Here is a 72,089-nt window from a genome sequence, read left to right as displayed (position 1 = left end):
CAAAACCCTTTGAAATTATTCATTTCGATGTATGGGGTCCGTCTCCTGTGATATCTAAAGAAGGATTTTCATATTATGTGATTTTCGTGGATGATTATACTAGGTTTTGTTGGATATACTTTCTTAAGCATAAACATGAAGTTTTTTCAACGTTTAAAACATTTCATATGATGATTTCAAATCAATTCAATGGAAGTTTAAAAATTCTTTGATCCGACTCTGGAGGTGAATACCTTTCAAATGAATTCAAGAGTTATCTTGAAAGTTATTGTATTCTCCATAAAAAATCTTGTCCAAAACCCCCACAATAGAATGGGTTAGCCGAATGAAAGCATAGGCATATTATTGAAACTACTAGAACCTTGCTCATTTCGCAGAACATTCCAAAAAAACTTTGAGCTGAGGCAACCCTTACTTTAGTCCATCTCATAAATAGAATTCCATAAAAAAATTTGAATAAAATTTCTTCCTTTAAAAAGTTACACGAAAAAGAATCTGATTATAGCAGGTTAAGGGTTTTTGGATGTAAATGTTTTGTCCTTACGGATAAAAATGATAAGCTTTCCCCAAAGACCATTCCTTGTACCTTTCTTGGTTATTCGGAAACCCAAAAGGGTTTTCGATGTTCTGATGTTAAAAACGATAAATTGTATGTTTCCAGAAATGTGAGTTTTTTGAAAAATCTTAGTGGTTTTGAAAGTCCAGAATCACATAATGAGGATGTAGACTATTCTTTTCTATTTGAACTATTAGCCAAAGATGATGATACTAGTGATGATGAGTCAAATCAGAATGACTCAAGTGATAATGAAATTGAAGAAATTATTCCCCTACTCTCCTCTTCTCATCAACATATCGATGATGGCTCGTCTAGAGATCCCATCACCTATATAGAGATAGAAACACCTTCAGAAATGCTCTTGAAAGATATGATGATACTAGTCAGACTGTTTCTCAAAGTGAGGAGAACCTTCATAGGATCGAAAGACATAGGAAAGCTCCCTCTAGGTTCATCTCATATCACTCTTTTTCACCCAAATATAGATCTTGTTTTAGTGCCATTCACTCTTACGTAGAAACTAGAAACTTTGAGGAAGCAAAAAAATGTCCTGAATGGATAGCTGTGATGGAAAATGAACTCGGAGCTCTAAAAAGAGCAAAGACATGAGAATTTCAAGACCTTGCTAAGGGTACGAAAACGATAGGGTGTAGATGGGTATTTAAGGTTAAAACTAAGAGTGATGGATCTCCTGAGAGATATAAGGCTCGATTAGTTGTAAAGGGGTATAGTCAAGAATATGGGATTGACTATGAGGAAACCTTTACACCCGTGACTCGAATGGTTATTGTTCGATATCTCATAACTGTTGCTTCAATCAACACGTGGAACATCTATCAAATGGACGCTAAAAATGCCTTTCTAAATGACGATCTGAATGAAGAAGTTTATATAGATGCTCCACCGGGAATGGATCCTGTTTTACTGACACTGCTTTGTTTGTTAGAAAATTCAATGCAGGGATTGTGATCTTGCTGTTGTATGTGGATGATATGCTCATAACTGGTAGTGATTCTAATGGATTTAAGAGCATAAAATCAATTTTGAAAGATAAATTTGAAATGTCTGATTTGGGTTTTTTAACTTACTTTTTGGGTATTGAAGTAACATACTCTCATAGAGGGTATTTCTTATCTCAAACTAAGCTTGCTTCTGAGGCCATTGACAAGTCAGGTATTTCAGATGAAAAGGTTTGCGAAACTCCTCCTATAATAGGAGCTAAAATGAAGATTGATGATGGTGTTCCCCTTTCAGATCCTGCTCCCTACAGACAACTTATAGGATCATTGATGTATCTGAGTATTATCAGACCAAATATCTCTCATGCAGTTCATACTGCAAGCCAGTTTTAGCATGCACTAACATCAATCCACATGAGTGCCATCTTGTGAGTCATAAGATACATAAATGGTACTCTAAACAAGGGAGTTTTTCTGTTCTCTTCTTCTAATTTAAAACTAATTATTTAAAACTAATTGCTTATATTGACTCTTATTGGGGAGGTGACCCAAATAACCATCACTCCACCACTACCACTGGTTTTTGTGTGTTCTTAGGAGACTCACTGATTTCGTGGAGATGTAAGAAGCAATAAAAAATGTCTCTATCCTCAACTGAAGCCGAATATCGTGCCATGACAACTACTGCCATGGAAATTGTATGGATCCATCAGCTGCTAAAAAACATGGGGATCACAATAGAAGGGCCCACCAAGATGTGCTGTGACAACAAAAGTGCAATTTATATTGCGAAAAATCACACTTTTCATGAGCGAACTAAACACATAGAGATGGACTGTCACTATGTTTGTGAGGCGTATCTCAAGGGAGTCATTGACCTTCCATATGTCACGTCAGAATATCAGTTGGCAAATTTCTTCACTAAAGTTTTGTGTGCTCCGCGATTCAACTTCCTCCTTGGCAAACTCTCGGTCATCTTGCCCTAAGTTTGAGGGGGGTGTTAAATTATGTATAATCAACCATGTTATCTAATATATATATTTTATATACAACAACAACTACTACTACTACTACTACGCCTTTATCCCAAAATAATTGGGGTCGGCGATACGAACCAAATAAGAAAAATCACACTACATATATGTATATGTATCTACTCATTATATATATAATTTATATATTTTCCTATTGCTAGCCGTAGGGGTAGTTTAGTTTTTTTATGCATATTCTTTTTCATGAATATGCTTGTAATTCTTTTTGTATTTTCTTTTCTTTTCTTAAATTCTTTTTTCTTTTTGCATTTAATGGTGTACTTACCTTGGGAGGGGCCAACACACTAGTCGTTGGACCCCTCCAACGGTCACAAATGTGACCGTTGGAGGGGCTCCAACAACTATGTGTGGAGCCCCTTCCAAGGCCCACTAAGCCCTATAAATATGGGCATTCTCTCATGTATTTTCTATGGCTTTGGGTCAAAGCTCAAGCATTCAATAAATCTTTTTATTCTTTTAGTGCATTTGTGAGATTGATTTGTGCTTTTGTGCACAAGTGTTCTAAGTATTCTTATTGTGCATGTGTGCATGTATTTGTTATCAAGAATATTAAGGTCTTGATCATAGTATCTTGTTGAAGATACTTTCACAAAGGCATCATCAAGTGTTCGTGATGCTCGTTGTGACTCAAGTGGACATCTCCTTCTACTTACTTTGTTCTCTTCCTCTCTCTCTTTTACCACACAAGATGGAGCATGAACAAAAGATTGATCTATCCTTCAAGCTCAATGGATCTAACTACATTGTGTGGTCATCCGCAATAGAAAATAACCTCAAAGGAAAAAAAACTTTGGAAATATGTGATGGGCACCCTCCCAAAACCGCAACTTAAACTCACCAAGAGAGAAGGAGATCAAGAGAAAGCCTTGGAAGGTGATACACATATGAAAGCTATTCAAGATCATCAAACTAAGGTAGATGATTGGGAAATTAACCATGCCAAGATTCTTGCATGGTTTATGAACAATGTTGAGCTTAGGATATGTGCAAACATTGCAAAATTTCGTAAATCCAATGAGGCTTGGTTTTTTTTATGAAGGGTATGTATACCTCAAAAAACCTTGCAAGACAATTTTTCTTGCAAGAAAAAATACGAACCATCAAACAAGGTGAAATGATTGTTCATGATTATTTTAGTTCTCTTGGCCCACTATGGGATGAATTGATTCTTCTTGAACCTAAGTGGGTTGCTAGTGAAGATGTAGAGCTAAGAAGAGAACAAATGAAAAAAAAATATTTTTTTCAATTTTTACATAGGCTTAGGCCCAAATTTGAGCAAGTTAGATCCTCCCTTCTTGATAAATCTAAACCTCTTTCTTTGGAAGATGTGGTTGCCGAAATTTGCCAAAAAGAAACCCATCTTGGTATGGTTAAAGGGGGAGACAAAGTGTTGGCTGCCTGTAAACTGGGCAATCATGTGAAATCTTATAAGCCTCCACACTTTGGGAAGCAAAATAAGTATAATGGTGGCTATAGGAAAGCTATTTGCCACCATTGCCATGAATTAGGACATATAAGGCCTAATTGTCCCAAACTCACTGATACTTCTAAGAATAAGGTATCTTCCGTTTAAGAAACTACACCAAAGAGTGAAGAATCCATTGGAAGAGGAGGCAACACTTTTTCACTTACTCAACTATCGGAGGCACTCCAACAACTACTTAAATCTCCATCAACTTCGTGGGCCGTGATAACATCTTCTCCTCCTGGTATGTGTTCTTGGATCCTTGACTTGGGAGCTTCTTTTCATATGACTACACATGAAAATTGTCTATTCGACATGCACTAATTCAAAAACTTCATATGTTTCCACCGTCGATGGAACATCCTTGCAAATTAAAAGTATTGGAACTTTAAAATCTTCTCAAAATTTTTGTGTTCCAAAAATTAGAGTTGTTCCAAAATTAAATTTAAATATTTTTTTAGTTTCTTAAATATCCGATCATGGGTGTGAAATCTTCTTCGCATCTAAGGGTTGCTTCGTGCAGGATATCCGGGCCGGAAAGCGGATTGGGTAAGGCCATAGGAGAGGATATCTCTACTTCATGGATTATTTAAATCTTCCCTCAAATTTTTTTTTGTAATTATGTTCAAGATAAAGACATTGAAACTTGACATAAAAGACTTAGACTTCCAAGCTATTCAAAGATATATTTTTTCTTTTTTGGGAAAAAAAATTGAAATGAAAAAAAATTAATTGCAAGGATTGCATTTTTAAAAAAATGAAGGTTATTCCATTTTCAAATAGAACATTTGTCTCTAAAAGATCCTTTGAATTAGTGCACTCGGATGTTTGGGGGCTTTCTCCAGTCATATTAAAAGGGGGATTCACATACTATATTATATTTATTGATGATTTCACTAGATATGTGTACATTTACTTCCTTAATATCAAATATGATGTATTTTCTTACTTTAAAGAATTTCATATGATTATTAAAAATCAATTTCAGAGCAATATTTTCATCCTTAGATCTGACTTGGGTGGTGAATACCTTTTCAATGAATTTCAAAAATATTTAAAACAAAATGAGATTTGTCACCAAAATTCCTGTCCAATAATTTTTTAACAAAATGGGCTAGTTGAAAGAAAACATAGACATATTATGGAAACCGCTAGAACTCTACTTATCTCTAAAAACGTTTCAAAGAGTTTTGGGGCCGAGGCCGTTCTAACATCAACTTATTTGATAAATAGAGTGTCATCATCATTCCTACAAAATATTTTTCCATATGAAAAACTATTTGTAAGAACCTCCGATTATAAACGTTTAAGAATTTTTGGTTGTAAATGTTTTGTCCTCTTGCATAAAAGGGAGAAATTATCTCCAAAAGCCATTGAATGCATCTTCATGGGTTATGGAGAAAATAAAAAAGGCTTTACATGTTTTGATTTAAAAAATAACAAACTTTATGTTTCTAAGAATGTGAATTTTTTAGAAAATGAAAATGGATTTGAGATAACTAAGAAAAAAGAAGTAAATTATAACTTCTTATTTGATTTCTTACCACAAGAAGAATTAACATCTTGTGATGTTTCTTCGAATGATAATTTCTTGAGTAATAATGGTGATAATGATGGGCATTCTAATATTGAGAATGCCGAATCACTATCAATTAATGGGAATATTATTGATAAACCAATACAAGTGTATACCCGACGTGAGCAAAAGAATCCTCCAAGTGCTTTAGAAAAATATTCACATGATTCTTTTATAAAAGAAACCCCACTTAGGAGATCCAATCGTGTCTCTATCTTACCTAGTAGGTTTGTATCATATGATACTTTGACACCAACTTATAGCACATGTTTAATAGCCTTACATTCCTACTATGAACCATCACACTATAATGATGCTAAAAATCTTTCACATTGGGTTGAAGCGATGAATGTAGAATTAGATGCTCTAAAAAAGGCTAGAAGTAACTTCATTACCCTTAGGAAAGAAGGCTTATGTAGATGGGTTTTTAATGTTAAAACCAAGAGTGATGAGATCCTATAAAGATATAAAGCTAGGTTAGTCGTCAAAGGATATTCACATAAATATGCAATTGACTATGAGAAAACTTTTGCACCAGTAGTTAAGATGACCAGTATTAGGACCCTCATAGCAGTTGCATCCACTAAAAAATGGCCCATATATCAACTTGACGTAAAAAATATTTTTTTAACGGAAAATTAAATGAGGAGGTTTATATGAACCCTCCACCAGGATTTAGTATTGAAAATGGTAAAATTCTCATACTAAAGAAGGAAGGCCTTGTATGGTCTTAAACAAGCCCCAAAGGCTTGGTATGATAGATTTAGTAATCTCATGTCATCTTTTGGTTTTCATTCTTATTATATTAACATTGCTATTTTTTGTTAAAAGTACAAGTACTAAAATAGTCGTACTTCTACTTTATGTAGATGATATGATAATCATTAGGAGTGACCAACAGGGAGTTAGAGATATTAAAAATATTTTAAAATAGAATTTTGACATGTCTGATTTGGGTTTTTTGAGATATTTTCTAGGCATCGAAGTACATTTTGTCTCAAATGAAGTTTGTTGCCGACATTTGCTCTAAGTTTGACATTTCGGATGACAAAAAAGTAGAAACTCTCGAAGTGATCAATGCTAAGTTACGACTTGAAGATGAGACTCTTCTTGAAGATCCTATACCCTATCATCAACTAATTGGGGCACTTACCTACTTATCTATCACCATACCAGATATAACTCGTAGAATTCATTATGTCAGTCAGTTTCAACATGCTCCAACCACTGTGCACATGAGTGTTATGTTAAGAATTATTAGATACATCAAGAATACTATAACAAAAGGGTTTTTCTTATCCTCATCTTCTTTTCTAGATTTACTTGCTTATACTGATGTTGATTGAGGAGAAAATCTCAATGATAGAATCTCAACTACAGATTTTTGTGTGTTTTTAAGATATTCTCTAATTTTGTGGAGGTGCGAAAAGTAACAAAATGTATCTTTGTCGTCAATTGAAACTAAATATCCAGTAATGGCCACGACAACAATGGAACTTGTATGGTTACGAAGTTTTCTCAAAGATATGAGAGTAATCATATCAACTTCTTCGAAGTTGTGTTGTGATAATAAGAGTGCAATCTACATTGCAAGCAACCATACCTTTCATGTGCATACCAAACACATTGAGATGGATTGCTATTATGTTAGAGATGAATATCTAAGATGAACTATTATGTTGCCGTATGTCACATTAGAGTACCAACTTGCTAATTTTTTTTTACCAAAACTCTTCCCGCGCCTTGTTTCATGTTTCTCCTTAACAAACTTTTTGTTCTTTCACCATAAGTTTGAGGGAGAGTGTTAAAATATATGTATACATTTACGCATATATCTGTATACATCCATATATACATATTATTTAGTTATATAAGTAAATACCCTATAGGGGTATTTTTGTCTTTTTACATGTAATAAAGCTGTAATAAATTGTTTCTTTATTTCTCTTTATTTTTTGTTTTTTTATTATCCTTTTTGTAAAATGCCATTGGAGGCTCTATGGTCAAATTGACCATAGAGTCGTTGGGACTCCCAATGGTTAGAAATATGACCGTTGGAAGCTCCCAAGGACTCTATTGGGAGCTCCCAATGGTCCCTCTCTACTCTTCTTTAGTTGTATATATAGGGGTGTGTTCCTCCCCTATTCTTCAATACTTGGTGCTTAAGCATTTGCTCAATAAAGAGATTATTTTTATATTTTGTGCTCTCTTTCGCCTTTGTTGGCTCTTTGTATTGTCCCATAGTGGACTTTGTGTTTGTTCGCATTGTATTTGTGTTATTGTATGCCCTTTGTGGCTCTTGTTCTTGTACTTTTGCTTACTTCATTACATTTCTCTCTATTTTTCTCTTGGAGGGTGTTCATGCTATCAACAACAACAACTACGCCTTCATCCCAAAACAATTGGGGTCAGCGATATGAACCAAAAAAAGAAATTCATTTTGGGTCTTCCACATGAATCCTTTTTCTCCAATCATTTCTATCCAATGTCATGTCCTCGGTGAGGTTCAAAGCATTCATATCCTTTCCTATCATCTCCATCCAAGTCTTCTTAGGCCTACCCCGACCTCTTTTAACTAATATATTTTCCCATTTCTCCAACCTTCTAACTGGAGCATCATTAGGCCTTCGCCGAATATGCCCAAACCACCGTAAACGATTCTCTCGCATCTTATTTTCAATGGGTGCAACACCTACCTTCTTACGTATCTCTTCGTTCCGAATCTTATCTTTTATTGTATTTCCACACATCCATCTAAGCATCCGCATCTCAGCTACACTCATTTTTTGAATATGATGTCTCTTGGCAGCCCAACATTCCGTACCATATAGTAAAGCGGGCCTAATAGTCGTCCTATAAAACTTTCCCTTCAACCGCAATGGTGTTCATGCTATCAATTTTGTTAAATGCTTAATATGATCCTGCTTTCTTTAAGGGGAAAATCTGGGCATGCATAAATTGAATTACTCGTTAAAATGGTAACCTATTATCACCAGATTTCTCTCTTTCCCTAATAAAGTTTTACTTCCTCTAAAAAATTATTCTTTTATATGAAAGTTTGAGATTTAGAAAACAAGGTTCTTATGGCCTTTTTTAGTTGAAAATGCCTTCTAGTAACAAATTGCACAGAATGTTGAGAATCTGTAAGTCAGTGGATCCAGTAAAACTCTTTATGTTACCCTGAAAACATTGTATACATGTAGCTAACTGCTACACTATTTTAAGTTCTACAGTTGATAGAACCATGTGAACAGTGGCATTTTGTCTATAAAACAAAAAGTTCCGATTAGTGTAGTCTAGTTCATATTCATTGTTTAGCGTGTAAGTGAGATTTCAATATTTAACAGTGGTTGTTTCCCAGTTATTTCAATCAATTACTTGTTTCCACAATGGTCTGTGATAATAAAGATAAGTAATCTGAATTATTGCACAGACCAGTTTAATATGTTGTTTGAATGGTTTGAATTCAACTCTGAAGATATGCACGAAATGTAGACACTACAGAAAATTTCCAGGTTTGAGGTTCTTAGAAGCTCTAAGGAACTTAGATACCATGTGCAATTGAGTGAGTAGTACGAAAACTGTAGCCCATTGTCAAAGAAGGGAAGATGAAAAGGATGATGGACATGAAAAAGTGGGATGGTGAAATTACTATCAGGTTCTTGTTTACTGAGGAAAATGCGAATAGGAAAACAAGGAAAGGCGAAAGCCAGTAGGAGATTGGCATGACTTTGTTTCTAAGCCTGGAATTTGGTTTGTTCTTGCCTTATTGAAATTCTGACTAGCAAGTTGATAATTATGATCATGTTTCTGTGTGCATTTTTTGACGATTCCGTTTTCTAGACACGGGTTGCCACACATACCGGTTTGCTGGAGTCCAAGATCTAGGACTGCTAGGTTGCTTAAACCAGCAATCATGAACTATACAACTTGGAGAAGAACTCGAGGGAGCATGGGTCTTTCTTTGGACAGCACAAATGGATGACCTCAATAAGGCATGTTGTCACTAACAGTACATATTGTGAAAGCTAATCTATTATCAACTCCAGCTTATCAATCTCTTTGTAGCTAGCTCCTTTAAAGTAGGTGCAAGCTTGTAAAATTGGCAGATTTCCCTTTACCATAAACTGGTTTTATCCTGGTGTGGATATCATCTATGAAGTATTCTTGTTGCAGAGCTAGAATAGGATCTGCTGAAATTGTAGCAGGTACTATGTTGATCATTGTTCGACAGCTTGACTCTCATTGCCCTCCTCCCTCAAGTAGAGCTTTGGAATGTGATAGGAGGCATCTTCAACTAGGGTGCCTAAGGAAATGATAAAGATGCAAGCAAGTGATGATGCTTGGAGGATGATCATGTTACAAATAAAATAGTATAATTTTGGTATCCCACAATTATTAACTCTGTCCATGCTTCAACCATCAAACACCTACTTGAAGCCATTACTGTTTTCAGCCTTGGAAGCCATACGACTGCGGCTACCTTCCACCACATGCATCAACATGTGCAGTCTTTCCATTTTTTTCTAATTCTCCCCCCTTTTTGCCTTTTTTGCATCTAGATTAATTTTTGGTGGCCAGGTGTCATAATGGGTAATGGAGATATGAAACATGCAAGGTTAGATATGTAATGAAAGTTTTTTTTATAGTTTAAATAGTATCCATCTTTTGGATCCTAACTATAATTATGTCAATGTATTTAAAGTGTCCATTTATTTCTTTGGATCATAGTTGCAATCTCTATGGAAAGGAAATTTTTTGTGGTTATAAGCAACGAAGAGTATAACAAAAAGATGTGGTATATGCTTGCTTGTCATAAGATTCAACCAGATTATTGCATGTCTAGAACGTCAGCCTATCAGTTGCTAATGTTCAAAATTTTAGTGTTCAACCTTCAGTTATGAAGTTTCTATTCCTATTACTTCATTTTGCTTCGTCTCGAGTCGATCCCTTCTTCAAGAAGGGAAATGTTCAATTGATTTGCAAATACAGATGAGAGAGAGCGCAATGGCTTTTCAATTAGGAAAGGTTTATCTTAAACGAGCATGGATAATTGTGTCTAATTTAAGAGATAATGAACAAAAGTCTTGATGGTAACTAACCTATCTGTGATTTGTTTAACCAAACAAAAAACTCTGGTGGAAAATTGAAAACCAAAAGTTTAGTTTACAAATAAATTAGGATCAAAGTTGTGGTGGGTATTTGAAAATTTCCCTTAACTAAAATATGTAGTATATACGTCACTCAACCTAGCAAAAAGGTTGTATCGATCAATGTCATTGCTTTGTCATGGTTGTAGGGCTTGCTATTTTCATTATTGTTATAATCATTATCCTTATTATTACTTTATTAGTATTATGTTACTTAAATGTGACATTGATGCTACTAAATATTCATGTTTATATGGGTATCATAATGTTTTATTAAGCTCCTTCTCTACTTATTTCAATTCTTAGCAAATAATAATCAAGCTGCAAAGCAGCATGTCAAATAGCTGATCGAAGCATCAACACTGTTTATTTTCAATTGGCTTGGCTCATACATCAAGTGTCTTGTTAAGGATATTCTCAGTTTCACACACTATTCATTCTGTTATGGTGTACATATGGAAAGGCAAGAAGGGGTACTAATAAATCAAGCTTGTTGCCAATTTATCTTGGAAAACGTTTGGGATTTGGAGGTTGTTGGTTTATAACTATAATCAAAAGCACGCCTCTAAAAGGCCTAGGCAAGACTAGCCATTCAAATTGGAACCAACAAAAATATCTGAACAAAAAAAAAGATTGCAAAAAAAGTTCAAAAGCGCACCCCTAAAAAGTTTTGCTACACATGGGTTCCAAAATTTTGAACAAAAAGCATTTCTTTTTTTGATAGATTACATCCTCCAGATGTGATCTACATGCTTGATTGAATACGGACCAGCCCTTGGATCATCATTTTCCAGCGTGTAAGGTTTTTTCGGATAAACTTCTCAACAGCCTACAATGAACCAAAATTCAACCCTCAAAACGTTGTGTTTTTTACTTCTAAAAGGCATGACCCAAGGGTCGGATTTTAACCCTTGACATTTTTGTACCCAAAACAAATGCTCTACCAAACTGCACTACATCCACATATGCATACGGAAACACAAAAGCATGAAATATTTTTCGTATTATACTTAGTGAATCACATCTCCTTTCTTTTTATTCTACACCTCTTCCAGGAAGGCTAGCTAGAGATTTCTTGTAAAAACACCAACCCCTGTCAGTTCAAAGAAATCTAATGGCTAGTTTCACCAAAGATTGGGTTCAGATTTGATTCACACGGCCTGCCCCCATGAGTTTCATCTAGGGTTTCATAACCCACTAGTGTAGCCAATACTCTCTCTCTCTCTCTCTCACTCTGGTGGACAACTCTGACAGGTTGGCCAGCTAAAATATGGCTACTTTGAAGTTCAATGAACCCTGATGTGACAAATTAAATTGCAAATTTATGATAGAAGTGGATAACTTGAGTGACTTTGAAAGAGAATTTGTGTTATGCTGTCATAGGTATAGGTCTACCCCTTAGATGGTTTCAGTTTTTTCTCCGTTTCCCTATTTATTACTATTTTCAGCTAAAGCTTGGTGAAATCACAATCTTTTATTACTTTGCTTTGGAAGTCTTTATGGTTTTGGGTCTGCATTAACATGACCTAACCATCTTAAAGGGTGCATTAGCTCTCCCAGTTCCAGTTCTAAGGGGTAGACTGTAGAGAAGAGAAGCGGAAATTCATACGCTTGCCGACAGTCAACCAGCAAAAAATTTATGCGGTCATCTTTAGATTAAAAATGCTTTTTATTTGACGACCTTAAGATTTCCCCTTTTTGATGCTGTCAGGACAATCTGTTTAAATTAAACATGCACTGAAGACCACTGAAAAATGGTTTGTGGTCTAGTCATCCCATTCACTGGTTGTGGCCATGTGGCGAAGGCCCAAAGTCTTTCATTACACTGGGGTAGGAGGATTTGAATTAAAAAGGATTTTGGTATGCTTGGAACACTAGGCTGCATTTTGCTGCCAAAAGTGGGGAACTCAGTGACCATGTTTTGAGGTTATCTATCAATGCTTTATAAGTAGCTTTACTCATTCCCTTCTCTTTTTTTTTTCTTTTTTCATGTAGCCTTACTTAAGGGAGCCTTGTTCTTTCAGTGATATTCTTAACGAGCTTCACCAGTGGCAAATGTAGCCTGTCTAGTTTCTTAAAACTGTCCCTCTTGAAGCTCTTAAAATCATCTGCTTTCCTCTGGTTTCTATATTGACTATATTCTTAGGGTGTCTCTCTCTTTTTTTTGTAGCTAATACACTTTGAAGTATGCATTCACCATTTTTCATCTGTGCAGTTCACCCTGTTTTACAGAATCGGCATGGGACTGAGGTGTGAACAGCCTATTTCATCTGGTTGAATTTTCCTGGTTTAATTCATTTTATAGAATATCAAGCCCTGACTAGTCCGCCTAGTGGGTCTAAGCCCAAGTAAAATGCCTAGGCTTTGCAATTCCTAGGTGGGTACCTTAAAAAGTACCAATTTTGCCGAGTAGGCACCGACTAAGGCGCCTAGTCGGCAACTAAGCTGCCTCCGCCTAGACACGAGAGCATTTAGTCATTTATTATTCTTATATATATTTAGTTATTTTTTGTATTTATATAATTATATATATATGTGTGTGTTTGTGTGATTTGTTCTATGAAATCATGAAAACATGCTTAGTTATTATATATATATATATATATATATATATATATATATATATATATATATATATATATGTGTGTGTGTGTGTGTGTGTGTGTGTGTGTGTGTGTTACTTTGCTTGTGGGATTTTTTCTGTGAAACATTGTAAGCATTTACAGTTATTTTTAATTGATTATGTTTTTTATATATGTGTGTTACTTTGTTTCTGATAGTTTTTTTTATAAAAGCCTGAAAGCATGTTTAGTATTATGAATTATATAATATGTTATTTATATATGTATGTGTTATTGTGCTTCTGTGAAAGGTTGAAAGCATATTTTGTTGATTATACTGAATATGTTATGAATAATTGATATATATATATATATATATATATATATATATATATATATTTGTGTGTACAATTATATATGTGTATATTCTGGTTATGTATATTAATATATTTTGTGAAAGCATGTGTAATTTTGTACTTGTGTAATGAAAACATCTTATTGGTAAAAGAATTAAACATATTTTTATGTATATTTTGCACACATTTTTATATTTTAATTGGGGTACCGACTAGTCCCGCCTATTCCTTGACTAGTCTTTTTAGGGGTCTACCGACTAGGCACCGCTTAGCGCTTTTAACTACATAGGTTTGTGTTCTATTTTGGCCATTATGGTTACATAAATCAGTATGATATATGAAAAACTTATGTTACTTGGGTGAATTCTCCCCATTTGGCATTCAAACTTTGGATCTTCCACCGGAACAAAGCCTTTTCTCAAGTAGATTAATCATTACATCTTGAAAATGATCTTTAGGTACCTGCCAGCAAAAACTAAAGTGAGAAAGAGAATCTACGAAGAATAGGAGGAAGAAAAATGTGGAGGAGAACAGGGTCTTATTTGGTTACTCTTCTCATTCAGTACACTTATTAGTAATAGGTACAATCCCAAGTCACATGGATGCGACTGCAGATACAGGGATACAACCTTTTTTATAAAGTTTCCAATATGACTATTGATTAGTATATAAGTAGACATAATACAGGCCCAAAATGGAGTGTCCATGTGACGTAGGTACAGAGAGACCAAAAGCTCCTTCCATGATCCCATATTAAACATTTACAAGAAAGTCAAAATACCCATGGAACAGTCAACTAAAGAAGGACAACAATGCCCCTCTTTCAATGCCTATCATTGTCTGAGATGGACGGTTGTCTAATTGACTGAGTTTATTTATTGCTTTGCAGGCATAGACTTGACCCAGTTTTGCAGTCCAAATTTCAGAAGTTATCAGCTCTCTGGTTATGTATTGCATGAAGTTACAGTCTGCTGTTTTTTTCTTTCTGGAAATTCTTTGCATGCTGTTGGGAAGTATTCTGTTTGGGTGATGGAAGTGTATAGGCAAAATTTTATGGATTCCCACATCTCAATTTAGAGGCCTTGGGGTTCACTTGCAAGCAAGGGCAGATCCGGGGGAGGCGAGGAGGGGCTCGTGCCCCTCATAAAGTTTTGATATTTTCAACATAGGAGATCAACGCAAAATAAAAATGAAAAAAAATAAAATAAATATTTCATTATAACTAATTTAAGCAAAACAAACTCAAAACACATAAAAAAAAATTAAAGTACAAATAAATTTACAGCAAAACAAATCACCGGAAAAAGTACTTGCAATTTCACTAATTCAAGAAACAAACATAATTAAACCTACAACTAAATTCCACATACAATTTCCCAAATTTAACAAAATACAAAATTTCAACAAAAAAATAGTAACATCTCCCGCATTTAAGTTTTTAACTACAACAAATTGGCATAAAAAAGTGCATTGCTTCTAATTTGATCAAAGACAAACAAAAGTCAAACCAAGATTAAAAATTTCTGATTATACGAATTTCTAGGAGAATTGCATGCACTATCCTTGATTCAAGTAGCAAACACAATTAAATCCGAGATTCGGTCTGATCCTCCACATTTCTCCCCAAAACACTAACCCTAAAACCGCAAAATTGCCCTGAAAATTAAATTGCGGAATCAGAAAATTTTTATTTTGTGTTGATCTCCTAAATTTTTATTTTCCATTGTCTCCTTCCTTCCAAACTTCTATTTTCAAAATGCTTGATAGAGTTTTGATTTCTAGTTTTTTTTTTTTAATTTGACTAATGTATTGTTAGGGTTTAGGTTTTTGATGTAGTTTTTTTTTGGAATTACTAGTTAGGGTTTCTTGTGTTTTATTTTTCAATTAGCATTAGGCATGAGTAATGAACACTTGATTTTAGTTAGAATATTAGGATTTTTTTCAATTAGCTTAAATCTATGTTTTTTTTTGGACTTTGGGTATTGATTAGGGTTTTTCCAAATGACTTGAATATGTATGTAATTAGTGTTTTAGGGTATTTTTGTACTATTTTCTTTTCAATTATCATTAAGCATGATTCCATTAATGAAGGCTTAGTTTTGGTTATCAAATCCCTAAATCTTTGATTTTTTTAAGAATTTAAATGTTTTATTTGGTTTGTCAAATGACACAAATATTTAATTTGGTGTTTTGCTTTTTTTTTTTAATTAGCATATTTATGAATGATGTTTGATAGGATTTAGGGTTTTGATTTGGTGTTTTTATATTGACAAACAAATAGTTTATGGTTCTAGGGTTTTTGTGTGTTTTTTAATTACCATTAGGCATGAATGCATGAATATTGTGTGATTTGATTTTGGTTAGAATATTAGGCTTCTTTATTAATTAACATAAATCATAATTTTTGATGTTTGTTGGAATTGAGGTTTTGATTTGTTTTTTTAGAATGACATAATATTTGGTTATGCTTTTAATTTATGAAGCTTGTAGGATTAGAGTTTTGATTTGTTTTTTTTTAAATATTGTGAATTAGTATAATTTATTAGTAATTATTATTTTTATTTTTTTACTTTGCATTTGTGCCCACCCTAGGTTAGAATCCTGGCTCCGCCACTGCTTGCAAGTTCCTTATGTAAAGGGATTGCAGTCTGGCACCCCTAGTTGACTATCAGAAAGTTATGTCGTTCGGGCATGACTCTTAGCAGGAATACTACATATTACCTGTCATCTTGTGAATTTTTTACTTTAAAGTTACTCATATTTGCTAATTCAGTTCTCATGTCTGGGCCTCTTTTGTTTCCTTTTCTTATTCAATGATGCATGCTAGAGCTTCAATTCAAAATTTGTGCTTCATTTTTTGCTTAGTTGAATCTTAGTTGCATTACCCACTTTGTGCTCAGTATGAGCTGAATCTGCAATTTGTTTTTCTCATGCATTGCTCTTCTTGTCTGTCCAGAATATTGTGAAAAATATGCCAAGCCGGAGCACATAGGCATCGTTCCTGAAGAGAAAAGTACTGATGAAGAAGTGAGCGAAGATGAATATGCATCAAGTGATGAGGCAGTGGCTGGTCATGCTGATCCGTGACACCAATTGTAACACAATCCATACCATTTCAGTGTCTGTACATTTTCTCAACTTATTGTAAATCAAACAGAATGTTCTATTTGCATGGGATGCCTCTGCACTGTAAATAATCATACTTGGATGTTTGAATTTCTGTTTGCCTGCAATGGTTACACTGGATTGTATGAAAATGTCGAAGCAAGCATCCACTCCTCGTAATGGTTAACATGTTGACAGGCATGGGTGATGAACTAAAGAGAAACACCACTGTTGCCAACCAATCCAATAGAGTCGAACATTTTGCAAGTTTTGTTTTTGCTCTTATTATATGTATAGTTTCTTGCATGTAAATTTGCATTGAGGCCAGCTATTCAGACGTCATGAGTTCGATACCCAGTGTATACACTATACAGTACCTTCCTGCAAGGTCAAAGTCGATGGGAAGGGGGGAGAGGGGTGTTAAAGTTTTACACTGACACTGAAATAAAGTTACGGTCAATATGACACCTCTCCGCCACTAATGTGACATCTGAACCATCATAGTGGTTTCTTCTCATTATTTCAAAAAAGGTCATTTTTTATGCAGCAGCATTGCATCCTTTCCTTAGTATGCAATTCCGCTGCTGATGATCACCCATCTCAACATTTCTCAAGATGGACACTACACCCATCTAGAGGAATGCCCAGATGGGGTTGGCTATCAACCAGGTCGCTGCATAAAATGTGAACACGTTTCAAGGAGAGAGAGAGAGAGAGAGAGAGAGAGAGAGAGAGAGAGAGAGAGAGAGAGAGAGAGAGAGAGAGATTCTAAAGTTGCTGAAAATTGATTTGGTACTGCTGCTACGGTCCTTTGCCCATTGCTACCACCTCTCTCTCTCTCATGCATCTTCTCTATTAAGAAAAGAAAAAACTTGAATATCAAGGCTTCCATATCGCAGTGTAGCGTTGATCTATCAAATACTAATTCTAACACATATGCTTGGCTATTTTGAATGCTATTTTTAGTTGTCTTTAATTACATGAAATTTCCTTTTGTAATTTGTAATCAATAATAATGACTAATATGTGTAAGTTTTCATTCATTATTATTATTATTTCTTAAACAAATTTGTAGTTTAAATTTTATGAAAAACTACCACCGTGGGGACCGCCCATGCTGCCAGCACGGTGGTTATGAGGGTGCTGAGATGAAGGCAGCAGATCAAACCTTGCTGGCGCACGGGTGTCTATAGCTTTTAGAGGTGGGCCAAGTAAGGCAGGGTGGTCGTGGGGCCCACCTGGGGTTTTCCTCGCTTCGGTGAGGGTTCCTCATCATAAAAAAATTTATGAAAAACTACAGTGTTTGAATCCTTTGTATTTAATACTGGCCATGAATGTCAATGAATTTGGTGGGATCCAGATCTAGTCCATAATTGCCTAATCTGAACTGGGTCTTGTTTGCCAGAATTGAGCAAATCAGGTTAGATCTGCACGTAATGTAAGCCACCAAAACTGAAGGATTAGAAAGAATGAAGTTATATTTATATGCAATGCAAGCCATACAGAACAGGTCAGGTTTGGATTTGGTCTACTAAAATAGAGGAACCAGATTACATTTGTATCTGGTCCCCGGTTAAGTGTTCCTAAAAATGAAAACAAAAAAATAACCAACGGGGCTCCGCTTGTCTGCCTTTAGCAGTCAGTGCACTTCACCTTGTGTTGGGACGTTGCAAGTTTGAATCCCAATGGTACATGATTGTATAACTGGTAGGGGTCTGACTAACCCCAGCTTTCTCTGTCGAACATAAAATGAGCAAAAAACGTTAATAAGAAAGAAAAATTTATAAAAAAAAGGGGAAAAGGTCAGATTGTAGACAGGTTCGATCATGTTCATTTTCAACCAAAAATCAAAAACACAAATCGCTCGTGCCACAACTCACCAAAGGCAGGAAAGTGCCATAGTTAAGTTCAATACTATAAATGGTAAATTAGGTTTAGAAGTAACAATTTGTGCATTTTTTTTTTTGGGGGGGGGGTGTTGAGCAAGGTTGGTTATAGGATATTATCAATGCCATAATTCCCAATCTCGAAAAATAAAATCTGAGGAAAAAAAATCATGCGCTATATTGAAATGTATGGTTTTCTCAAGAAAAATCATGAAAATTTTCAGCAAATATAACAAATGGAAAACAACATACAAAGATTTCAATAAGGTTGGTAAATAAACCAAGCAGCTCATGACTGCTTTGTTCAACTTGTCACACAAGCTTGTTTTTTGTATATTTGGCAAGTAACAAGCAGCCGGTTTAACTTAAATGCTCTGCGCTGCTTGAGTGAGCTTGTATAGTTTGTGCAGCCTGGAGGTGTTGTCAAATTTGTAAAAGAGGGAATTTTTTGTGTGTTGTTTTTTTCCCTCTTTCTTTATTGTATGATGTTTGTTCTTATGTGTGCATTTAAGTAATATGGTTTCATTGGTGAGCGTCCAAACTACATTTTTTTAGCTGAGATGAACGGTTGATAAGGGATGCGCACGACTACATGCTCTTTCTCTTTATCTCTCTAAAAACTCTCACATTTCTGGTTTCTCACTGACATTCTTGATCTCTCCATTTTCATTGATCTGTTGCGCTGGAAGCTGTTGCCGACTAGTTATGGTACTCTCTCTCTCTCTCTCATGGGTAGTCGGAAAACCAGATACATATGGCTCTTGAGTTCTTTAAAACCCATTTTTTGGGTTCTCGAGTACCAAAAAGAAGAAAGTTTCTCTGGTGGCAGGAAGCCCTTATCCGAAAAGCCGGTTGGGGAATCCTAGTTAGTTCAGAAAACTCATTTTCAGGTAAGTTCTCCGGCACCAACCAACCCTAAAGTCTAGTGTTTTCTTTGAAGCCATATTGGTTTGGAGTGTTTGGCTATTGCTGATCAGCGGAAAGCCTCCTGAAACTTACATGAAATCTTCTATATTACATGGCAGCAGTGCTCAAACTCTTGGTGTAAGATCCACAAATTTTCTGAAATATTAATCAAAATAAAGAGAATGTCCATGTGGTAAATTTAATCTATGAAAATATTGATTGGTTTGGTGACTTAATATTTATCCTGCTAATTAGGGTTTATTAGCATTCATTAAATCAAATAATTAAGTATTTGATTATTAAGTATAATTAATTAGTATTTATTTGATAATTGACACAAAGTTAATTATAAACTATGCATAATTAATATTAAGTGGATAATTACACTTGAATTATTCACTAATTTATGAATTTAAGATAAGAAGAATTTGTTAAAATATTAATAAAAAAATTAATATTCTTTTTAGAATTTGGATCTAGCTTGGATTTGGACCGAATCGAATGATAAGATCCAAAGTAAAAATTTCATAATTTAGAGTTTCTAAAAATAATATAAGACCCAATGTGAAAATTTCATAAATTAGAGTTTCTAAAAGTAATAACAAGAAAAATCAAAACTTGTAAATAATATATTATTTCAAAAAGGGTAACTAGAGGTTAAACCTAGTTGGAATGAAACCAACTAAAGCACAACCAAGGGAGGGCAATTTTGACTTAGTTTCTACATTAGAAAGTGTGAGGAGTGAGAACCAACGAGACTCCACATGGATCTCAATGTAGAATCTCTACAATTTCTAGGAAAAAAAATAAAAATGACTATAAATGATAGCATTTTTAGCTTACCAAATAAGTGAAAGTCATCACATGACTAGAAGGAGTCAAGAGTCAACATTGAAAATATTTTTTGAGAGAAGGGTTAGACTCCATCTCAACCCTCCATCTCCCTTCATATAAGCTCAACCACACATCTCATCTACACATGGACCTTTGACTATAAATACCTCTCAAAAAGTAAAAGAGAAGCATTCTTGAGCTTTTTTCTTTCTTTCTCTTTCCTCCAATATTTTTGAGGTTTCTTCATTTCTCTATACTCAAGTGTAGTGTGGGGTACCTTAGAGGGACTTCATCTTACATAAGTTGTGGTAGTAGAATACATTTTTGAAAGATCAAGCTCCACAACAACAACAAATGAGTAAGTTAATCTCTATCCATTGGATATCGAGTTTTATTTTAAAGCTTATCTCCTTCCAATCCATACAAACATGCATTCTTGTAATGCATGTAAGTATGAACAAGGATTTTCATAGATGAAACTATGAATATATATATATATATATATATATTCTATGTGATTTTCCTTATTTTTGATATAAATGCATGGTCGATGTAAATATATACCAATACTAATGGTGTTTCATCATTTTGACCCATGATTCATGTTAAAAATACGGTTCATATGTGGTTCATGTTGCTTTATCATGTTAAAAATATTATTTAATCATAACACATGGTGTGTTAGCATTTTTAAAACACATTCATGGTTGAAAACCTTGTTTATGCAAAACGTATGGTGTGTTATCATTTTTGAAATGCATTCATGGTTGAAAATCATGTTTATGTAAAATGTATGATTTGTTATTATTTTTGAAACACATTTATGGTTAAATATCTTGCCTATGTATTATAGATAATGTGTTATCATTTCTTAAATACATTTATGGTTGAAAACCTTGTTTATGCAAAACATATGGTGTGTTATCATTTTTTAAACACATTCATGGTTAAAATATCATGTTTTTGCATTATGGATGGTGTACTATCATTTTTGAAACACGTCCATGGTTAATTATTTTGCTTATGCATTATAAATAGTGTCTTGTCATTTTTGAAACACATTCATGGTTAAAAAACTTATTTATGCAAAATGTATAGTGCGCTATCATTTTTTAAACACATTCATAATTAAAATATCATGTTTATGCATTATAGATGGTGTGTTATCATTTTTGAAGTACATCCATGATTAAATATCTTGCTTAAGCATTATAGATAGTGCATTGTCATTTTTGAAATACATTAATGGTTAAATATCTTACTTATGCAATATAGATAGTATGTTATCATTTTTAAAACATATTCATGGTTAAATATTCTTGCTTATATATTAATTGATAGTGTGTTGTCATTTCTGAAACACATTCATTGTTAAATATCTTGTTTATGCATAATGGATAATGTATTATCATTTTTGAAACACATTCATTGTTGAATATCTTGTTTATGCATTATGGATAATGCATTATTATTTTTGAAACACATTCATGATTGAATATCTTGTTTATGCATTATGGATAATGTGTTATCATTTTTTAAACACATTTATGGTTGAAAATCTTGTTTATGCATTATGGATAATGTATTATCATTTTTTAAACACATTCATCCTTAAAAGCCTTGTTTGTGCATTATACATCATATGTTACCATTTTTGAAACCCATTCATGAAATGCATTGATGTACATCATGAAATTAAATGTCTTGTGCTATGTTATGAATGTTAAGGCATAAGGTCCGATGAACCTAAGTGAACATCATTGACTTTGTATGGATCTTATGTGTTATAGAAAAAAAAATAAATGTTGCAATGCATGTCAGGAAATGCTTTGTTATGAGCTTGAGTGGGATGTGAGCCCACAATGGTAAGAGAAAGTCTTACTTCTCATGCATATATTCACACATTAACATATTGTTGTTATCGCCTTCATAGGCAAGGTTCTCCTATGGGCTAAAGTTGCCAAAGCACATGAATGGGTTAGGTCAAAACCATATCATGACATGTATACTGCCCTGAGAGAAGTATTGAAGCTATTGAGCCTATTTGCCTTGTAAAGCGAGGGCATGAATTGCTGATCATCTTAAGAAAGATAAGATCACCCAGTAACTCATTCACAATGTTGGTCCACTTTAGAGAGGGTGGAATGATACAACCTTAAATGACAATATCGCATGTAGGTTTCATCTACATATCATACCGACTTGAAATAAGGAGCAATGGTGTCCTTGGACCTCCAATCACTTGAAGTTAGGGAGGTTAATTTTACCCAAAAATGGTATTTTCTCAGCTACTGCAGTAGTATAGATTGCAATCTGGTTACCCTTACGAAGATTTTCTCAATCACAGACCGCAAGCTTGGGTGTATTTATTTGATCTATAGGTACCATGACAAAAATACATCAATGACATAATAAACACCGATGATATACTCTAGCAGACACAATGACAACTACCTTCGCATACCCGAGGGTGTAATAAAGAGAAACAAATTATTCTAACATTGCTAACTATCTAACTTCTGTATTTGTCATATTTATGTTAGATGATTTCAGTGATTGTGATATCTCTGTTAGTTGCAATATCTGTAAATAGTTTCCATTTTATGTATCTATACTACTCATGTGCCATTTTAAAATGTGAAACCATGATAGAATAAAATGTCATCCATTGTAATGCCCTAAAATTTTACCCAAATTTTTGAGGATTTTTTTTATAACAGCGGAAACAACCATTTCAATGGGTTAAGCATTTAGGCATATTACAGAAGTAGTCAAGGCAATAGCATTCATTTTATTCCAATTAAATATGAAATCAGAGTCTTGAATAATATGAATAATAATAATTAAAATTTAGTCCTAGACAACCCGAGAACACAATAAATCAAGTATCTCGATCAACACTCCATCCCGCAACCGCTCATAATACTCTACTCTTCACCTGAAAAATTATAAGATAGTTGAAATTAGACTACAATCAGTCAAAGTAGGAAAATACTATAATTTTTCTTACAGATGTATCATGTGTTAAGTATGTGATGTGTGTGACTAGCATAATTTTTTAGCATAAAAAAGAGAAAGTAACTAATATGATCTACAGTGCTACAACAACAATTTGTGTGAATCTAACTAGCAGGTAGAATCAGTAACAAGCTTAAAACATGTCACAGTTCTACAGAATTTATGTCATGCTAATTTAAATAACTATAGGCTAAAAGTAACTATTTATGTGCTAAAGTGCAAACCCGTCAACTCCCTGCTCAACTGATATACACAAGATGATTTCTGTTAATATTTTTTTTAATTATCTCGTGGGTACATGCATGCCAAGGCAACCATAACAGAAGAGACATTCAGGGGTTTATTATGCAATGGTGTTTTATAAACCTGAATGTTCTAACTAAAACTAAAATCCTAAGAAAGCGGTTGAATGACCGAGAGAACCCCCCAAAGGCCCAAATAAATAGGATACATCCATAACTTCTACAGAAGAACATGAAGCTACCACCTAGGACAAGATTGGTAGTCCAAGTTCTCTAACTCCGAGAACTGGGGACCAACGAGCCACTGCCGCTCGAAGCAAAGAGCACATGTTCCCAGAGTTGTGTACCACCTACCATCTTCAAGGTAAGCCCAAGGCTAAATGGGTTGCTCTTTTTATTAATTTATATTTTCTGATGTGTCCAAGTTTTTTCTGATCGGAACCCAGTTGCTCAAAGACATTAGAATTCTCCAAAATTTGATTCCTACTACCAAAGTAGTAGATCCTCAACCATTCAAACCTTGAAAAGTTATAACAACTAGACTCTCTCTATTTAATTGTGCAAACTCACTCAGAGTGCTCTGGTACCAATAAACCATCAAACTCGAACGTCCTGGTACATTTAAACCAGTCAGTCAAGAATATTAACTTTGAAATTTCTTGGATATTAATTATATAAGCTCAGGGCTCTCAATTTGGACTCCCGAAACCCTTACTTGGCATCCTAGGTGCCAGCAACATCTAACTCGTAGGTTCGATCATGAGTTCTTTGTTTGGTAGACTCATGTAAGTAACTCTTCCAATTAAGTCATGAAAGAGTAATTATAAAGTTTCATACTAAAAGTAATTTCATCGGGCACACTGTTAATGTTACCTAATCCCGAGCCCAATACTTTATATGAGTATAACATCAAAAAGGTGTAACAAGGGCATTGCATGGACTACGTGTGTGAGTGTGTGTTGCAACAACGTGCATAAATCACAAACCGATTATACAATTAGCAAGCCTTTAGATATTAGCCCTTTCATACTCATGCAAATGCCCAGACCATCAGATTAATTTACAACTTCATATAAAACAGAACATTAACATATTATGCAATTAAATAGACAGCGAGCATCTGAACATCTGCAGTGTAATATGCATTGGAACATCAATTTAATAAGTGGGTCATTATACACTTGAATATTATAGAACATGCAACTTAATAAGCATTAGATCTTTACTTAAAGTATGCATCTTTTTAGACATTTGAAAATTAGGTTTATGCACTTAAACCTCAGCAACCATGCAAATTATTATATGTTTGAACATCAGAGCATCTCATAGAACTTTTAACCCATGGGCTTAGGTAGACTTCTTTTTAGTCTAAATGCGGAGTTTAGGCAACATCCTCAACTGCAAATCCCATTAGACATAACAATCTACGGTCATATCCAGAGCCAACTCAAACGTCGAACCTCAAAATTGTAAACTCAATGCTCCATTATACTTGTAACATTATCATGTTTATTAAAATTTAATGACCGACCTTTAGGTCAGTACATGCTTCTAATATTTCAAAAACAATGGGTGCTAACGATAACTTGAACAGGCGATAATCCGAACGTTTAAAAATTCAGAACCTATAATAACCTGCGTCATACAATGTTAGAACCTGCACTAAAATTTCCATTCAGGAAACACGTCTACTACTGGGACCAAAACCCAAACCAGGTATGTTGTACAGGGTTCTTGACGTCCATTGACAGAGTTAATAAAGCTTGATTTTTCAGAACTAAACGAAAGGGGAAATTTAGAATAACGCCATAAAGTTACATCTGTCGATGAGCATTTTCAAAGTTCAACAATGCTGACAATCAATATTTCATACTTATCAAATACCCACATAATTGGCTGAACAACACACTTTATATGAGTTTTTGTGTCAATATAAAACCCATCGACTAGAGATTTCACTGTTAATTCCAGCCAATTATACCTATCGAAATGCTTAATTGAAATAATCCTACCTTAATCAACATGAATTATAAGAAGAGAGATTTCAGCATAAGGTCTAAATGGCATACCCAAAATAAAACTAAAATCAACCAAAAATCCTTTCGAATTGGGGGTACTAGGATACAATATAGGCTTAAACATAATACACTAGCAAAACATAAAAAAACCTACTGTCAGGAAATTCGAAATCCCCAAATCGCATATTTGAGATTTCAGATACCCTAACCCTCAAATTTTTCTTTTCGATAGGCTATTCACAGTCACCCGAGATCCATAATCTCTTTCTAGTAGAGATTCACAGTGAATCACACTTCGCATGCTTGAAATCCATAATATACCCAAAGAGAAAGGACAATATGATCCTACCTTTGTTGGAGCTTTTCCCCCTCCGAGTTGCCAAACCTCTGCCGCCTCTTCTTCACGCTGTGCGGGAGAATGAAGGGATGAGAAGAAGGAAGGGAGACTGAGGAAGGAAGAGAGCGGGGGAGGTGAGGGTGAGAAGAAAGAAGTTAAATAGGGAGGGTGGCCCCGAAAAGAAAGGGAATCAGTTACCTTCCCCCCTTTCCCCTGGCGGCTGCGCATCCCCTCTCCCCCAACCTCCTCTTCTCATCGCGTTTGGGTTCAGAAATGAACCCTTATGCTCATTTTATCGGGTTTGGTTTTTTTTTTTGATGTTGTACTCATCGCACCAGTGGGGTGCAAGCTTGGGATCGGGTCCGTGACCCACGATCCAGCCACGGTTTGGATCCGCAGCTCATCGATGGTTTGGGTCCGCAGGTTGGATCCATACAGGTCCAATTGTGGATCCAAACTATTAATATATTTTATATTATTATTATTATTATTATTATTATTATTATTATTATTATTATTATTTTAGCTCCCTATCGGGTATGGGTTTGGGTTTGGCCCCACTTGTGACCCGTGACCCAAATTTCTAGTGGGTCCATACCTGGCTATTTGAGTCCGTTCATGGATCCAAATAATGAGTCCCAGATTCAATTAGAATCACAATAAAAAAATGAATCGCGTTGATTTATTAAAAAAAATCAAGGTTATTATATCCTTTCCCCCTAAAAAGAATTTTGTCCTCGAAATTCACCTATAAGGACTACTAAAAAAGACTGTGGTACTTCTCTCACATATTGGCCTCAGGTTCTCATGTGCTTTCAGCAATGCCATGACGTTACCATCTCACCTTGATAAGAAGGATGGTCTTTGATCTCAAGATTCGTTCGCTTCGTTCCAAGATTTTCACTGTTTTTTCTTCTATTGTTAGGTCTTTCCGTATGTCCATGTTCTCGTACTGGATGACATGAGATGGATCTTGAAGGTACTTTCTCAGCATAGACACATGGAATACATTATGGATTCGAGCATACTGGGGAGGTAGAGCTATACGATAGGCCGTTTTACCAATCCACTCTAAAACCTCGAAGGGTCCCACATACCTGGGGCTCAATTTTCCCTTCTTACCAAATCGAAACATACTTTTGGTCGGTGATACCTTTACGAAGACCAGATCTCCCACTTCAAAGGTGAGTTCCTTATGCCTTTGATCTGCATAACTCTTTTGCAGACTCTGGGCTGACAACAATATATCTCTTATCATCTTGATTTGCTGGGTATAATGCTGTAATATGATTGGTGATTTCATCGAGCATTCACCAATTTCGTCCCAACACATAGGTGATCTGCAAGATCATCCGTATAGAGCTTTAAAAGGAGCCATGCCGATGCTCGCATGGTAACTATTATTGTAGGTATATTCGACCAAGACCACATGCTTATCCCATTTGCCTTTCCAATCCAGTATACAGGCTCGCAGTATATCTTCTAGAGTCTGGACGGTCCTCTCTAACTGCTTATCAATTTGGGAATCAAAAGTGGTACTTAGCTTAAGCTTTGTACACAAGGCCTATTAAAGCTAGCCCCAAAGCTAAGAAGTGAACCGAGGATCTCGATCTAAGATGATAGAGACTGATACTCCATGCAATCGAACAATTTCTCTGATATATAAATATGCTAAACTCTTAAGGGATTGATTTATCCGTATGGGTAAAAAATGAGCCGATTTGATAAGTCTGTCTACTATTACCCATATGGCATCATGTTGTCTTTAGGTTTTGGGCAAACCTACCACGAAGTTCATGGTGATTTTCTCTCATTTTCACTGTGGAATTTTCATCTACTGCATCATTCCACCAGGTTTTTGATGTTCGATCTTGACTTGTTTACAAGTCAGATACTTCGAGACATAACTCGCGACCTCATGCTTTATTCCATTCCACTAATACCCTCATTGTAAGTCTTTAAACATTTTTGTACTCACAGGGTGTATGGTGTACTTGGACTTATGTGCCTCGCCCAATAGTTCTTCCTTCAACTTAGGGTCGCTAGGGATTCAAAGTTGTTTTTGCATCCAGATACTGCCATCTTCTTTCAGTGAGAAGGATGGATTTATTTGTTGAGCAAGCGACTTAAATTTCTCATATTGGGGATCCTCCTTCTGACCCTCAATGATTCTTGTGAGAATCTTAGGATGAGCGGATAAGCTGGATAGTTTGATGCTTCGTTGGTTTTCTGTGAATGACTTTCAATCGATAAATTCCTCCACCAAATTCCATCCCTTTGTCAATAGACTAGACAAAGTGCAACAAACTTTGCGACTAAGAGAGTCTGCTATGATATTTGCTTTTCTCGAATGATAAAAAATAGTAAAGTCGTAATCTTTTATAAACTCCAACCAACGTCGTTGTCGCATATTTAACTCCTTTTGCGAGAACAGATACTTGAGACTTTTATGATCAGTAAATACCTTGAATTGTTCCTCGTACAAGTAATGTTATCATATCTTCAAAGCAAATACTCTGGCTGCCAATTCCAGTTCATGAGTTGAATAATTTCGCTCATGAATCTTTAATTGGCAGGAGGCATATGATATCACCTTGCCATTTTGCATTAAGACACATCCCAATCCTGTACCTGATGCGTCTGAATACACCACAAAACAACCATGACCTGATGGTAAGGCCAGTACTGGAGCAGTGGTAAGCCTCTTCTTCAGAATTTGGAAACTCTCCTCGCATCCACTTGTCCATTCAAACTTGGTTTCCTTCCTCAGGAGCTTGGTCATAGGCATGGCAATTCGCGAAAAGTCCTGAATGAACCTTCAGTAATAGCCTGCTAACCCGAGAAAACTCCTGATATTGTTGATGTTCTTCGGTTGACCCCAGTTCAACACCGCTTCAACCTAGCATTTTACACCAATTAGCATAATACTTTTATTGTTTTATTCACATTATTCTTGACATAGCTATGAAAAAGTAGTTACCTTAGTTGGTTCTACCGATACTCCATCTTTTGATATGACGTGACCTAAGAACATGACCTTCTCAAGCCAGAATTCACACTTGGAGAATTTAGTGAACAACTGATGTTCTTTAAGAGTCTCTAAGACAATTCTCAAATGGTCTCGATGTTGCTCCATGCTTTCTGAATATATCAATATATCGTCAATGAAGACGATCATGAAAGTATTCAGGTATGTTCTGAATACCCGATTCATCCGATCCATGAATGCATCAAGAGAATTTTGTCAGTCTGAACGGTATCACTACGAACTCGTAGTGTTCGTACCTTATTCTGAAGGCTATCTTTGGGATATCATTGTGCTTAATTCTGGGTTGGTGATACCCAGATCTGAGGTCGATCTTCGAGAATACGTTAGCCTTTTGCAACTGATCGAACAAATCTTTGATGCAAGGTAGTGGATATTTATTTTTAACGGCTACCTGATTCAACATCTGGTAGTCTATGCATAATCTCATAGACCCATCTTTCTTCTTTACAAAGAGAATTGGTGCTCTCCATGGTGATATACTTAGTCGGATGAAGCCTCGCTCCATTAATTCCTGTAGTTGTTTCTTTAGCTCCTCCAGTTCCACTGGAGCCATACGATAAGGTGCGTTGGAGATTGAAGCCGGGCACCAACTCAATATGAAAGTCTACCTCACATTGTGGAGGTAGTCTAGGCAATTCATCTGAAAACACTTCCAAAAAATCGTGAACTACTTCAAGTTCTTCTAGTGGTGTGACCTTCGACTGGAGTAAAGATACATTCACTAGGAATGCTTTGTATCCTTGCCACATGTACTTTTGAACCTTTAATGCTGATATGACTCAGGCCTTCACCGTAGGTCTGGAGAGTCTAAACTCTATCTTTGGCAATCCTGGTCAAGACAATACCACTTTCCCTTGACGGCAGAGAACATTGGCGTAATGTTCATATAACCAATTCATCCCCAATATGATGTCATATTCAGTCATATCGAGTAAGATTAGATCAGCAGGTAAATTATGCCCTTTCAACATAATTTCTATATCCAGGATATAGTTTACACATATCGAATTATATCCTATAGGATTATACATATCTAGTACATGTTTCAGTGGTTCAGTGTTTGCACCTAATAATTTAGCAAATTCTATGGATATAAATGAATATGTAGCACCCTAATAAAAAAGGACAAATGCAACATGGCCATCAACAAGTATCGTACCTTGCACTAGGTTTCCTTTCTCCAACTCCTCCGCAGTGGTAGCATATACGCATCCCAGCACCCTCTTCTGGGCATTTTGTTGCGGTGCCTGCTGCTGCTGAGGTGGTTGTTGTTGCTGTCTTCCTCCGGCGTTACGCCTCTGCAAGTTCGCGGTCTTCTTGTGACATTGACTGGCATAATGACCCATCTTGCCATAGTAAAGACACGCACCTGTGTCTCTGGGGCATGGTTGCTCGTGGTGGAACCTATTGCACTTTTGGCATACCCAATTTTGGTTCTGCTAAGGACAATCACCACCATTTTGCTTTTGCTTCTTATGAGGTGGTTGCTGCTTCTTGCCACCTTGATGTTGCTGCGTGCCGGCTCCATGTTTCCCTGTTGGTCTGCTCTGATCCTTCCTGGACCTCTCCCATTCCTCATTCAATGTGGTAGCCACCTCAATGGACTGAGAGAAGGTGAACGACATGTTGGTCATCACCCAGTATCACAGTCTATCCTTGAGTCCACAGACATACTTGGTCGCCCTGGCCTTGTTGTTGGCAAACAAGTTAGGACAATACCTTTCCAAGTTCCAAAATTTGGTAGTATAGTCTACGAGACTCATACTCCTCTGAGTCAACTCTAGAAACTCCTGTTGTTTCTGGTCACAAGCATGCTGGGGAAAGTATATCTCCAAGAACGCCTTCTTGAAGACTCACCATGAGATCAGATCCATCCCAGCAAAGTTGACCGTCCAAACTGTATCCCACCATTTTTGTGTGTCACCCTTCAGGCGATATGTGCCAAAGTCTGTTTGGCGATCCTCAAGTACGAGCAAAACACGAAAAGCTGGCTTTGTTTTTGCAATACAGCTCTCAGCTAACTCTGGGTCAGCTTTTTTCAAAAAAGTTGGCAGATCAAACTTCAGGAACTTCTCGTAGGTGATAGTGCCAACGTTGTGCCCCATGCTGGTAGCCGCAGCCAGATCAGTCTGGTTGCGCATCTGGGTGTTCATGGTCTGAGTAAGACTGTTGAGGGCTTCCATCACAAAATCCCTCTACTCCTACCAGTCATTGGCTGTGCTCGAACTCGCATGGGATCGACGATACATCTAATAAAAATTTTGATGACACACATCGTTATAAAAATCATACATTGAAATACCTCTACCATTATCACTAGTATGTATCTATACTTATATATGTTAGAAGAATAATGCAATTATCATGACTAATAAAAAAGTTATACTCACAGAGTGGTTACAAGGTTGTGGTATGACCATGATCTCTGATTTATTGTTCTCAGACTCTTATACCATAACTATAATGCCCCAAAATTTTACCCAATTTTTTGAGAATTTTTTTTTATAACAACGGAAACAACCATTTCATTAGGTTAAGCATTTAGGCACATTACAGGAGTAGTCAAAGCAATATCATTCATTTTATTCCAATTAAACATGAAATCTGAGTCTTGAATAACATAAATAATAATAATTAAAATTTAGTCCTAGACAACCCGAAAACACAATAAATCAAGCATCTCGATCAACACCCCATCCTGCAGTCGTTCATAATACTCTACTCTTCACCTGAAAAATTATAAGATGGTTGGAATTAGACTACAATCAATCTAAGTAGGAAAATACTGTAATTTTTCTTACAGATGTATCATGTGTTAAGTATGTGATGCGTGTGACTAGCATGATTTTTAGCATAAAAAGGAGAAAGTAACTAATATGATCTACAGTGCTACAATGACAATTTGTGTAAATCTAACTAGCAAGTGAAATCAATAACAAGCTTAAAACATCTCACAGATCTATAAAATTTATGTCATGCTAATTTAAATAACTACATGCTAAAAGTTATTATTTATGTGCTAAAGTAAAAACCTGCCAACTCCTTGCTCAACTGATGTACACAAGATGGTTTTTGTTAATATTTTTATTTAATTATCCTGTGGGTATACACAGGCTAAGGAAACTATAACAGAAGAGAACATTCGAGGGTTTATTATGCATTGGTGTTTTATTAACCCCAACGTTCTAACTAAAACTAAAATCCTAAGAGAGCGGTTGAATAACCGAGAGAACCTCCCAAAGGCTCAAATAAACAGGATACATCCATAACTTTTGCAGAAGAACATGGAGCTACCACCTAGGACAACATTGGTAGTCCAGGTTCTCTAACTCTGAGAACTGACCACCAACGAGCCATTGTCGCTCGAAGTAAGGAGCACATGTCCCCAGAGTTGTGTACCACCTATCCTCTCTAAGGTAAGCTCAAAGTTGAATGGGTTGTTCTTTTTATTAATTTATATTTTCTGATGTGTTCAGGTTTTCTCTGATCGGAACCCAGTCACTCAAAGACACTGAAATTCCCCCAAATTTGATTCTTACTACCAAAATAGTAGATCCTCAACCATTCATACCTTGAAAAGTTATAACAATCAGACTATGTCCATTTGATCGTGCAGACCCAATCAGAGTGCTCTGGTACCTTTAAACTGTCAAGCTCGAACGCCCCAGTACATTTAAACTAGTCAGGCAAGAATATTAGCTTTGCAATTTCTTTGATATTAATTGTATAAGCTCAGGACTCCCAATTTGGACTCCCGAAACCCTTGGCATCCTAGCTGCTAGCAACATCTGACTCGTAGGTTCGGTCAGGGAAACTGTTAATGTTACCTAATCCTGAGCCTAGTACTTTATATGAGTATAACATCAAAAAGGTGTAACAAGGGCATTGCATGGACTGCGTGTGTGAGTGTGTGCTGCAACAGTGTGCATAAATCACAAACCGATTATACAATTAACAAGCCTTTAGATATTAGCTCTTTCATACTCATGTAAATGCCCAGACCATCAGATTAATTTACAACTTCATATAAAATAGAACATTAACATATTATGCAATTAAATAGACAGTGAGCATTCGAACATCTGCAGTGTAATATGCATTGGACCATCAGTTTAATAAGCAGGTCATTATACACTTGAATATTATAGAACATGCAATTTAATAAGCATTAGATCTTTACTTAAAGTATGCATCTTTTTAGACATTTAAAAATCAGGATTATGCACTTAAACCTCAACAACCATGCAAATTATTATGTCTTTGAACATCAGATCATCTCATAGAACTTTCAACCCATGAGCTTAGGTAGACTTCTTTTTAGTCTAAATGCGGAGTTTAGGCAACATCCTCAACTGCAAATCCCATTAGACATAACAATCTACGGTCATATCCAGATCCAATTCAAACGTCGAACCTCAAAATTGTAAACTCAATGCTCCATTATACTTGTAACATTATCATGTTTATTAAAATTTAATGACCGACCTTTAGGTCGGTGCATGCTTCTAATATTTCAAAAATAATGGGTGCTAACCACAACTTGAACAGGCAATAATCCGAACGTTTAAAAATTCAGAACCTATAATAACCTACGTCATACAATGTTAGAACCTGCACTAAAATTTCCATTCAGCTAACACGTCTACTACTCGAACCAAAACCCAAACCAGGTATGTTGTACAGGGTCCTTGATGTCCATTGACAAAGTTAGTAAAGCTTGATTTTTCAGAACTAAATGAAAAGGGAAATTTAGAATAACGCCATAAAGTTACATATGTCGACGAACATTTTAAAAGTTCAACAATGTTGTAATCGATATTTCATACTTATCAAATACCCACATAACTGGCTGAACAACGCACCCTGTATGAGTTTTTGTGTCAATATAAAACCCATCGACTAGAGATTTCACTGTTAACTCCAGCCAACTATTCCTATCAAAATGCTTAATCGAAATAACCCTACCTTAATCAGCATGAATTATAAGAAGAGAGATTTGAGCATAAGGTCTAAATGGCATACCCAAAATAAAACTAAAATCAACCAAAAATCCTTTTGATTTGGGGGTACTAGGATACAATACAGGCTTAAACATAATACACTAGCAAAACATAATAAAATCCTACTATCGAGAAATTTGAAATCCCCAAATCACAGATTTGGGATTTTAGATACCCTAACCCCCAAAACTTTCTTTTCGATAGGCTATTCACAGTCACCCGAGATCCCCAGTCTTTTTCTAGTAAGGATTCACAGCGAATCACACTTCACATGCTTGAAATCTGCAATATACCCAAAGAGAAAGGACAATATGATCCTACCTTTGCTGGAGCTTTTCCCCCTCTGAGTAGCCGAACCTCTACCGCCTCTTCTTTACACAGTGCGGGAGGATGAAGAGATGAGAAGAAGGAAGGGAGAGTGAAGAAGGAAGAGAGTGAGGGAGGTGAGGTTAACAAGAAAGGAGTTAAATAGGGAGGGTGGCCCAGAAAACAAAGGGAATCGGTGACCTCCCCCCGCTTTCCCCCGGCGGCTGCGCATCCCCCTCCCCCAACCTTCTCTTCTCATCGCGTTAGGGTTTAGAAATTAACTCTTATGCTTGTTTTATCGGGTTTGGTTTTTTTTTTTTCGATGCTATACTTATCACACCAGTGGGGTGCAGGCTTGGGATCGGGTCCATGACCCGCGATCCAGCCGCAGTTTGGTTTCACATGTTCGATCCATACGGGTCCAATTGTAGATCCAAATTGTTAATATATATTTTTTTATTATTATTTTAGCTCCCTATCAGGTACAAGTTTGGGTTTGGCCCCACTTGTGACTTGTGACCCAAATTTTTAGTGGGTTTGTACCTGGCCTATTCGAGTCCGTTTGTGGATCCGGATAATGCATCCCAGATCCAATTAGAATCACAATAAAAAAAATGAATCACGTTGATTTATTTAAAAAAAAATCAAGGTTATTACATCATGATCTATGCATATGAATATAGATTTCCGTACTTGCTCGCAAGAGTTTGACCCTGTTTCATGAGATGCAGGTGATGAATGAAGAAGCAGTGCGAGGGTGTGATGTGTCAGTGAGGCTGAAAACCATTCTTCTAACTGTCTTGGCAGTCCTAGGAACTACTTTTGGGATGTCTCAATTTATTTGAGATATTTTTAATTATCTTGTACAAACTTGTACTTCTACTTTCTAAACTATACAATGAATTTAAAATGAAATTACTTTTGTTCATATTATGTGAGTAAGGATGGATATGATTATGATGGAATAGGGTCCAACCTAGTTTCATTTACTTCATTTTTTTAACTCGCTAAAATTATCGAACTTTTGATCACAACTATATCTGTTGTGCTATTTCTAAAACTCATATTAAAAAAATAGTGAAATTTTCACATCTTCTAAGTTGAGAATTTTGGGGTGTTATACTTGGTTTTCGGGTATATGGGTGCTTGGCACAACATTCAATGAAATGTCTGATGCTAGAAAACACGGAATTTTGAACTTTGCATCCATCGAAAGACCTTTTATGTATTTAAAAACAATGCTTGATTGCTTGGTTTATCAGTTTGTGTATTTGAAATTTGAGTTTTCTGAAATTTTGTGCTTACCCATTTCACCTATTCTTTTAGTATTTCATTAATCTAATCATTTTTTTATCTTTATTTTTGAATCTATGATGTTGGGTGTTCCAATTTGATGTATTCGGGATGAAGCCCATAAATAACTTCATTTTAAACTATTTTATTTTATTTTATTATAAAAAAAATTGCCCCACTTTTAAGCAAAATCCTGGATCTGCCACATATTTTAGGTGTAATACAACTGGTTAGACAAGGTGGTTTCAACTTGGATGTTCAAGGTCCGCACCTTTTAAAACACAATGCATTTCTTTGCACGAGTCGAGCTTAACTTAGTCCACTAGTAAATGTGCCTAGGGCTGTCAATGGGTCAGTTACCTGAACCATCACAGTGTATCCGGACCCATCCAAATATCAAATTATTGGGTTCAGGCTTTGGCAGGTCATGAAAAATGAAATCCCAAACCCAAATCCATATAATTTCAGATGTTTACTTTTACTAAAAATACATATAAAACAGTCGGATCAAGTCAGATACTTGGCAAAAATCATAATCCAAACCTGCCCCCCATATTGCTTGGGCCAGATTTAGGTAACCTGAAAATTATTCAGGTTGGCAACTTTTATGCTCATACCCCGAAATTCGCGTTTGGGTTTGGGTCTGGTACCTGAATAACCAGACCCATTGACAACCCTAAATGAGCAAGCCCGAACACAGTTTGAATTGCTTGGCTCAGCTGCCAGCCCTACATTTAAATCATGTAAAAACTATTAATTTCTAACACGTTAATCCTGCAATAAAGACATAATTTTCTTAAAATAAGTGATATTCTAAAAAATAACGTTTCAGCACTATATTGCTTTTGATAAGGCCATGGTAAAATCATGATATTTTCACATATCGTCAATATCTGTTAGCCATAAATGGAACTTTTGGGATGCTTGGAGGATTCAAGAATATCCAGTGTTTGTTTTCCAATTGTAAAGTGAAGAAAAAAACTTTGGATCATAATGAGATTGGGTCAGAGTCAAATCTTTAAACAAACCCAATAGTCAGGCATTGTGAGTCTGACTTGGTTCAAAATCAAATGGAGTGGGATCCAAATCCGAATCCGAATCCAACAATTACATGGTCTACGGTCATCATTGTCAAGGTTAGGGCAAACTTCATCTGGGCTTGAGCCAGGTTTCTGTTAGATGTCCAGGGCCCAATCAAAGGCTCAAACTAGCCAGGCCAGGCCCGATTCTTATTGACCACGGGCAAAGCCCATTTCTAATTTGGCTTAGTCTAAATATCTGGGCCATTCTACATATACTTCTGGTCCAGGTTTGGGTCAGACCAGGCCTGTAAACTTCATTTGCACAGAACCAGGTTCGCCGATACACCTATCGGTTTGCAGTAGGGTCCATTGATCCGAGCTCGAGCCCAATCTAGCTGGGCTCATACCCATCTCATCTTGAAGCCAGCCTCTTAAAGCCCAATGAGGTATTACAACCTAGTGGAGGTACTAGTCAGACAACAAAAGAGCCCTCATTCTCTATCTACAAATGTGATCATTCAATTATTTTCTTTAGAATAACCAAAAAGATGTTCTCTCTTCTCTCTCTCTCTCTCAAGTGGGTGACAATGTTTGGCAAAATGTTATCAAGCTGTTGTCAAGTAAAGCAAAATATATTGATGTATATGGATAGTTCATTTTTTTTTGAATTTATAACCCAAAGAAACCACACCAAGACTCGGTCGCGCTGGCTTAGCCTGCCGTCGTTATGTCGGCAGCGTAAAATTTTGAAGCTAGGACCCCTACTCCTACTCCTGGGGTTTATGCCGTAGGCGTTGGCTTGCGCAGAGAGGCGACACCCATGAGAATCGAATCTTGACTGCCCGTCTATCTGCTAAGGCCCCACCCCACTAAGCCAACCCCCATGGGGCGAATGGATGGTCCACTTGCTAGTGTAATATGAACAATTTGTGGCCGGGATTCCATGTGAAGTTTCTAGGGAATGACAAGTTTCATGGTCCACATTATTCTACTATGTTATTCACAAAAATAACAAATTGGGTGCTCAAAATATATTGTTAATCATACCTGATATCAAATGTACCATAACAAATGCATTAATATCCATTTGCATGACATAGAGAATAGGTAGTATTTTTGGTTTTGAATGTCCAAAAAGTAATGTCAACATATATAATGCATCATACCAACTTTACCATATGCATGGAGAGAGAGAGAGAGAGAGAGAGAGAGAACTAATCCATCTATGCTTATCCAAATTCTAAGAAAAGAGAAGTTCACTCTCTTTTTCTCCAACTATGTATTTGCTTTTCTTTTTCTCTTTTTAAATTTAATTAAAAATGGTCATTCTCAAAAAATAAAAAATAAAAAAACATAATTAAAAATGATCTCTGCAAAACATCATCATTTATCTTGTTTTTATGATGAATAAACCTTCACTGAGAACTGGGTCACTTAATGGACCCGCCTCCCTGCAAGGAAAAACTTTGGGTTAAGGATATGACCACGCAGCCTTACCTGCCCCAACCATAACAAAGCAACAGCAGCCCTCATGCACCAGTGGGATTTGAACCTGGATCTTCAGCTTAACACAGGATCCCGCTGACCACATGGGCAACCACGGCTCTTTGACATTTTTTTTTTCAAAGGCAAGCTGGGGTTAGTCTACTCCTACGGGAACAACAGCGGCCCCATGTGACAGAGGGATTCGATCCTGGGCCTTCAGCTTGACACGTGACCCCGCTTACCACATGGGATACCACCACTCTCAGACATTTACTCCACCATTAAAAGGTGAGGTTAGGCTAACATTTGTTATTGATTTGTGCTGCTGAGTCAGATAATTCATATCAGAATCCATATCTTGTGTCGACTGTGGTACTTCATGTCTCACCTTTAACCGATCCTATTTATATACATGAGCACTCGTATGAAGGGGTGTCAACGGGGCGAGTCTAGTTTGAACCCAGGTGGGTTCGAACCCGGATCTGACTGAAGGTGCAGGTACTGGGTCTGACCTGGTCTACCAGATGGAAAACTATACCTGGACCCTATGAGATTCTAATTGGACCTCATATTCTTTATTACCAAACCCTGACCCTATGGGGCTTGGTACGGGTCAAACTCGATCCATTGACACCCCTACTCGTATGAAACCCCACAAGCCTATAGAATCCTAACAAGGAAAATTATTGGCTATACATAAATCTTTTTAGTGGAGATAGCTGAAGGCCCCCAACTTTTACTACCTTAATATGCCAAGCATATGCTAAGATATGCCAATTTCCAAAGGGACCCATTCGTTGCTTATTTGGGTCCAAATCTATGATCCACTTCTCCTTGTCTCGGTCAAATCCACCCATTCCTAAAATACTATCTCAACCAAGAGCCAACATCTGACTCATACCATACATAGGATGCTGCACTTAGTTAGTGTCACATTTACCCAAGAATGCACCTGGTTTCTGATCCATATATCCAGACCCCATTAGCCCAAATCAAAAAATAAAATTTCGGCTCCTAATCTCAAAAATATGCCTCACATCCTGTTTTTCCTATACACTGCCAAACAGAGATATATCCTGCTTTCCATTAACTCGGGTTAAATCTCATTTAAACTAATTCATATAACAATCTTCCCCTTCACTTACTTATGAGTAGGGGTGTCAACCGGTCGGGTTTGGTTCGGACCCAGGTGAAACCAGACCTGGCCCTAATTTCGGGTATGGTATCAGGTCCAGACCCGAGTCTAATCAGATCCATCATAAGATAAACTATAGCCAGATCCGATAAGAACTACAAGAACCAGACCCGGGTCGTACAGGTAAAACAATAATTTTTTGTCATGTTTACATTAAAAATTTGTGGGTCTTAATGGGAACTCGGGTCGCAATATTTTTTATCATGTTTACATTAAAAATTTGTAGGTCTTAATCGGAACTCGGGTCTGGCCTGGGTCTGGTATAACATTTTGCAAACTATACCCCAGTCCATGTATTAATCGGACCTTCGGGTCCGAACCCAGTTCCTAATCGGGTCTTCTTATTTATCATCATACCTGGATCCTGGTTCAGGTCAGGTCCGGGTAAACCCAGCCTGTTGACACCCTACTTAAGGGTAAATAGCATTTATCCACAAATGGAGAAATTAAAAAAAAAACATTGTCTGTAATGTTCCCAAACGTTCCTTTTCACTTTTGGAGATACAAATGGCAGAATGAGACACAGAACTTGATCTTGAGGTGTTATAATCGATCAAAGCATAACCTTTCTGAAAAAGGTCCGACCCGGAACCAAACACATATATTGCTCTCTCTCTCTCTCTCTCTCTCTCTCTCCCTCTCCCTCTCTCTTCTTTTTCGGTGGGAGGCGACTCACCGTTTCTTCTCCGCTCCGTGTGTCTCCTCCCCTCTCTCTCTCTGCCTCAACTCCGTACCCACTTCAGGTGAGATCCTTTCTCTCTTTGTTATTTTCCCCTTGTTTTTGCTTTGAGAAAAAAAATGTTTGTGTGCTTTCACTGTTTCTATGGAAAAATCATTGGCAAACATGGTTTGTTTAAGGGTTATGGTAAAGCGTCTCTCTCTCTCTCTCTGTGATTAGGGGTGATCTTTTCTCGTGGTTGCAGTGATTGGATATTGGGATTTTGGCTCATGTGCTTGTTCTATAGGGATGTGTTTGGATGCAACCCCTTATCCAGATAAACGGGATATCTGGGATTTTTTTTTGATCGAGGAGCTGCAATATTCCAGCTTATCTGGATTTTTTTTAGTTTTCTTATTGAGGAGTGTAGTGTAGTATTCGTGCTTATCCGGATTATCTAGGTGGGTGGGTGCATCCAAACTCATGAACGAGGCATAAGCAGTAAGAATTAGGATTCTTATTGCTGGTGGTGATCATAGGGAATGAAATGGTTTTGTGGTATCAGTCAACCATGCGTTGCTTGGGGAAAATGGCATACCATGGAACCAATGATCTTTGCGCTTCTGATGCTGGATCAAGATCAATCCGGACGGTTAGAACTCTTGTATCATGTCACGATTATTAGTTCTCAACACCAGAGGAAGACGGAAGAAGAATTAAAATTATTATATTTTATTTCAAAACTCAAGTTTGTGCCAAATTTATGACTGTGTGTGTGTGGGGTGGGGTTGGAGACGGACTGGTTGTATTGGTCCTTTATGTTTTTATGGTGTGCTATTGGTATAGAATTAATCTTTGACTGAAAAACATAGTAGAAATTTGGCGTCCGAAGAGTTCTTTCTTATTTAAATGTTAAAATTGCCTGAATGGTTTATGGTGGGCTTAAACAAACATATTTAATATTATCGTAAGAATCAATGGTTCGCCCATGGGAATATTTAGAGTTAATCACCAATTGCGTGGTGCATGATCAGCATATGCTTCTCTAACTGGTTATGAAAAAGAAAGAATAACACATCTCTAACCAAATATTTGATGGTCACACTGTTTGCATATGACTTAGTGAATATGAAATTGCTCTGCACTTGTTTAGGGCCTGTTTGGTTACAAATCCGGAAATTTATTTTTCTGGTTTCATATTTATATGAATTTTTATAACCTCAATCTTTTTAGTTCTCAATAACCAATAGTGTTTGGATGTACTTCAAGATTAGATAAATTATCCAAGTTCTAATTTTTGCATGTTTTGTTGGTTATATGAAATTCTTGAATTTTGCTTGTGATGACAATATATTATAAGGCACCTAAAAGTCTAATATTATAGGGCTCAAGAAAAGTTCAATGCCTTAAGCAACCTGTTCAATCTTTTTCCTTCAATCAGGACAGTTGGTTAAAGTTTAAACAAAAAAAGAAAATGAAAAGGTAAATAAGAAAATAAATAGTCAAAATGAATTCAAAATAAAATCATATAGTAATTGTGAGATAACAATTTGCATCACTTTCAGACATTTCATCAAACAGGTGGCACACAACTTCCCATTCTTTATAAAAAGAAGAATTATAACATTCAAAGAGAATCAAAGACATTACTCGTTATTCTCAAGTTAGCATATTTAATGTTCAACTCTTTATTTACTCTATCAAAGTGAACCTAACAGTCAGTATAAAAGAAAAGGAAAAAAAGATGAGTTACTTGATTCCCATTTTGGCAAACACAAGCTCACACTGGAATGATTTTCCCTGACCCTTGCCTCTCCAGATACGAATGAGAGGATGACTGTTTGGAGCTCCCAACGACTCTATTGGGAGCTCCCATGTGGTCTCTCTCTCTCTCTCTCTCTCTTTTGTATGTGTATAAATAAGGGTGTTATCCCCCTGTATTCTTCAATGTTTTTTCTTAGCATTTCATTAATAAATTCTATATTTTTAGATTTGGTTCTTGTTATAGCTTTGTTGGCTTTTGTATTGTCCCATAGTGGACTTGTGCATGTGCACTTTGTGCTTATGATATTGTAAGCCTTTGGAGGCTCTTGTTTTGTGTTTCTGCATATCTCATTACACACCCTTGTGGGTAGAAAATCGCCTAGTGAAAAAATGTAATATTTTTATTTTTTTCAGTTTTTTTGCACATCTGACACTCCAGATGTAATCTACGCATTAAGTTTAGTAGAAACTGACCTTTGGAGCATGTTTTCTTGACATTTATGTTAGATTTTAAGAGGGTTGAAAAATCAACGGCCTACAATGTACCAAAGTTTCAAACCTTAAAAAAAACATATTTTTTGCATCGGAAAACTATGACCCAAGGGTCGATTCCTACTATTTTTACCATGCAAAACACATCCACGAGGTCAGATTTGGTCAAACAACCATCCCCCTATGAATTCCAATTAGAGGGTAACACGTACCACCTTCGGTATAATTATATATTTATTATAAGAGATACACGACACATATATAACTGGAAAAACATATTATATATGTGTGCATGAAACACAAGCATACATGTAAAGAACAAAATGGAAAAAGAAAGAAAAAGAAGGAAAAAAGAAAAACAGGAAGAAAAAGAAAAAGAAGAAGATGAGGGGGAAGAAAAAAAGAAGAGAGTGGAGGGGCAAGAGGAGAAAGAAGAAAAAAATAAGAAGAAAAATATAAAATGGAAAAAAGGAAGAAAAATGAGAAGAAGAATGTGGAGGGGCGTGAGGAGAAGAAAAAAAGAAAAAATAAGAAGGAAAAAAACAAAAGGGAAAGAAGGAAAAGAAAGAAAGAAGAAAAATACAAAGGAAAGGGTTTGGGGCAATATCGTGAAAAGTGTTGAGGCGTAGTGAGACACTCCACCAAAAACTGAAGCGAGGTGTAAAGCGTAAGCCTCAATTTTTTTAAACTTAAAAAAATATCTAAAAATACAAATAAATAAAAGAATTACTTTATATTTTTGCAAGAAAAATAATATAAAATCTATTATTTCTTTTCTTCATTATTGTTTGTATTCTTTTTCAATTTTTAATATTGTTGTTGAATAGGGTATAAATATAAAAATCACTTTAACATGAGACACATTGTTACTAATATGCTGCCCATAATTAGGGAACTCCTCTTCATGAATATGAATATGAATATATATATATATATATATATATAACACTATTGTCATAAAATCAAAAGTTTGAACATGAATAAACATAACACAAGTCGTGCATACATCGAAGATCAAGGCTCCTACCCTCGTGCATCAATACATGTGATTGAACATGCTAAAAAAATCAGATTTTTTTTTTCATCTAAAATCTTTACATAAGTCTTATTTAGACTATTTCTCCCCATTCGAATCAAGAGAGGAACTCGTACCTTTGTTGAGAAACGGAAAAGAACCGGAAGTATATGTCGGACGATATGAACGGAAGGAGATCCTCTCCTTCTTCTTCTTCTTTCCTTTCTTTTTCCTCTCTTCTCTTTTTTTTTTCTTTTTTTTCCCTTCTTTTTCCTTTCTTCTCTTTTTTTTTTCCTTCTTCTTCTTCTTTCCTTTCCTTTTCCTCTCTTTTCTTTCTTTTCCTTTCTTTTCTTTCTTTTCTCTTCTTCTTTCTCTCTCTCTCTCTAGAAAACAAAATCTAGAGAGAGGGGCGAGTTAGACCCTTTTATAAAATTTTTTTTGGTCTTCTATAGAGAGGGTGACCTCCCTTCTCGAGTTTCTCACCCATTGGGCTTGGAGATAGAGTTCTACCAACATAGAACTCTATCTCTAACATCTTTTTCACTTTTTAACAAATTTATTACTTTATTGTTTTTACTTTTTACTACATGTGGGCTCTTCTAGAATCCCTACATATTAGGTAGAGTTCCACAAATGTTGAACTCTGACATACTAAAAATAAATTTTCTAAATTAATTATTTTTAATAATTAATTAATATTATTTATTAAATAATAAATTTTTAGAAAGTTTCATAGGGTATCTCACCCCTATGAGAGTCTTTTTAACTTGGAAATTCACTTAATTAAACCTTTATATTGAATTTAAAACTTTAAATAGGTTGGAGTTGGATTTTAATCTAGATTCGAATCCAAGATCTAAATCCATATCCAATACCCATATGGATCTCAAACTGGACCATATCCTAATTAATATGGGTCTTGGACTGGGTCCCGATCCATATTAACTTTGGTCAAACTGATCTGATCCGATCCAATCTAGAACCGATCATATCGAGGCGGGTCATTTTTGAAAAAATACGATTTTCGGGCCAACCGTAGCCCAAATTCAGAAAAACAAAATATCAATGGTTTTAGAATTTCGAGACGCATCTAATGATATATTACTTGAATTTCGCCTCCGAATTTTGCCTGAATTTAACCCAAATTTTGCTTGAATTTTGCTCGATTTTAAAGGTCAAAAATAAAAAGTTTTAGCAAATCTTAATTAGCTCATTTAGGTTTTTTCAATGGGTTCTAGGCCACGCCCAAACTCAGTTGACGCCACCTAAAATCGAAGATTTCTATCAACTTTCAAAGTACTTAATTAAATTTTCAGAAACATCAGAATTTTAAAATGATAGAAAAGCACACGATATTATATCCCTACCTCCTTAAAAGAATTTCGTTCAAAAAATTAGAACCTATCGAATAGGTGTGGGTGGTGGTCACACATATCGGCCTGGGGCTCTCAGGTGCACTCATCCAATCCATGATGCTGCCAACACACCTTCACAAACAGGATCATCTTACTACGCAGTGTCTTTCCTGGCGATCCACAATCTCCATCGGCCTCTCTTCTGTCATCAAGTCAGGTTGTACCTCGACCGCCTCGTAGTGGATCACATGTGAGGGGTCAGGCACATACTTCCTCAACATCGAGACGTGGAAGACATTGTGAATCTGGAAAAACTGAAGAGAAAGCGCCACCTGGTATGCTGACTCGCCAACGCGCTCGAGGATCTCGAAAGGTCCAACATATCGAGGACTCAACTTCTCCTTTTTCTCAAACCGGAACACACTCTTTGTAGGCAAAATTAGAACAAACACGTGATCGCCCACGTCAGAACTGAGCTCTTTGTGCCACTGGTCGACGTAGCTCTTCTGTCTGCTCTATATTGTGACCAACCTCAGTCAGATCAACCGCACTTGGTTCGAGTAGTGTTGGATGACTTTTGGAGACTTCACTGCTCTCACTCCAACCTCATCCCAACACACCGTAGATCTGCATGGTTTGCCATACAAAGCTTCGTACGGGGTCATACCAATACTAGCATGGTAACTGTTGTTGTATGAGAACTCTGCAAGCTTCGCATGCCTATCTCATTTTTCTGCCCAATCCAACGTGCACGTTCTAAGCATATCTTCAAGCGTCTGTATCGTGCACTCTGTCTGCCCGTCAGTTTGTGGGTGAAATGTCGTGCTGAACTTCAACGTGGTACCAAGGGTCTTCTGCAACTAACATCAGAAACGAGACGTGAAACGAGGGTCTCGGTCTGACATGATCGAACATGGTATCCTGTGAAGTCGGACAATCTCATCCACATAAAGATTTGCTAGACTCTCTAAGCTCTGAGTAATCCTAATCGGCAGAAAATGGGCACTCTTCGTCAACCTGTCCACTAGCACCCAGATGGCGTCATGCTGACGACAGGTCCTCGGTAAGCCCACAATAAAGTTCATCGAGATGTCGTCTCACTTCCACTTTGGAATGTCTAGTGGCTGAAGTAGTCTATCAGTCAGATGCTCGATCTTCACCTACTGGGAGGTGAGATACCGAGAGCATCTGCGGATTGTGTTGCAGACACTGAGAGAACATAAGATGTTCTTGAAGTGTGAGTTTTGGCTTGACAGAGTGATGTTTCTCGACCACGTGATCTCAGAGAAGGGTGTGGAGGTTGATCCAGCTAAGGTGGAGGCAATGTTCTCTTAGGAGCAGTCGAAGACAGTTATAAGGATCAGGAGTTTCGTAGGATTGGCGGGTTACTACCGTCGAGTCATACAAGACTCCTCGTGTATAGCTGCTCCGATGACTCGGCTTTTGCAGAAGGTGGTGAAGTTCGTTTGGTCACCTCAGTGTGAGGAGAACTTTCAGGAGCTGAAGAGAAAGTTGACCTCAGTCCTAGTGTTGTCTTTGCCTTTTGGGACGGGCGGATTCGTAGTGTACAGTGATGCTTTGGGAACTGGACTGGGTTGTGTTTTGATGCAGCACGGGAAGGTCATCGTGTACGCTAAATACTACCCCACACACGACTTGGAGTTAGCGGCAATTATCTTTGCGTTGAAGATACTGCGTCACTATCTATATGGGGAACAATTTGAGGTCCTTTCTGATCACAAGTGCCTCAAGTACATATTCAAGCAACGTGATCTGAATTTGAGGCGACGCAGATGGTTGGAGTTCCTGAAGGACTATGAGTTCTCCATCGCTTACCACCTTGGTAAGGCAAACATAGTGACAAACACACTAAGCAGGAAGACATCAGTCATGGCAGCCAGCTTGATCGGGTGCAATTGAGACTTGATAGAGGAGTTTGTCAGGTGATAGCCGTTTGCAGACGATTCCGAACACATTCTTTGTGCTAGATGTAGGCACAACTTGAGATTATAGATTGTATTTAGGAGCTAGAGTCAGCCGAGCCTTCGTATAAATGTGCATGCAGGGACCAAAAAAATGCAATTTTATCCAAACAAAATAGAGTACAAATAATAAGAACACTCCTTGTGTTGGCAAAAACCAAAAAAAAAGAAGAATGGCTAACATAAAAAAGAGGAATGACAAACAAAAAAAACTAGAACCAACTCTAGAGATAGAGAGAGTACCTGTCGGTAGAAAGAGAGACAATCTTCTTTTTTCTTTTTCTTCCTTTCAGTAGAGAGAGATAGAGAGAGAGAGGGAGAGAGCAAGGGACGAGAAGCGAGAGACAACGAGAGAGAGAGAGAGAGAGAGAGAGAGAGAGAGAGAGAGAGAGAGAGAGAGGCAGAGACGTGAGGGAAAGAGTGGAGAGTGCCCTAAGTATCGGGCCTCCCCTCATATTTAGGGTCAAATGGGGGCTTTAACCCCCATTTGACCGAGGCGCATGTCAGCCTCGACATGAGGCGTGCACTTCGGGGGCTTTTTATGTGAGCCTCAAGGCGCAAGGGTGAGGCACACTTTTTGCACCTTGAGGTGCGCTTTCGATAACATTGGTTTGGGGTGAGAGGAGGAAGAAAAAAAAAGATAATTGTGTCCCTATGGCCTTATCACCTAAGTGGGCCCTAGGCAGGAAAACAAGGCCCTATTGCCAAGACCCATAAGCCTAGGCGGTGGCCTTGCACCTATCAGGCCTAGGCACCACTTTTAACAACTAAGTTGAATACAACAAAGGGCATCAGAATAAACATTGTGATTATGGTGAATATGTTCATATTGTAATTGACCATGTTAGCTTTTGGAATATTGAAATCCTATGCAAATGTGCAATATATTATGATTGCCAACTGTCAACCCTCTGTCCAAGTCATATCTGGAAATTCTTGGCCGCAGACCTAGTAGGGGCAGCTCAATTTGTTCTGAGATTCAAAACTCGAGGCGGTATGTTCCCTGTGCAGCCGAAGCATAAGGGAAAGCTTTCCTGGTGGGCTGGGAGGAGGTACTGCTCGTGGAGTTTTCCACAGAGGGTGCCATGATATACGTAGTCAATGTTTCACCTCTTGGCAATCCAAAAAATCAGTGGTTTCCCTTGACATAAAAAAAAGAAAGGAAAAACAAAGGATGCTTGGATTTTTTTTCAAAAACACACTTTCAAAGAGAAAGAAATCAAAATGTCGTATCTGGGTCATGATTCTTAGAAGTGAAAACATGTGTTTGGACACTTTCCATGGTGCTTCAAAAACATGATGATTCACACTTGGCAATCCTTGTCAAGATTTTCAATAGTCCTATCACAAATAGAAACACTCAAGAGACGGTTCCTGCAATGTTCTCTACTGCCTTATGTAATGCATATGCATATTACATTCACACACATGCAGGCGAACAACAAACACTATATTATTAAGGATGGCCACAGGCCCAAACATTTTCAAGGATGCACAATCTCGACTCTCTAAAAGCCCAGTTCAGTCTTGTTCTTTTAATTTACAGTCAAGCATGGGCTTGAGCTTGGAGCCCTTAAGAGTTACAGTTGGCTCATTTGAAGGTTTGTCAGCATGTTCACTGAAAGCCCATAGATCAATGGTAGGAAGGAACCCGTCATTACAGCACAGATGGATGATTAAACATTCAAAATCAAATAGTTTATTGTTTTCCGTTAATGTGCTTTTGAAGTGAATAACTCAGTTTGAGCTTAGCCAAACTGAGCTGGAGCTCGATCAAGCTTTTGAGTTAAGGTTTATTTCTTGGCTACTTTGATGTTTTTCCAGATGACCAACTACACATGATGCCCATTAATTTAACAGTCTATTTGTGTCACTTCGAGATAAAGTCTTCTAAATAATGCATTAATTATTTTTTCTTTTGGATGGCTTGTGGTTCAGTATAAGGCTATATCAAGCGATGGACACTGGTGGTAATTCTCTTCCATCTGGCCCTGACGGGGTGAAGAGGAAAGTGGCATACTTTTATGATCCAGAGATTGGTAATTATTACTATGGACAAGGTCACCCAATGAAGCCACATCGGATGCGGATGACTCATGCTCTTCTGGCGAACTATGGCTTGCTCCAGCACATGCAAGTTTTCAAGCCATTTCCTGCTAGAGACAGAGATTTGTGCAGGTTTCATGCAGATGATTATGTTGCTTTCCTGAGGGGGATAACCCCTGAGACACAACAGGACCAAATGAGGCAGTTGAAAAGGTTCAACGTTGGAGAAGATTGCCCAGTTTTTGATGGTCTTTACTCCTTTTGTCAGACTTACGCTGGTGGCTCTGTAGGTGGTGCAGTTAAGATAAACCATGGCCTTTGTGATATTGCAATCAATTGGGCTGGTGGTCTTCATCATGCTAAGAAGTGTGAGGCTTCTGGATTTTGTTATGTTAACGATATAGTGTTGGCAATATTGGAGCTCCTTAAGCAGCATGAGGTTTGCCTTAATACTTTTATAATGTTTACTGTGCTACTTTGTTTTCATATCATGGTGCGGGTGCTGGGTGCTTCTGGATGTTGCCATAAATTCATATATTACATAATATATTCTGCGTTCATCATATAAATTTTTATGCCCTTCATTTTCGTACATGTTTTTTATTTCCTATATCATTTTAATTTTTTATTGAAAAAAACCTATTCTTTTCTTATATTATACATTATCTTTGTAGTTTTATTTTTTTAAATGCTGTGAGTTTTCCAGATTAATCAAATAACCTATAATATCTTGCCTTCTGGAGATATATGGAGGAGATCAATGTATGTGACTATGATTCTACTTAACCTGAATTTTGTTCAGATATCATGGCTAAGGTATTGAATCATAACCTACCGACATTGGTTGGCCAAGTGCTTGTTTTTCACTGTATTCTTTTAAATCGTTGTTTGGGTACTTGTGCAATAATTACACCTGCCATTTCTGTCTTTTTAACTTTCTTGTGGAGCATATTCATATTGGTCGGTCAAGATAAGATGGCCACATCAACAGAAACATCCTCAATAGTTCATTTTCATTATTTTTGTCATTAATTATTATTCTTAACTTTATTCCTAGGAAAAATGTGGCAATACTTTTTTATTTGATGTCACTGACTAAGTACTTTTTTTTGTTTTCTCTTCTTTTGCATATTGCAGCGAGTTCTGTATGTTGATATAGATATCCATCATGGAGATGGTGTAGAAGAAGCCTTCTACATGACCGATAGAGTCATGACAGTTTCCTTTCATAAGTTTGGAGATTATTTTCCTGGTACAGGTGATGTTCGTGACATTGGAACTGGAAAAGGGAAATATTACTCTCTGAATGTGCCTCTAGATGATGGAATTGATGATGAGAGCTACCAATCTTTGTTCAAACCAATCATAGGAAAAGTGATGGAAATTTTCCAACCTGGAGCTGTTGTCCTTCAATGTGGTGCAGACTCCTTGTCAGGTGACCGACTGGGCTGTTTCAACCTGTCTATCAGAGGCCATGCAGAATGCGTTAGACACATGAGATCCTTCAATGTTCCATTGCTGCTAGTGGGTGGAGGTGGATATACCATCCGTAATGTTGCTCGTTGTTGGTGCTATGAGGTATCTTGTTATGCTAAAGTGTTATGAGAACATTGAAACTGTCCTTGAGATCTAACGAGTCATCCATATGCATGACAGTGTCAGCTCAAGTTTAGGACATGCATTCATGTTTTCCTTAGTGAAAATAAACATGGATTTTCTATTGTTGCCTCTTTACTCATTGTCATCATTGTTAGTCCAGTTCTAGTGAAAATATATATGGATTTTGAGCAGACTGGTGTTGCACTCGGTGTTGAAGTTGATGATAAATTGCCACAACATGAGTACTATGAATACTTTGGGCCAGATTATGCTCTTCACGTTGCTCCAAGTAACATGGAGAACAAGAACACAAGGCAAATGTTGGATGACATTAGAGCCAAGCTGCTTGAAAATCTTTCAAAGCTTCGACATGCGCCCAGTGTACAGTTTCAAGAACGGCCACCAGAAACTGAGCTTCCCGAGGTTTGTTTGATGCCATTCCTTTGTATCTAAAATCACATCTCTTTTTCATGGATTCTTCAGTGCTTCCTCTTGCATATAACAATGTAGCTTGGAAATTCTTTTCACTCTCTCTCGAAAACAAATCATTCTTTTTGGATGTGATTAGAAGAGTCAAGATTTTTAATGGCTAATTCTCTTCCATTGGTACATTACCATTTACCATAAATTATTTGATGATAAAAGAATAAGAAAAAAGGTAAAAGGTAACCTCGCTTTATCTATCTCTAAGTCTGTATACTTTTGTGTTCATTTTTTGCATCTTTCATGAACATGCAAATACCGAATGGGTTGTGTCCACTTGTTAGATGGGAACATTTGCCTGCTATTATGAATGTAATAGTGCTTCATTTGCATAACAATGTTCATGCAATCAGGGATTTCCCTGCATGGTTGAACTTAAACTAGGAACTGATCTTTTGCAGGAAGATGAGGACCATTACATGAAAGATGAGAGGTGGGATCCTGATTCTGACATGGAAAATGGTGATTCAAAGCATGTAGATGAAACCGTGCGGTATATCTAGATCATGACCCATCTCCATCTCATTGGTTTTGTTGGTTGTTCATTGTTGGCATGGTGCTAATTTTGCACAATCTTTTTGCAGGAAACCTGCATCAAGTGGTACACAATATGTGAAAATGGAGACTGACATTAAGGATGTGGTATCTTGTTAACTATCTAATGCTTTGTCTGTGCACGCGCTCGCGTGTGCGTGTGTTAGTTTCTGTTAGCCATTGGTTTTTGTGTTGTACATTATTCTTTTCAGCTTAGGGGTATTCAAGACACTATTTTTTAAGCTGGGGAAAGATGATGACCTGATTCAGAATGACCTGTGCAACTTTATAGAATTAAAGAAGAGGTGGTAGTGACAAAACAAACACATTTATGAGTAAAAAATTGTGAGTTAGAAAATGGATAAAAGAAATAATGTTTCTATTTGAAAATCAAACTACTAAAGCAAAATCTGCACTTGGCAGCTGCCCTTGCTGTTGCTGAACATCAAACCTGTTCCTAGCTTTAGATGCTGCAAGGATTAACATATTTCTATTTAACAGAATGCACGAGGAGGGTAGTTCAGAAGTGTGCTGCTTATTCACATGTTGAAATTTAGGATTTATTCCTTCTAAAGGGTTGGCTTTAGGAAAGCTAGACTTTTTTTAGCAAAGGATGTAGATTAGTTAATCTTAACAAATTGAAGAATATCGGTTTGACCTTTTTGCTTACATACCCTTGTAAAACACGCCAGTAGTTGCTTCAAGAGAAACAATAGAAAGAAAATCATACATGGGTGAAGTCATTTCAATTATCTTGTAGGTCACCATAAAAGTTAGCTTCTTACAAGCTATCCCCATTAAGGATCTGCTCCAAAATGATGATGGGAGCTCAGACCAGTCTCAAATCCTGAAGATACCTGTCTTGTGCTTTTGTATTTAGTTGTGCTAACCTTTCTATTTTCACAAACAAAAGGTTTACCTCCTATGTAACACAGACTCTTCTAACAGGGCACTGCACCCGCGTCGCATCCACACCCGCGTCGCACCCGCACCCAGGCGGGTGCAACACTTGGACACAGCTTTCTTTGTGTTAGGTGAAGTCAACCACCCTGAGGTCCATTTCTATCCAAAAGTGGATTCAGTTAACCCTAATCAAGTCCATTTTTATCTATATTATGTATATAAATACATAAATGTACACACATACACGTAGTGTTAACTTAAAACTGTTAAAAGTTATATATATATACCCTCCCCGCACCCAAGTTTTTTTTAAAGTGCCGCATCGCTGCATTCTCTCCCGTACCCGCACCTGCACCTGCATCCGCACCGGCACGTATGTGACATAGTTTACCTCTAATCTTGTCCAATGCTAAAGTTTATTTTGATAACAAGTGCAGCCATGCAGATTGGTTAGGTTTTATTTCTGGTGTTTATGAACCCAGATGGGGATGAAGTAAAAAATTAATGTTCAAATTTCTCAATTCCTGGCTTTTTCTTTGATTTTCATCATAATTGGGAATTTTAGGAACTTGAATTATTTAGTTCAGTTTCAGGTTTGTGATTTCTTTACTGCATCTTCCAGGATAATGCAAGAGAAGGCGTGGCAGAAAATGTCAAGGTTGACTTAATGCTGGACATAGTGCATCCAAAGGTGATGAACTCGAACTCATAGTTTGGTCAGTCTACCTGTCTCAGCATAAGTCCAAGGCGGGGAGTGACTGTAAAAGTGGTTGTTCCTGTTACTTGGTCATGGCGGTGCTTGTATGCTGAAATGAGATGGACTCAATAGTCATAGAGGGTGTTTGATATGCAGGACAATCCCGCACAGTGGGGACACTGTGGCCGTGCGAGGGATTGTCCCGCATTTGAAACATGGGAGCAAGCAGTCCCCGAAGGGACCACTTTGTTCCTGGCTGGTGCATTTCGAGGAACCGCCCAAGTCTACAGGGTGCGAGTGCGACTCATACGTCCTGGACAAATCCTGCCCGGAGCATCCGGGCGGTGTTTGTCCAGGCAATCAAACGCATCTACAACAGCAGAAATGGGTCAGATTCATTGTTTTTTCATATGTACTGAGATCAAATGGATTAAGACCCATATCTGTGACCCTATTGGTGAATGCATGCAAGTTCTGTTTCTCTGTCTCCTATTTCCAGACTTCCAGTCTATTTGTTGTTGCTGTCCAATGTCCGTTATTTGTTCTCTTTGATGGTCACTGTAGGCATCTGAAACTGATCCCATAAAGATGGCGGAAGCAGGCAGCAATATGGAAACCTGAGAGCATGAGCAGGGCACCTCATCATGCTTTTATAAATTATTCATGATTTCATTCTTCTGTGAAGATCGTAAATACCTGTACCGAAGTTTGCAGTGGTGCCTTAACCTCTCGACCAGCTCTCTATAAGATGCTGTAAATTTCCTGGGCAATTTTTGTACTTTGGCATGAATTTTGTAAGATATGTTGACTGTAATGTTAACAGGTGCATGAAAGTGACCACCTGCTTTCAAGGACTAGGCAGGAATTGATTTGTAGACTTGTGTCATGAAAATTTGAATTAAAATGATTAATTTCAAGTAAATGATTACACTATGGTCTTTGGGCTAAGACCCAACCTTTTGGTTGTAAATGCTCCAGGTTGTGGAATTTTGAGGAAGAATTTTAGGGAGTCAAGGGGATGGGTTGGCTATCATACGGGTGGTTAAGGTTCAATTCCTGTGGTGCACAATCCGACGCCCAGCATAGGCCCTGGGAGCAAGAGTCCTAGCTACGGAGTTTTTCCCTATCGGGGGTCGATCATACTTGTTCCCTTGTTCTTTTTGAGGGATTTGAGTGGTGAAAATAGGTTTTTGACAGGTCACGTTAAACTTCGGTGTAGAGCAGAAGGCCATTACGAAGTGTGGAAAGGGACCATGGGGGTTGAATCATTGAACCACCTCTTTTCGTTGGATGGTATTGTGTATGCTCATGTAGCAAGTGTCATACGACGGTAATAAGCTACTATTATTGTTTTACCAATTTACTCTGTGATAGAAATGATCAATGGCATGGTACTATTTCCACTCTGCTGGTGGAAATACAAACCTATGGTAGTCAACCATGGTGGTAATCTACAAATTAATGTCACAAATGGCGCGGTCGGGATCTTCTTAGTAAAGGGAAAATCCTGTGACAAATTACTTTTTTTACGAAATTCTAGGGAAAATGTTGACATGTATGGATTTAAAAATGATAGGAAAACACATGAAAAATAAAGAAATACAAATTTCAAAGTAATGGCATTTCAATAAGATTATGACGAGAATTTGTCATGATTTCATCATTATTTGAGTGCATCATGATAAAATCACTGTTTTCAAAATATTGTCAACAGGTGTATTTTATGATATTTTGGAATATCTGTTTTTTCTTGGCAAAAATCTTGTTAAAATGTTTTCATATATAAAAATATAAATTATATAGCAAATATTAATGCCTTTAAAAATGTTTTTAGTGCATTAATATCATGCAAAAAGTGATATTTACATGATAAATGATGTGTCATAATTCATTATTATTATGATACTAATACATCCATCTTATAATGAGTCATCATAGCTCTCTCTCTCTCTCTCTCTCTCTCTCTCTCTCTATATATATATATATATATATATATATATATATATATTGTGGTAGGTTTTTATAAGGTTTACAAATAGACTGTGTAAGATTTTCACAAATATTGAAGGCTTAAAAAATCAAAATTTTAATCAAAAAAACATGATCCAGTGTCTTTTTCTAGAAAATCGACCAATGTAGGATTAGATTTGCGAAAAAACACCTGAAAACACCCGTTCGCTACAATGGTTTTGACCAAATGCAAGAGAGACGTTACTTGGCCAAGACATGCCTCTTTATTGTTCACTGGCTGCTTGTTGAGAGAAATCCGATAGAGTCCCTTCTTATTTGTACCCTGCAGAAGAACTTTTCCCCGTCTTGCGATCTTTCACATAACAACATTATGGGTGAAATTCAAAGAAGACTCCATTATCCTCAGTGAATTTAGCAAGTTTCTAGTTATTTCAGGTACATGCAGAATTTCATCTAAAATAAAATTAGATGAGGGTGAGTAGAGAGTGGACGCCAGATCCATTACCCATCTTGAGGGAGTCGTGACCTTGGTATTCAGATTGTATGTTGAGGTTCCCGAGAATCGGTGAGTCGCCCCTAAATCAGAGAACCACGCTCCTCCATCAAATGTCTGATAGGGCATCGCATGATAGGCTTCAGCAATTGTGGGATCTGTAGGAACAACATTGGAAAGCCCCGTGTCCACCTTTACCACATGCTTGGCAGATGATATTGGGGTGTGGATCGTGATTGTTGTTGGAGTTTTGGCATCCACGCTGAAATCGACCACTGTTTCCCCCACGATTTCTATATCAAGATCAGATGATGCTGTTGTAATCCCTATTAGAGTTGTTGAAATTTTGATTTCTGTCTCTGTTCAGTTGGCATTAAGACAGATTTGTTGTGGGAGTTGGGTTGTCAAGGGAATCATTCTCACTTATATGTGCTTCTTGAAGTAACAACAAACTAAGCATTTCTTCGAGGGCGAATGTCTCAGAAAATCTTGTGAATAGAGAGGTGCTGAAGAACCCATAGTCTGGTGATGAGAGACCACTGAGGATGTACAAGATCAAGTCATCCTCTTTGACAAGCCTATTAGCTACGGCCAGTTGCTGAGCAACCAATCGAACCCTGTGAAAGTAGCCGATTTTGTTGATGGATCCCTTCCTGAGATTTTAAAGTTGGGATTGAAGTTTCTGCACATGAAATCTGGAGTATGCAACGTGCATCTTAGAGCTATCCATACAAGCCAACCACTTGACTATGCACTGTGTTTGAGAGGAGCCAGCTCAGTGGGAGTTGCTCCTGCCGCAGCGATTGGGTGTAGACTGAGTTGATCTCAGCTTCTTTGCCGGGTTCAGCAGACATGGGATCGAACCGTCTACGAACCCCATCAAGTCGTAGCTTTTTGAGAAGGGGTTTGAGCTGGGACTCCCACAGGAGAAAGTTCTCGGATGACAACTTCGTAGAGAGTAAGTAGTACTGTAGGTTGGTTGGCGCAGGAAGGATAGGCATCATTACACTTGGGTTCGACATGGTGGTGTTTGCAGAGCTGCTAACAGAATGATACAGTAAACGAGGATGGAATAGAGGACGATGATGAAGGCAGAGAGGAGAGGACAGTGTACTTAATGTGGTTCGGTCAGAGACCTACCTACGTCCTGAGCACCCATGTTAAAAATGACCTTTGCCACGCTGAGCACGCTCAATGCACATCCATTTCGGTCAGGCTCAAAAGTGGTCCTACGGCCACCATTCTCTATATATATATGAGTAATGCTTTCCCTAGACTCCCTTTTTCGAGAGGTTCCTTCAAAACCTGTATATAAGTTTTTTAGGTGATCCAAAATCAGTGGTTATGAAAGTACCAGTTTTTTTGTTCAGAAAAACATGTTTTTCATAAAAAAAGCATGATCCAAGAGTCGTCACTCACTAAATCGAGCATGCTAAACACATCAACGGTTCAGATATATCATAAAACAGGGCAGAACAAGAAATGAGGCCTAATATACTCAGTTCTTAGGCCCCATAGTTTTGAAGTGTTTTATGATAGATCTGAACCTTTAGATGTGTTTAACATGCTCGATTTAGTGAGAATCAACTCTTGGATTATATTTTTTTTACTTAAAAACATAATTTTATGAGCCAGAAAAAACTGGTACCTTCATCACCATTGTTTTTGGATCACCGGAAAAAACTGTATTCAGGTTTCCCGTGATCCAAAAGCCAGTTCCCACTAAACAAAACCTATATATCACATATATGTTAGATGTGAGAAAAAAACTTAAAACGCTATTTTTTGAGGGGGGCAGAAAAAGAAGGTATATATATATATATATATATATATATATATATATATATATATATATATATATATATATATATATAAAGATCCACTGTTAGGTGCCAACTTTCGCATATCATCCCTTGCATGTGCGATGGATGCCGTGCTCTGTTTTTTTCTGTTGGCGATCTTTAGCAGCAGTAGGGGTCTTTAGTAATGGATAGAGATCCACTGTTAATTCTTTTTTTTTTGCGTGAGGGATGCACCAAGGTCATTCATCACTCGCGATTGACAACGATGCTGCATATTGGCCATCGTTGGCCGCTTCTTCCTTCTTCTTCTTCTTCTTCTTCTTCCTCTCTCTCTCTCTCTCTCTCTCTCTCTCTCTCTCTCTATATATATATATATATATATATATATATATATGGGTTGGTAGTAGCTGCCTACAACTTTTCAGCTCATTGCCAGCTTACCGGCCTTTGGAAGGGTTTCTTCTATTTTTTTTTCTAAAATCTGACCATGCAGATGTGGTTTACATTATAGGAATCAATTGTTGGATGGACACATAGGTAAGATTTTATAATATTTAAAAATTGACAGTTTACAATTTTTAAAAATATTTAATGCTTAAAAAATTATGTTTTTTATAAAAAAAACATGATTCTAAGTATCATTTCCTATCCAAGAGATTATGCCGAACACATTTGCATGATCAGATTTGGTATAAACCAAGTGGTATATACATTTATTTACTGGTAGTGGTATATATATATATATATATATATATATATATATATATATATATATATATATATATATATATATGAACTTGCTGAGAAGATGAAAGCCAAGTTCGTACTTCCAAAGATGATTAGACAGCAGCAATTATTAGAATGAGCACCAATGGGAACGCCTTCTAAGGTACGGGACATAACAAACAGCTCTTAAATAAGTAATCTGTTCGTAATATGAAGCCCTCCAAGAGAAGTAAAATCACTAGTGCTACTAATAGTAGGAGTGTGATGTCATATGCCTCCGGTGTGTCGTTGGTAAGGGAAGCAATCCGGCAATCAAAAACTAGATTGGATGTGATTAAACCAATGTACAAAAGAACCCAACTGAATGTTGGGATTGGAAACCGTTTTGAACTAAAGTGTCCTGCCTACGGGTGTCAATGGGTCGGGTTTGACCCGTACCAAACCCTATAGAATTAGGGTTTGGTGATAAATAAGGTCTGATTAGAATTTAGGGCGGACCCAAAGGGTCCGATTAATATTTGGAGCTGGGTATGGTATGGTTTGTGAAAGTTCATACCAGACCCAGAACTGACCCGAGTTTCGACAAAGATCCACTATTTTTCAGTGTAAAAAAGATAAAAAAGTTTATTTTACTGGGTATGGTTTGGAGTTTGGTTCATGTAATCCTTATAGGATACAGGTATGATTTCTCTTATGGTGCATCTGATTGAACTCGGGTCCGAACCCGGTACCAGTATCTCAAATCAGGTCTGGGTCTAGTTCTATCTTGGTTTGAACCAAACCCGATCCGTTGACAGCCCTAGTCCTGCCCCAAGGGGTTTGGTACAGTGGAAGGGGCCTTGGCCGCTAGAAGGGTCATTCTCATAGTTGCCAAACCCTTTGCATTAATGAGGGCAAGGGATAAAAGTCAAGCAGTAAGCCCTTGCCTCAGCCGAAGCTGGGTGACTCCATGGGGGCAAGTGGTGTGCCACGGATTTACTCCATCAGGGCAGGCTGAGCTAGTGCGACTAGGTCTCTCATTCTGAGGATGGTTTCTCAATCCTTCATGAAAAAAAAAACTCAAAGTGTCCTAAATCCTAATTGTAAGAGTCCTTGTCTTTATTGACTCTTTCTTTGTATTGGAAAGGAGTCCCTGTGAGAAAGTCATACCTATGGGGGTGAGGAAGAGTATGTGACTTGGTTATCTCATGTATATTTTAATCCTAAATCCTGTCATATCCTATCCTAATTATATGCTTTGTCACTTTTTTTCAAATTGAGATGCCATGTTTTTGGGCAATGTCAATTAAAATTTGTTTGCCGATGCTTTATATAGTGTTACAAGACGCACATGAGTGAAGAATAGCATTACCAGGAACTTAAAGGAAAATGATCTGCAGCCACCAAAATTTTAATAAATAGGCCAAGAAAAAATCAATATATTCTCTGCACAAGACTTCCAAGCTTCCTTTTTTGCTATCCTAGCAGTAATGTCCTCATCATGCAATGCCCGATTTCTTAAGTCGAAAATTTTCATATGACAACATGGGAAATTTATTCCCCACATTTCCTAGACAAATGGAATTATGTTGCAAGGAGAGCTACCATAATAGTTCTGATTAGAGAGAACTATGGAGGGACCTCTTCCTGACAGATCTATGCAGACATTGTCACTCCAAATAGAACCAGACATGGAGCATTGAGAGAACAAGCTATCATGTCTCTCCTCACAATGCCTGCATGCAAATTTATTCCTCACAGTGATACCTATGATATCATTTCAACCTAAAGACATGTTTTTTTGAGTCGTGAAATTGTGCATTGTGAGCCATTGATTGTTTAAATGCTTGGAATATCTTCACATAGTACAATCGCATGATCTAAAGCATGTTTTTCACTAAGCAAACCATATAGATCACGTGTAACATTAACTTAAAAATATATAAAAAATGTGTTTTTTTTTTTTTTGCTACATTGAACATACTGTTGGCATAGCAAACATTTGTCCACACACACATACAAGTAGGGCTGGCAAACGAGCTTTATGAGATGAGCTTGAAGTGTTCAAGAGTACAAGTTCAAAATCAGCCCGAGTTAAACGAGCCAAGTTCTAGCCAGCTTGCTTATAGAAAAAATACACTTTTTTCTGGCTGGAAGAAATAGGATTACAAAAATATACATGTAAAATATATCTAAAATGTATTTCTTACTATCTAACGAGCTTATGCAAGTCAAGTCAAGCCAAATACCTATTGTTTAATATTCAGCTTGCCGAGCCTGTTTTACAAGTTTCAAATAGTTCTTTATAAACCGAACATAAGCCGAGCCATGAGTGACTCAGATTGTTTCCAAATCCAACAGACAAGGGCACACTAGCTGTAAAAATAGATTAGTTATCCATACAGTTCACTACCAGTTTTAGAAATATGGAGCATCGTAATGACATCCATGTAGAAAGCGAGCAGGATATGAAATGTGATGCAGCACCTCATTGGATATGTTTGTTACAAGATTGATCTAACCATGTATCCAACTCTGATTAAAAGATGTGTATGCTTGCAACATACAAAATGGGTTTGTATGGACCGACCGCAATTGGTTCGGTTGGAATCCAAGTATGAAACCTACACTGGACAGATTGGGCTGCCAGCTTCTTGCCCATGCATTGCAACCAAGGCTAAATCAACAGTCACACGCAGAAATTGATACCGAACACCCCTAACAAGTGTGGTGCAAGCCAAATCTTTGTACCCGTCCAAGAGCATACGGCAGCAAGTTCACCATATTGCATGGCCTTTTACTTCACATGATGTTCAGGAAGGCCTTGTTTAATCGAAAAATGGTCGTATTGAACAGGAAATTTGATGTGTTTTTCTAAAAACCTTATAATTTTTTATATTCAAAATTATAAATATTTAGATTTAAAAAAACCTGTTTACCTTTGGGGCTTGAACTTTTTATATATATGCAAACTTTCTCTTAAATATGTGACTATTTTTTACAGAATAATCTTTATTCTCATATTTATATCTCTTTGATCGGATATCGAAAACTTGTGTTTTTACAATGGTTGAAAAGCTGGCTTATAACTTTCATGTTTTAAATCAAAACCAAAAACTCCTCTAGAGTTTTCAATTTGGAGTTTCAAACCTAAATAGAAACATGCTCTATACTTTCTAGGATTGTGCATTTTTCGTTTATTCTATGTTATTTTTTAATCACCCGTACAAAAAATCCAAAAAAACAAAAAGATAGATTGAGACACCAAAATCAATTTTATCTGATGAGTAATTAAAGAGAAATGTCATTTAAAAGATAGACTGTTCCTCCTAAACATGTAAACGAATATAAGGACTTCAAAAATTCAGAATAAAATATGTAAACTTCCTCTTTATTAAAAAGTTCATATATAATTTTATGCAAACTTCGTGAAATCTGCAAAAAAATGTGTGAACCTCATTTTAAATAGGCGTACCTAGCACCCAAGAAGCGGAACGATATATAGGGCAAACTTCATTAGTTCCACATGTGAAAGGTAAAAAAAGGCATTCCTATGGCTATTTACAATTTTAGACACGAAAAGAATATAAAAAATTATAGAGCTTTTAAGAAAACACATCAAATTACCCATACGGTTCCAGTTACCAGAAAAAATCTCATTTGGGAGACTAGACCTTATTGAATTCAGGACTTCAAGAGCCAATCCTTTGGTTTAAAAAGCATACACAAAAACTGCTTTAATCATCATCATTCGATCAGAGCACCAATCAGATGGAGCAAAAACTCTGAAAAGTTTAATTCCAAACAGACGCTTATCTGTTGATGACAGGATATTACATTTTCCTGACCCAACTGAAAGAAGCATGTAGTTATATTCCAAAAACTTTTAGCAAAAGATTCAAGTTAATTAGAAAGGAATTCAGCTAAGGCAGTAGTTGATCCCCCTCTCAGGCTATCTTACCAAAAAATATGCCCTTTCAAAAACATCCATGTCGACTGTTTTCTCAAATGACAATAACAGAGTCGAAGACCAACATGTGCAGTTGCAGCAGTCCAGTTACAAAGAGAAGTCACTGAATTGTAGACAAACTAAGACATTACCCTGGCAAGAACAGCCCCTAAATAACATTAACGAAATTTTTTTGATTTCATGGTTCACAAGATTCTTAGGTGGTAATAAAAGGAAAAAGCATACAATGTTCCACCACAATTAATTTCACAGCAATTTCTCAATCATGATGAGAAGCATCATGCCCCAAGGAAACTCACATTTTCAGCATCTTGCAATACAGACCAGTCCCATATGAGGATATATCAGTGTCACCAAGTAATACACACACAAATTCCTGTTAAATAAAACGTACACACTATGACGGATGCACACAAAAGTTCCTGTGAAAAACGAGAAAAGAAACCCTTGAATCCAACCATAAACTCGGCTACTCATAGAGTTGAGCTGACTTAGCCAACAACTTGGCAGATCATAATTCAGGCTTTCAACAATAGATCCAAAGTCCATAACCAGGTTGATCAGAGTCTCATCAAGTGAAAAAGTGATTGAAGTTGCTTCAGCAATATTCGCAAGTTCACAGAGGAGTTTAATTTTCTTACATACCCACATGCACCGGTGAGTTAAATCAAATCGCCCATAGCCAACCTATGACTGAAGCAAGATTGAATATAGACATGCAAAATGCATACAAGAAATTATCAGAGAACAATGCTTATTCTTTCTATAACATCCTATATTTTCACCAGAAATGTGTAATTGCACCCTGAAAAAACAAACACATCTTTCACATTCTAATGATCTTACAGTGATTAAACCCCAGAACTTCCACATCTTTAAAGAAGATGCTCAAAATTGATGGAAAAGCCAAGAAATAACCGCCCTTGTGCTGCTGTGGGTAATTTGTAAATGTTCCACATGAAAGAGAGTCGGGTGTGAAAGAAAGATGGATAAATAATGCAAATTGAGAACCCACTTCATCTTTTGACCCATTGAAAGCTCTTCCGGGCTTTGGCTTTTCCAGGTTTTTTCCTTTCCACTACACGTGAATCCCTTGTCAAAAGTCCAGCTGTACCAATACAAATAACATAAACAACACTCAGTAAGCAAAATCACTCCACATGAAACACTGGCAATGCAAGGATAACTAAGTAAATGCCATAAAAGATTTGAAACAATTTTCACATTTATCATAACTGATCAGGAAAAAAGAGAACATAACTACAGGCGTGGTTTTACCTTGCTTAATGTATCAATCAAACTAAATTGGACTCATTTCCTCGGCCATATAATGGAGAGGCAGTATGGGGCCTATTTCTGTTTTGTTAAGCACATAAGATTTCTTCCCCGCAATACATTCAAACTCGATTCAGTCATTAGCATTACTAGTTCTTCCTTTGTATTTGAATGATGCCAAGCCTTAGGAGTCCTATTATAGTTCATTATCTAGTTACCAAGATAATTCTCCTCTTCTATACATTCCATTCAGTCATAGAGAAAATAAATTCTTTTGTATTCAACATTTGCATATATCTTTGTTACAGGGATTATTTCTCATTAATCAGTTTCATCATTATGGTTTCTCACTCCATGTTTTTTTTGGCCATGGGATGATTTTCGGAATTGTATTTTGCTTTGGAAAAGCTCTGTCTTAATTGACATTTACTTAATTTCTTTGGTAGGGAGCAAGAAAAGTAAAGTTTAATCAAGCGGTTTTAGACCTCTATTAATAATGGGTCAAAAACAGAACCCTCATCAGCTGATTCCTGGCTCAACCTCCAGAAGTGTGATGGCTGAGTGGCTTCAATGGACACTGTATGTTTACCAGGGAATCTAAGTACCACTTACCAAAGCTGTTCCCAGATACATTTTCTGGTTATGCAATGTAGTATATTAACCTACCTACATGTGATGGGTACATGCTTCAAGTCGTCTCATCTCTATAAAGGAATCTAAAGTATTTGAGTTAAAATATGTTCCCATTTACATGGTTTTGATTCCATTCAGACATAAACGCCTGGCCTGAATGATGGTTGAATGATTCCAACTTGTATAGCCAAAATCTCACATACAAAAAAAAATTGCCATAACTAGAATACATAACATGGACACCACATTTTACTGAAAAATAGGAAAATGGAACTCGCTTTTATACCAAATTATTAGAATATTAAACAAAATTTATGTATGTTGTGGGTGTGTTTAATGCATCAAAAAATTTGTTTAGATAAACTTAGAGACCATCTTCTCTGAAATTGGCCCAAATAATAGCTCAAAGTCTGACGAAACAATGAAATTACTCATCCAAATCTCATACTCACTGCATTATTTCGACTATTTTATTGAAGTATCCTTAAAGGGCCTGTACCAATTTCCATGAACTTTTCAGAACCAATATCCTTTTGTTATGGAGAAAGAACTAACCAGATCGAAGATATGGTTGCAACCCAGGTTCCCAGTTTTGCAAAGCTCTGCTGATCCCGAGGCGAATAGCTCCAGCTTGACCTGCAAATTGATCACCAAAATAGCAATCATCAAGTGTCACGCAGTTAAATGCTATAATCCATATCTTTTATATACTTCAATTTAAAATTATTTCCACTCAGGCTCTTGGAAAACAAGGATAACCATTCTGTACATCATGGCATAAAAGTTCAACAAAGGATTCTTAGATAGGAACTCCTGAAACAAAAGAATGCAGATAAACTTTGGAATGGCAGATAACATTGAAAAGGAATAAACACAAATAAGAATATTTAGCAAAATCAAATTGATCCATGAGCTTGTCATCTTGGCTATGAGGTAGTCAAGTTTATGATGGAGGCAAGAATGTTGAGGAGAAAAGCATAACAATCTTTGTCTACTCAACAAATTCTTGCAAAAGAATATTATGTTACTATAGATAAGCTCTGAACCTAGCGAGACTGTACTTCTCTATCCTTCCTGGTCTGTCAATGCCCTATTTGTGTGACAGCAACCTTTACCCATATGGATATGTCATACCTGTGACGGTACCAAATCTGTTTGTTTAATCCCTATAATGATCAACAGCTTCTAGTGGACGTTAACAACTTTCACAAAAAAAATAGCCTAACAAATTATGAAATCCCAGGATGATGCTTAACATAAATTTTTACATTGCTCTAGTAGTTCAACAAAAAGGTGCAAGCCATATATCATGAGAATGTAAAGAAATTACCAAATCAAGGATGTATATTTTCATAAACTAAATAGAACACCCTTGATGATAAGAATCAAGATAAAGCATCAATGTGGTATTTGAATATACATTCGAGGTAAGAAAAGAATTGGTAAATTTGTTAACCTTCACCAAGACCAGATGTTCATGTATCACACGCACTGATGCACGTAGTACGCATGCATACAACAACAACAACGCCTTCATCCCAAACAATTGGGGTCGGCGATATGAACCAAAAAGAAAATCATTTTGGGTCCTCCACATGAATCCTTCTCCTCCACTCATTTCTATCCAATGTCATGTCCTCGGTGAGGTTCAAAGCATTCATATCCTTTCTTATCATCTCCATCCAAGTCTTCTTAGGCCTACCCCAACCTCTTTTAGCTAATATATTTTCCCATTTCTCCATCCTTCTAACCGGAGCATCATTAGGCCTTCGCCGAATATGCCCAAACCATCGTAAACGATTCTCACTCATCTTATTTTCAATGGATGCAACGCCTACCTTCTTACGTATTTCCTCATTCCGAATCTTATCTTTTAGTGTCTTTCCACACATCCATCGAAGCATACGCATCTCAGTTACACTTATTTTTTGAAAATGATGTCTCTTGGCAGCCCAACATTCCCTACCATATAGTAAAGCGGGTCTAATTGTCGTCCTATAAAACTTCCCCTTCAACTGCAATGGCATTCTACGACCGCACAACATTCCAGTTGCACTTTTCCATTTCATCCACCCAACCTTAATCCTATGATTTACATCTCCATCAATTTCTCCATTCTTTTGAATGATAGATCCCAAATATTTGAAACAGTCATCCACCGCTATTTCTTGCTCACCAATCTTATATTTGAATGATGCACGTAGTACACATGCATACACGGTTCCAATAATCTGCAGACCAGATTAAGCTAAAATAAGTCATCTCAAAATGCATACTTTTTCTTGATTACATACACAGGTTCTCATTATTCAAATTCCTTACAAAACTCAAACAAAGAGACTTGGAATATTTGACCAAATGTCACTGCCTTTCACAGTGTGCTTTACATCCCAGAGGCTTGGATAACTGAATATGAAAAGTTGGCTATATTTTTACTTATAGAGATTCACATAACAAATCCTTTGAAAGCACAACACTATGACATAATTTTTTACTCAGTTAATTTCCCTGCAACGATTACAAGTTTAGAAAATTGAAAATTAGAAACACTTGAAAAACTTACCAGATACTCCACCACCCTTCACAGTGCACTTCACATCCCACATGCCTGTTGTCTTTGTCTCGGCGAATGGCTTAAGAAGGTCAGCACGGTGGTCAAGAATTGGGAAGTAGACATCGAACTGCTTGTCATTGATAATAAAGTTCCCATTTCCAGGCTGAATCCAAACACGAGCTATACTGCATTTCCTTCTTCCTGTTCCATAGGCCCTTCCCTTTTCATCAACTTTTCTTATTCGTGATTTAGCAATTTCCTCCTGTTTTTGTCGCTCCATCTCTGCTCTAGTCGACTTTTTCTCACTTTTCTCCAGGCGAAGTTCCTCAATTTCTCTCAGTGGAGGCAATCCTTCAACGCCCTCAAAGTCTTTAAGGGCTATCAAACTATCCAACATAGCCTCTGTTATTCCTGACGCAGCAATAAGATCTCCAAATGCACGATTTGGACCTGAAACCAAAGACCCATAGTAACTAGCTTAATGGTCAAAATAATGCACCCTGAATAGGGAGCTTTCAACATGAAGTGGATCCACTCAACTTTCAAAGGTGTGCGTGTGTTGAAGATATGGATTTTTGGCGGCTTAGGGTATTGACAGACTTATATACTTGACATGCCAATATTTCAAAAAACTAAAAAGGTATGTTTACATGATCAATGATTGACATTTTCTCCACATAATAACAACAATATCATAACAAACAACCAGGAGGAAATCATAACAAAAAAATCAAGTGCAAGAGACTCTCATTGCATGGGTCACACATAAGGAGGCTAGATAATGATTATTATGACTTTAAAAAACACTTGTTTAACATGTACAATTTTCAAGCAATTGAGAGCAGTGTTTTCGTCCGATAGGCTCTTTCTGGACATTCTATGGCAAACCTGCACTACTACTTTTTCTCTATTTCAACTCAATGTACGGATTATAACTAGCAAGTGGTTTAACAACAATAATTGAGTAATAAGTCCCTCTTGCACATGCAAACACGCACACACATAATCAGTTCTAAAATTTTGTTTTAGAAGATCTATGGAATCATATCCTAGATATTTAACAACAAAAATCTTTAGGTTTCTTTTTAAAATCTCAAAAAGTTGCCATTGGTATAAGATATTGTTTCCTACTTTATTTTTTGAAAGAATAGTAGGTGTAAACCTTAGACATTATACATAAAAGCTTTAGTTAAATCTCTTTCGAAATTCCTACTGGTAAGATTTTTGTTAGGGAAAGTTTTATAGGACGACTATTAGACCTGCTTTACTATATGGTACGGAATGTTGGGCTGCCAAGAGACATCATATTCAAAAAATGAGTGTAGCTGAGATGCGGATGCTTAGATGGATATGTGGAAATACAATAAAAGATAAGATTCGGAACGAGGAGATACGTAAGAAGGTAGGTGTTGCACCCATTGAAAATAAGATGCGAGAGAATCGTTTACGGTGGTTTGGACATATTCGGCGAAGGCCTAATGATGCTCCAGTTAGAAGGTTGGAGAAATGGGAAAATATATTAGTTAAAAGAGGTCGGGGTAGGCCTAGGAAGACTTGGATGGAGATGATAGGAAAGGATATGAATGCTTTGAACCTCACAGAGGACATGGCATTGGATAGAAATGATTGGAGGAAAAGGATTCATGTGGAAGACCCAAAATGAATTTCTTTTTTGGTTCATATCGCTGACCCCAATTGTTTTGGGATGAAGACGTAGTTGTTGTAGTTGTTGTTGTTGTTGTAGTGTCATCAATATTCCAAATATGGGTTTCTAAAACTATATTCAGTTTCATGTCACTATATGAATCTTTCTATATACAGTGCTCAGAGATGTTACGATTCTTCTATTTACCAGCTCCACAACTACAACTACAACTACCGTTGTTTGCTAATTGCTATTAGTTACCAAACTCAACTTAGGAGACTATTTGTGATTCATTGGATTCATCAGGAGCTCTGGGAGGCATGCAAAGGCAATGTAACAACTAACAAGACACTGCCGCAACGTAAGCTCGGTTCCACTCTACCTAATCAAAATTGAAACAGTTGCATTCTATTTTCCTCTCAAAAAGAAAGAAGGTTGCATACTATTATACTCACGCAACAGACATTCTGACCATGCACCTAAGTGGTTATTTGCCCTCATGTAGAAGGCAGTAAAGAGTTTAACACAAACACGTTCTGACATGAAAAGAGATTCAAAACAAAGGCACACTCTAGGGCGTGCAAGCTGGACACGACACCTTCCTAACAATGAATAGCTTGTAAACCTTTCCAGTGTTAACCCCAAAGAAAAGCAACCAAACAATTCTTTGTACTGTTCCGACGTGCCCAAAGGTTCATCCCCTGAACAAAACCCTCAGGAGCATATAATCATAGAGCATCACCATGCATCTGAAACGGTCAAGGATGTGATATTCAACAATACGAGAACGCTGCATCAGAGATTCAATAACCCAATATCCGCCGAACCCCAATAAACAAATGGCCACAAAACAAAATACCACCCCTAGCCAAAAGTCACCACCCAACCAAATCCAAAGTTCCACTTCTTGGAAACAACCAATCATAATAAAGCATAAAAAACAGCTTGGCAATAGTCACAACTAAGTCCACGTCCACAAACAGATATATTTTATTTGAAGATGATAACTAAAACAAATGGCATTCAGTTTCCATCGTCCGAGAAGATGATCGCGTTTTGCTTATTCCTCATGATCCATCCTTCCAACTACGACATGATCGATGATACCGACTAAGCTAATACAGAAAGGCAAGCATTTTCAATCGCATGATTTCTGATCTTAAAATTCCAAACCATGACGGTCCAACCAATAAGAAGAAAAGAAAAAAGAGAAAAAAGAGGAATTACCCTTCAGGGTGGCAGAGAGCTCGGCTTCCTCTTTTTGAATCTTCTTATCCTCCTCGCTCATTTCTAACTCCCCCTCGTCCATCCCGATGCCCTCGATTCCCTCGGGCACCGCCGCAAAATCGCTCCCCAAGCTCCCCTCCTTATCATCCTCCCCGAATGTCCACGGCTTGAACCCCTCGGCCGTCTTCCACTCGTCGTCTCCGCCTCCCTCCGCCGCCGGCCGGATCTCCCGCTCCACCTCCTCGAAGATATCCCCTTCCTTCGACGCGGAGTCCACCGCCGCCCCGTGGGAATCCCACGCCTCGCCCTCCGGAAGGATCCCGCCGGGAACCCTCGGCGGAGGCTCCGCCTCTCCGTCACCGTCCCCTCCCAGCCCGCTCAGCTTCTCCTCCCCGGCATCGCCCTCGATCTCGCCGAATAGGTCCCATTTTCCGTTTCCGGAGGCGCTCTCGGGCGAGAAGCTCCAGCGCTTGGAGGAGGGATCGTCGCTGACGTTGGGCGGCCCGCCGGGCTTCCCTCCCTTGCCGCCATTCCCGTCGCTCGAGAAGGTTCTGTAAGCCGCTAGAAGGGCGAGGGACGGCCGGCGAGCCGGAGATAGCGTCGGGGTTAGGGTTTTGAGGGGTCGGCAGGCTCGGAGGAGGCGAGCGAGCATCATATTGGCGGGGACGGCATCGCTCTCTTCTCCGCTGTTTTCAGTGTCAGCAGTGACTAGGGTTCAGGGTTTTGGGTCGGGAATATGGATCTGGATTCGGAATTCCCATAAAGGATAGAATGAAATTTCCGGCGACGGGAAATGTCTGATATTTTGTAAAATCTGATTTTACAGAAAAAATATAGGCAAATATAGCACAGCACATTGAAAGTAGTTTTAAGTTTATTTCACCATATGTGGACATTTTTCTTCATTGTCAGGTGCACACGAGACGGGCTCGAGCTAGGCTCAGTTCAAAAAAGTATGTGTTCAAGCTCAGCTTGAGTTCGAGCCAAGCTTGAACACTCAACTTACAAAATTGGCTTGGCTCAAATTCGAGCCTGACTCAACTCGGCTCAAGCCAAATTGATTTGTTTAAGTACACAGCAGTCTAACCACTTGGGTGAAACCACTTTTTGTGATTTTCAGGAAACAAAAATTATACATATCATAATATTTGTTATTATACAACTACAAACCGACTGTTATTGATTGGAACATTGATAATTATATAGCTGGATGACCTATGAGAGACATTAAGTATGTACAAGGTACATTATGTTGAAGGAATTATTAGAGACAATGATGTTAATTATGCAAATCAACTAAGAATGTGATGTGAGCATAATTAACATTCGAAATCACGTGATTGGTGGACGCTTCTTCGGATTTGGATAGACAATTAGCTGGCACTTTCATAGAGTGTTGAATGTTGTATTGAAATTATATTCAGATTTTTTAAAACAAGCATTATCAGCATCACCAATATAAATTAAAACAAATCTTAGGTTCAGTCTATATTTCAAGGTAAATTGATTCTCTCAATAAGTTATACAATAGAAGATAATTATTTTAAATATTAAATCTTATAAATTTGTTGGCTAATATAGGATTATGTTGGTGCTATTGATGAGACTCATATTTCTGCTTTTGTGTCAAGATGTGATCAACCAAGATGGAGAGATAGGAACTATAACATTACTTAGAATGTTCTTGTTGTTGTGTCATTCAATATGAAATTTCAATATGTTCTAGCTGATTGGAAAGGATCTTGATGCTAGAGTGTTAGCAGATGCTCTACAAAGGCAAAGAAATTGACTTAGTCTCTCGTGGTAAGTGCAAACATGTTGAATATTTATTCTAGCAACATAATTGTAATGAGTTATTAAACAATTCTAATGGCTAACACATTTATTATAGGAAAATATTATGTAGTAGATATGGGATATCCAAATGTACCCAGGTTCTTGGCTCCACATAGTGATTTTCGTTATCATCTAAGTGAATAAAGAAATGGTGGTCTAAAAAGAGAACAAAAAGAATTTTTTAACTATCATGTCCAACTACATAATGTAGTTGAACGTGCTTTTGGTGTATTAAAATGATGATTCAATATTCTATGTTTAGCTCCATAGTTTTCAATTAGAACTCAAGCAAAGATTGTGTTAGCATGTTGTAGCTTGCACAACTTTATAAGAAGCTTGGGAGCTGACTCACTTTAAGAAAATGTTGATATGTTTGAAGGTAAACCTAATGATGAACCATATACTGTTGGGGATAGAATATGGTGTCTATCAAGGTCTTAGAAAGAACGAGATGATTGGTGAGACTTTAGAGACAATTTTACACAACGAATGTGGGTTGATGAGCATTCTAGTTAGATATTTTAAATTTGGTTTGGTTTGTAAGTCATATAAGGCAAAAATGTTATCTTAAAACTATATTGTTATGGATTATGCTATTGTCATGTTATAAATTTTCTTATCATGTTTTGTTATGGATTTTGTTAATATCATTGTGGTGAAAAGTATTTTGTTATGGATTGTTTTCTTTTCATTACACTTTTTGATCCCTTATAATATGACTTGTCATGTTATGTTATAATATGACCTTTATCTTTGCCGTAAATAACCGTGTTGTATAGCAAAATTATAGGGTTATGGATGCCAATGTGAATGAAGGTCAATGAGCTAAAGATAACAGAAAGGATTCAAAGACACAATTTTGTTGGGATTCACATACGAAAGTTGATGCCTTACTTATCAAGCTATGTTCGCAAGCAGCTCATCAAGGACGAAAACCTGCTAAAATTTTAAAAAAATAACTATGACAAGAATGGCTAACGAGATTAGTACAAAGCTAAACATTGCGATTACAGTTAAAAATGTCCAATCTCATTTGAAGACATGGACAAAGCAATACCATCATATAAAGGAGATTC

The 72,089-nt window shown here is 37.1% G+C and overlaps 4 protein-coding genes across 4 annotated transcripts in view; 2 read left to right on the top strand and 2 right to left on the bottom strand.

Annotated features, from left to right (window-relative positions):
• LOC149813353 (ubiquitin-conjugating enzyme E2 5-like) overlaps window positions 1-16,927 on the top strand; it is a 24,065-nt gene extending 7,138 nt beyond the window's left edge. The window contains exon 6 of the mRNA XM_089992007.1: window positions 16,635-16,927. Within this exon, the coding sequence (XP_089848133.1) occupies window positions 16,635-16,765 (131 nt within the window). The 3' untranslated portion in view covers window positions 16,766-16,927. The remainder of the gene's footprint in view (window positions 1-16,634) is intronic.
• Window positions 16,928-40,010: 23,083 nt separating this feature from the next.
• LOC149813351 (histone deacetylase 19-like) lies at window positions 40,011-53,824 on the top strand. Its single transcript, XM_089991532.1, has 8 exons — window positions 40,011-40,117; window positions 48,579-49,125; window positions 49,824-50,264; window positions 50,478-50,708; window positions 51,170-51,261; window positions 51,353-51,410; window positions 52,828-52,896; window positions 53,467-53,824. Exons 2-8 carry the CDS (start codon window positions 48,598-48,600, stop codon window positions 53,521-53,523), a joined length of 1,476 nt encoding a protein of 491 aa, XP_089847658.1. The 5' UTR covers window positions 40,011-40,117; window positions 48,579-48,597; the 3' UTR covers window positions 53,524-53,824.
• On the bottom strand, window positions 44,805-45,601 carry LOC149813352 (uncharacterized). Its single transcript, XM_089991107.1, has 2 exons — window positions 45,524-45,601; window positions 44,805-45,173 (listed from the first exon to the last, which is right to left on the bottom strand). Exons 1-2 carry the CDS (start codon window positions 45,599-45,601, stop codon window positions 44,805-44,807), a joined length of 447 nt encoding a protein of 148 aa, XP_089847233.1.
• An 8,743-nt stretch (window positions 53,825-62,567) lies between the features above and the next one.
• On the bottom strand, window positions 62,568-69,836 carry LOC149813350 (Ribosomal protein S5 domain 2-like superfamily protein). Its single transcript, XM_089991533.1, has 4 exons — window positions 69,178-69,836; window positions 66,315-66,755; window positions 64,307-64,387; window positions 62,568-62,951 (listed from the first exon to the last, which is right to left on the bottom strand). The coding sequence occupies exons 1-4, from the start codon at window positions 69,830-69,832 to the stop codon at window positions 62,860-62,862; spliced, it is 1,269 nt and encodes a 422-aa protein (XP_089847659.1). The 5' UTR covers window positions 69,833-69,836; the 3' UTR covers window positions 62,568-62,859.
• Between the last annotated feature and the right edge of the window lie 2,253 nt (window positions 69,837-72,089).

The sequence above is a fragment of the Nuphar pumila genome, chromosome 16 (genome assembly GCF_984573655.1).
Source record: "Nuphar pumila chromosome 16, dmNupPumi1.hap1.1, whole genome shotgun sequence".
NCBI classification, from domain to species: domain Eukaryota; kingdom Viridiplantae; phylum Streptophyta; class Magnoliopsida; order Nymphaeales; family Nymphaeaceae; genus Nuphar; species Nuphar pumila.
This window is presented reverse-complemented; position numbering and strand designations above follow the sequence as displayed.

Coding starts and splice junctions, on each gene's coding strand:
- LOC149813352 (XM_089991107.1), bottom strand. CDS start 45,601: ATGAGATTGTCCGACTTCACAGGATACCATGTTCGATCATGTCAGACC. Junction 45,174..45,523: donor TTTCACGTCTCGTTTCTGAT/GTTAGTTGCAGA, acceptor GTCACAATATAG/AGCAGACAGAAGAGCTACGT.
- LOC149813351 (XM_089991532.1), top strand. CDS start 48,598: ATGGACACTGGTGGTAATTCTCTTCCATCTGGCCCTGACGGGGTGAAG. Junction 50,709..51,169: donor CAGAAACTGAGCTTCCCGAG/GTTTGTTTGATG, acceptor GATCTTTTGCAG/GAAGATGAGGACCATTACAT. Junction 52,897..53,466: donor TGGACATAGTGCATCCAAAG/GTGATGAACTCG, acceptor TGGTCACTGTAG/GCATCTGAAACTGATCCCAT.
- LOC149813350 (XM_089991533.1), bottom strand. CDS start 69,832: ATGATGCTCGCTCGCCTCCTCCGAGCCTGCCGACCCCTCAAAACCCTA. Junction 66,756..69,177: donor GCTCTCTGCCACCCTGAAGG/GTAATTCCTCTT, acceptor CTTTGGTTTCAG/GTCCAAATCGTGCATTTGGA. Junction 62,952..64,306: donor GCAACCATATCTTCGATCTG/GTTAGTTCTTTC, acceptor GTATTGGTACAG/CTGGACTTTTGACAAGGGAT.